The 72,089-nt window shown below is 42.3% G+C and overlaps 1 protein-coding gene across 2 annotated transcripts; it reads left to right on the forward strand.

Annotated features, from left to right (window-relative positions):
- Positions 1-4,511: 4,511 nt before the first annotated feature.
- Positions 4,512-33,350, forward strand: LOC147886605 (Cysteine proteinases superfamily protein). 2 transcript variants are annotated; one of them, XM_087395459.1, is made up of 11 exons: positions 4,512-4,972; positions 5,331-5,756; positions 5,847-6,205; positions 7,610-7,683; positions 7,907-7,961; positions 8,071-8,145; positions 15,626-15,699; positions 27,376-27,424; positions 27,563-27,647; positions 32,518-32,574; positions 32,808-33,350. In XM_087395459.1, the coding sequence occupies exons 3-11, from the start codon at positions 5,993-5,995 to the stop codon at positions 32,855-32,857; spliced, it is 732 nt and encodes a 243-aa protein (XP_087251585.1). In that variant the 5' UTR covers positions 4,512-4,972; positions 5,331-5,756; positions 5,847-5,992; the 3' UTR covers positions 32,858-33,350. The 2 variants fall into 2 exon arrangements, with proteins under 2 accessions (XP_087251585.1, XP_087251586.1); XM_087395460.1 differs by having other exon boundaries at positions 32,811-33,350.
- Positions 33,351-72,089: the final 38,739 nt, after the last annotated feature.

The following is a 72,089-nucleotide window of genomic DNA, read 5'->3' on the forward strand; positions in this document are numbered from 1 at the left end:
GACCAAGAGTATGGCATAGACTATGAGGAGACCTTTGTGCCAATTGCAAAGATAACCACAGTCAGGATAGCCATAGCTATTTCTGCTCGCTTTGATTGCCCATCCACTAGATGGTATTGACATATATCATGTATGATGTATATGAGCGGTTATAGTATGAGATGATGTGGTATGTGTGAGATATGTACGGTGAGTAGATCATGATATACTCCCACTGCATGTCGTTAGAGGAAAATAGAGACAATGGTTGATTGATAATTCTACTCTACCCATTGCGTATACTCTCTTCTCTCCTCTCTTCTCACATTGTGGTATCAGTGCATGTGTAGCTCATTCTTTTGAGATTTTAAGGAAGGACCAATGAGGCTAGCTTGCCAGCACAAGAAAATTTGAATGGTTAATCCAAAGGAAGGCACAAGCAGCAGCTTGGAGTGAGTCTTATTCCGGTCCAATCACCAACAAAGTAGGACTTGAGTTGAATCTCGACCTGAGATCTGAAGCAAAGTTGTGGAGAACATTGAGTACTACATTTTTTGCTTTTACATCATTGTAATCCGAGGTCTTTGTGAAAATTTATAGCTCCTATAAAAAAGTGACAAAATTTGTTCATGCGCACCGATTTCTATGCTACAATTATCAGTTGCTATTGTACTACTTCATCTATTGTGAGAGCATCTTCTACTCTTGTAAAAGAGATCATTGGCTGTTGTGTCCCATTTTCAAGGATGATAGAAGACTGTTGTTGTCCATATCAAGGGAGATAGAGACTTATTGGGAAGAACATTGCTTCCCACCCACTCAAGACAAAAATGAGAGGAGGAAAAAGATTGGGTTTTCCCATTGAAGCATAAATAGAAGGTTGTTACTACTACCATTGGAGACCAAAACATTTCTTGAGAGCACACAGGGAAGATTTTCAAGAAGATGGAAATGTAGCCATATCTACACGTAGACTGGCTAAAGCTTATTAGAATTATGCTATGCCTTCAACTTAGGAAAAGAGAGCTATTGTTGTCCCTCTTCAAGACAAAATATGGTGATTATATTGGTGTGTTGTTCCTATTGCACTTCAAGGTAGAGATGTTTAGAAGGGAGGAGGTTGCTGCTCATCATTTACAAGGGAGAAAGTGTTACTAGTGCTAAAAAAGGTTGTTGCTCTTGATTTATGCTCAAGTCTACTACTGTCTCTAAGAAGAGTCACATATAAGTTTCTTGAAGAGCATATGTCAAGAGTCTGGTTTAAGGAGGAGTGTGCATACCCACATCCATTTCAGCTAGGTTACACAGTCATCACACTCTCTTATTTTTCTATTTGCTTCAAAATTGGCATAGCTCCTATGGTTAGCATGGTTGGAGGTTTTGCCCTGGGTGAGGACTTGCACGTACAAATAGGAAAAATAGTGAGGATAACACCTCTTGCAAAAACTATGGGTTCTCTCTTTGGATCCCTTACACAATCGTCTCTTTTCAACTCTTTTGCTTCATTTTCAATTGATATCCTTTCTGACTCTCCAATGCTTCCCTTGCATCCCTAACCACCTTTGTACCTTTCTTTCACCTTGAATTTCTTGTTGCACCCCACCTAATCCTATAAAAGCTTCAACCCCTAAGACCTTTATGTATTAAAAAGTATCTTGTTTGTTAAAGGTTCTAGATCATTTATTAGAGCAAGCAACATTTTCCATGTCTTTCACATGATGACATGGATGCTCACTCAACTGGATGACAAAGTTTAAATTAACTATTTGGTACAAGAAATTTTGAGGTTTTGATAGCTCTAAATAAAATCAAAAGCATATTTTTAATCCAAGAATCCTATTTTGGCATCTGACTTGATTCAACCTTACATGTTGTCTAGTATGGTTTTTTTTTTAAAATATTCATTTTGAAGATGTCTTATGCTAGCTTGCATTTGATTGGCAACATTTGTACTTGTTGTATAAGATTCATGCTCACTTTGAATTCTCTAAATTATGTGCATGGGAATACACATGATCTTGCTACACAATACTATTCTTGTGAGCCTAATGCACGAACTGAGCTACATGATCTTGAGGATCGAAGACCCATTATGTACCCATAAGATCTTAAAATATAGTAGCTACAAGAAAGGAAGGTGCAATTTTATAAGAAAAGATCCTACACTTACTTCTCTCATTTGATAACCTTTACACTCACCAATAGGTTTAATGAATAATGGGCTACATGATCTTGAGGATCGAAGACCCATTATGTACCCATAAGATCTTAAAATATAGTAGCTACAAGAAAGGAAGGTGCAATTTTATAAGAAAAGATGCTACACTTACTTCTCTCATTTGATAACCTTTACACTCACCAATAGGTTTAATGAATAATGGGCATACGAAGCCTTGTAGCTAGACTCGATGGACACATAGGACAACAACATGCTATGAGGTGGACCTATGTAGGCACTTATCCCTTGCTCTCTTAAATTCATTTCTCTTTGTCTAAATTTAATTTTCCATAATATAAGATGTCCTTTCAAACTATCCTTTCCATCCAGGTAGGACAAGAAGGTCACTAACCTCGCGTCTCCTTTTCATATATATTCTTCTTGATTTTTATATACAATCTTTATAAATGGATTTCTCAGGATAAGAAGGTCACTAACCTCGCGTCTCCTTTTCATATATATTCTTCTTGATTTTTATATACAATCTTTATAAATGGATTTCTCTCTCGCACATGGCCCTAGTGAAACATACCCAACAACAATAGAACCCTTCTCCTTTATCTTTCTTTTCCTCTTCCACTAACAATTGGATTTTCACAATAGTGATCAAAAGATAGAGCATTTCTATCTTTTGATCACGTGTCCATTAGTGCTAATGGATGAGGGGATCCCATTGAGTTAACCTCCCCTAAAGAGGGTTATTCAACCCTTTGGCATTGTGTTTATACGTGGCATTCACAAGTGCAAACTTGACATTTAAGTAGATTCACCATATAGAAGCAAAGAAAAAGCATTTCAAATTATCAGTACAACCTCATGCCATGGATGCTACAAATCACACGTGTGATGTATAATGGTTTTGTTCCCTCTCTAAGTACATAATTTGGAGAAGTAGCCTTACCTTGATGATTCAGCATGCATCGATGTATGAGCTTCCTCGCCTTTATTGGTTTCGACATAAGCATCAATGTATTATCTCCCTATCCTACTCCGTATCGCTCCCCTATGTTAAACCTCCTAGTTTGGTCGTTTATTGTATTACTTTTATAAGCTCGTCAGTGGCAGTCACGCATGGCTTTTTGGGTAGCAACTTGAATCAATCTTCATCAAAACTTGGGATGTCCAGCTTTGCAAAATAGTATTTTTTTGAGAGGCATGTAAGCTTCCCATTTTCACGTCTTTATGAGATTTGAAAGGTTCACCCCACCTTTTTGGCAATTACAAATGAAGCAAAAAAGTTATTTATGATAGCGGGGTCAAATACACCATAGTTAAGAGATAAAATTGGAAGAATGTTTTACAGTTGCTTAGTAAACCATGAAAGATCAAAATTCCAGGTGAGAGCGAAAAGGATAGAATTGGCCATGTTGTGGTTAAAAGGATTTAGAGCTACTCTATGCAGCAAGGAGCGGCCATGCCAAAGGTGCATATGTAGTAGCATGGGCAATTATCGTAGAACTATAACACATGGCAAGTAGTACTAGTTTCGAGGAAATGAAATGTGTGTGTGATAAGACGCCACCCCCATACCCTGATGCACCCTCTCAAGTGTAGGGTGCTGTTAGATGGATGGAAGGTTTTGGTTTGCGTCCTCGTACCCCGCCCACCAAAAGTGCTCACATCGAGTTGGAATGAGTTGGCCACACCCCCCCATGCCACCCCTAGTCGATTATGTGGAGGAGATGAGTGGCCTTGATAGCAAAGAGCCATGTGCCAATTGAGGTGACCGCGCCAAGGAATATAGGAGGTCTGGGGATTACTTGCGAGCACCCCCCCAGACCATGTTTGTTGTAGGTAAGAATTGGGGACGCATGGTCTGGCCTCTAAGAGCGCCTCCCTGCACTAGCTTGTGGTGCCCCACTAGCAAGCAATTGGAGAGGCCCCATGGAGGGTGAGGGTTGGCTCAGTTGGGCTCCGTGGCAGTCAGATGCCAGCCCAGAGTCTATGAAATACGGGACTGTTAGAAGGAGAGATCTTACGCAGAAGCTTGTTGCATTGGTGAAGGGGGTGAGCAGGTTGCGAGTTCAGGTTGGGAGACCTGAGATGAGGCGAGAAATTGTGTAGAGCAGGCGCACACGCGGGGTTTGAGAGGAAGGTGTTGGACAGAGGAGTCCTCTCTCTCGAGCTCCACCAATGAGCAACCATCTCGAGGTGCTCTAAGGAGCCTTGCATTGGGGTAGATACCAAGATTTATTAATCCAGCTTAGCGCCAACTAATGACGTACTTAGGTTAACTCGAAGTTTACGCTGACACACAAATTCCACCAAATTCATAGTTCATGCTCATCGATTGCTCAGATTGTGAAGAGGATCATCGATCATTGCTCAGATTGCTAGCAGAATGCATCAAGATTGGCCAACAATTTCGCGACGTTGTCCAAGCTTTGAGCTCAGATGATCATCGATTGCTCAGATTGCTACACGAATCGACGTTGTGTCCGCTTTGATTTGTAGCTCCGCCAAACGATTTTGTCCTGTTTTGGTGCTGCATCGTCGTCGATATTGCTCCGGTGACGATTGAATTGTTGCGGCCGTGGCTCTGGAGTCTGTTTGATGCTAAAAAGGTTGCTTCAGCGCTGTTGCAGCTTGCTTTAACGCTGTCCTGGCAAGGCATTGATGGCAGGGAGCAGGACAGAGCGTGGAGTAGCAGCAGGCATGGAGATGATGAATCATTTGGATTTTTCAGTGATTGATGATGAAGCGTCGCAAATTGCAATTCGCAATAAGATTGCAGAAATCCGTTTGCAGGGATGAGGCCAAACGAGTTGGTTGAAGGTAAGTAGAGTCTTTAATCCGAAGGAAAGTTTCCGGCATCCTCCGTTTGTCGGACTGAATCGAATGGAAGATCGCTCTGCCAAATTACTGTTTGCGAAAGCGTCCGATCTCTGCGCGAATTCGTTTAGAATCCTAGATTGAAGCGGATTTCGGATTCAATCCGTTCTAAAAATGCCTACAATCGATGATCATTGTTCAACGATCATCGATGGTAGGCATTCAAAGCGGATTTCGGAGTAGATTTCGCAGTTTACAGCGGTAAAGATGAACGGCATTGATAGATTGCCCCTTGGAATCTGGCGTCGATTCCTCGACGACATCGTCGGAGAAGCTTCTGACGATTGCTACTCGTTTGCAGGGTTGCTCCTCCCGACTCAATCCCGTAGTTCGTCGGTGGCGTACGCTCACGAGGACCCGGCCCTCTTTTCCTTCCTTTAACGCGTCGTCCGCCTTCTACGGACCTTTCCTCTCTTCCCTCCCTTGGTCGTTTCCGTTAATTTATCACAAAGCTCGCTCGCTTCTGTTCCCGGCCATTTATCCCTTCAACCAGCCTCCCAATCGCTGCCTGCCTGCCATCTATTCTTGCATTTGCTTCAAATCGCTGCGCTAAACGTGTCGGAGCGCTATCATCCTGTCGAAGCTCTCCATCTCTCGCAATCTAAGCTTGTAGAATTTTCCTCTCTAAACCTGTACATATACCCCTTGACTCCGTGGAGGGCTTCATGCTATGCTTTCTCTCGCAATCCAAATGAAACAGCTTTTCGTATCTAGAGAGTTCTAGCCTGTACGTTACTTCACCGACGAATGTCCGATTGTTTCGCCCTTTCTCTCATGTTGTCATTTAGAAGCCTCCTAATTTTGAGAGCTGGTGCAGGCATTGGCGATTTTTGCACGCTTGAACGAGGCGTCGACCAGATTTAGAAAGTTTCTCTGGAAGGGCAGGACAATAGTCTCTTGGTCAGATAGCCGTCGCCACCAAGTTATTGGGCGTCCCATCGGATCTGGAAGTTTATTATTGTGATGGGGCATCAGGGAGATTGGCCACACTCGGGGGCCAGTTCCAGCGTGCGAGAAAATGGGGGGAACTTCACAGATTGGGCAAACTCAAGCTCAAGTGCAAGTGCCCGGGAACATACAGGGGACGATCAAATGATAGCACAAGTGCTGTCGGAGGAACTGTCTGGCGGGGATGCTGGAGTTGGCAAGCGATTGGCTCACTTAAGCTCAATCCCGGTTAGTAAGTTTCAGTGATTTCTGTTTTTGCCTGCTTTGATTGTTTTCAAACATCGATGCTACTTTCCAAATGTTGACGATGGGTGGAGTTTGTTTTGAGCACGCCGTATGCCTTTATTTTAGAATAACATTACTGGAAAGTGGAACATCAGATATGTATGGCTTTAGAAAGATAATGTGAAAATATAGCAAAGACAGGTGGGTATATAATCGAAACTCCAAAACGTTAATGATCGCAAACTTTTTTGTTTGGAGATTGTTAATTCCTCAACTTCTGATTATACTTTTATCGGATCAAAGAATGTGTTCATCTAGATCAACGAGAGGCTCATGAAAACCATGTAAGCCCCTGACAGTATGGTTTAGTGTTTGTAAGGTGTCCCTGATGGCATTGAGCGTCGTGGAGTAGTTTTTAAATAAAAACATTTCTCCTCTGTGCTAGGCAGAGCATGCTATCTGCCTTGTGCTTAAAACCGTCATGGTAGCAGGCAATAAACGGAATAGGCATATTGAATTGTGCGCCTATGTGCGTATAGAATGATGAAAGAGATGCATATTTTACTGCGCAACCATGGGTTCACAGAACAATCCACAAAATATGAAGGTCAGTACAGCAAAACTGCGTAAACAAAGGGCCCTGATCACGTCAGTGTCACCTCTGAGACGTGAGTACCTGTGCGCATGTGTCTGCATGAGTGCTGTGTCCACTGTTGCACTGTTGGCCAGTAACAGCATTGAAATGGATGCCATAGGGACTAGCCTTTGCTGTACATGATGCCTGTTGGCAGAGATTAGTGGGAATTATGGTGGAGGTCATGACCAAAAAAAAAAGCACTCGGAAAAAGGTAAGGTGAACAGGGGTGAAAGAGAGAGAAAGTGTACAGTAGGGACTGGGGAAAGCAGGGTCAGCCCAGAATGATCTATGCAACAAAAAGAATGGTCTCATATTAAAGATTACAAGTTGCAGCTCTGCCGATTTTCATGAAGGCGGTACTTCTGTTGTGCCCCATAGAGTCCTTATATTTCCTAGTAAACTCCAAATACACTACTCACTCAGCAACACAATTAAGAGATCATACTATTTAAAGTGAGATGTCTGTAACAAGTGAGATGTCTGTAATCCGGTATATTCCAAATATACTACTCACTCAGCAACACAATTAAGAGATCATACTATTTAAAGTGAGATGTCTATAATAATCAAACCAAGGGCAGTGAAGAATTATCCCCTTTCTCAAAGCTTCAAATACACTACTGATTTACTTCCCCTGTATCGCACTACAGTGTGGTAGGGTTTATTTTCCGTTCGGTTTGATTGTAGGGAAGCAAAAATTATACATTCTTGTATGTTTAGCTGGTTACCTAAGAGTTGCTATTTTAAGACTCATGTTTCTACCTTTGCAGCATGTTCCTCGTATAAACCGATCTATACCAACGTTCAGTGATGCGAATTTCGATCATCAACGACTCTTGGAAAGGTAGTAATTAAAGTGCTGTTAATTACGGACATCTTTGGTCCATGTTTTTTCCTAACCTTTCAAAATCTTGTGTAAAACAGCAGGCAATTTCTATTAAACGCAAATACAAGTTCCTTTGGAAAGGATGCAAGCATCTCTCTTCTTGGAAATGTAGGTGAAGAAGTAGCATCATTTTGTCGATGACTTGTATATGGTTAACGGTGAGCTTTATTCTTGAACCCAGATTACGTGAATATGGATTGACAGAACGAAAGATGACAGGAGATGGAAATTGCCAGGTGAAGTTAAACAGTTAGAATGTTGAAAAGTTTCATAAAAAGGGGTGATTGCTCTTATCCTATATTTTCTTTCGATAATTCTAAACTACTTTATATCTATGTCTATCAGTTTCGAGCCATTTCAGACCAACTTTTTCGGACTCCCGAAAAGCATAAGTCTATCCGAAAGGAGGTGGTTCATCAGGTAAGTTTCAAACGATTTGCTTTTTCCTAATCAACACATGATGCGTTTTCTCAAAACGATTTACCATTCAGGGCAAAATTATTTTGTAAAGGTGAAATAGTCAGGTGTACCAGATTAACACCATATCTAGTGTATAAATAGTCATAGAGTCACTCAATTATCAATTCCTGGCATAGGTATTAGAATATTCTCTATTGTACTTCTAAGCAATCAGTTACAACTTCTATGATCAGTTAAAATTTCTTTGATCTAGGTTGTGATGTACACTTACCTCTTATTAAATTGCAGCAAATTCAGGAAGAAATTAAGTCAACAACATACTCTTGTTGCCCTTCACCTCCAGAGTGCCAACAGAAACTCAGTGCGAAGACTTTGTATAAATGGATGCTCAAGTATGTGTGGGTGTGTGAATTTGTATGTGTGAGAGCATATTTTTAACTATGGTCTACACCCACTGTTGGGCGCTGATGACGTCAGTGGGGATGTCATAGTAGCTAGTCCCTGCTATGCGTGATGGAGTTTATGGTTTTCAACCTTATGAGTGATTATCATGGGATTGAAACTGCACTATGTGTGTTTTTAGAGGATGATTTTGGGAATGTTCCTTGATTCATCTAGGTATATACTCTTGTTGATGCTAATACAAAAAACGTATTTGATGTAGAAAAAGGGGTAGGGGACAGATTGGAGAAAGGGGGATTGAGGAGAGGAACGGAGAGAAGGAAGGAGAAGGGTAGGAGAGAGAGAGAGAGAGAGAGAGAGTTGGCTGCAAGTAGGAGGAAGGAGGAGGGAGCGTAGATAGATTAGATGTCACATCAAAAGTGAGTACAATGGGAGTGAGGTGAGCTTATAGTCCCTTCACTACTTAGACCTAACCCACAATAACTTCGGCTAGTTTTGGCGTTCATTACAAACCATTTCCATTGCAAGTGGTGGCTGGAAACAAGGCTCCTTGCTGCTGCAAAAAGGTCATGCATGCCACTTGGCTCAAATGGAAAAGTAAGATAGTTCTTGTTCCCATAAGCTGTAGCGCCACCGGGGTCATGTAAGCGTTGATCCCACCTAGCATGCTCATCACGAAGAAGCTCCAAAATCACATAGAGATTGGCTGTCTTATTTTGCGGACCTTTCTGTGCCTTGCTGTCATTTTTCCCCACGTCTGCTGATGCATTCATTGTTTTTCCGTATTCCTTGCCAGGCAGCATTGATGAGCTGTTGTTGCATTGCATTTTTATTTGTGCTCGCCTGCCCAAATGCCAAGAACTGAAAAGCATTCTCAGTATGCTGCTGTAATTAGGCTCCAACAGCTCCAGAAGCATCTTTGCTTTCTCAATATTTGTTGGGAGCACAATGGCTGTACAGTGAATGCTAAGAACTGAAAATCATCTTCATGATGGATGCTATTATCACGCCCAAAACAGTTCTAGTAGTTCTCGTGTTTCCTCAAGAGTCCAGGGATTTTGAGTCCTCACATCTAAGGCCTTCAGCAGTGAGTTTGACTGCTGTAATTTCGTTCTATTGAGGTCTTTGAAAGCTTCCCTTGCATAGTGCTTCCATGATGAAGTAGTCGTCTTTAACCAGATGTGGGCATGACGTAGGCCAGCATAAGGAGTCTTGCCCTCATTATCCAATGGATATAGTCTGATATGGTCAGGTTCGAGAGACTTCCTCTCGATCTTGAGGTATTCGAGTACGTGCGTTGTGTGTGGGGTCATGATCACATTTTCAATTACACTTGATCCCTGAGGGGTTTCGCATGTGTATCCCTCAATATTGAGTGCCATTACGAATTTGCAATCCAAATCACCCGCACAATGCGAGGTGCCTCCTTATTTGGTTGATTTCCTTGGCATCTCTTGACGTTCTCTTCCAGTCCTTTTGTTCTTCATTATCCTCTTCTACACCTTGCATTGAGCCCGTTCTCGCATTAAAGTCTCTTGCCAAGATAATTGCATCCTCTTTAGAATACCTGGCTATGTCCTCCCCAAATGCATAAAAGGCAAACCTCCACCCAAGATTTCTCCAACTCTTACACACACTCAACTCAGATAGATGATCACAGATGCAACAAACACTCTCTCAGAAATAAATATGGACGGAGAGAGAAAGAGAGTATATTCATCCACCAGATGGTGGGCAAAAAAATAGCTCCAAGGGAGCAGTACAAAACACAGCAAAGTGCTGGAGAATATTGATGGACTCTCTCTCTCACCAACTGCTCCAGATCTGAGTGCTGAACACAGCCTTGGAGAGGGGCTTTCAGTCTTGCACTGGATGCTGGAATGAATGGAGGAGTAGGCCTTTTATAGGCACTGCCCAGGCCCCTTGAGTTGACCGACCAGCAGGGTTGGTACCCTGTCTGGTGGCCGACCACATGGGCCCTAGAAAACCGGGTGGCCCTGGTTGGGCCGACTTGGCTAGCCACAGGCCCTTATTTAAGGGCGCCCTGGGCGGCCAGTCAATGCTGCTCCTGGTGTCTCTGTGTGAGGCCTAGAGCCCCTTTATTCCTGCTGTTGCAGACTGCAACCAGCCCGTGTGCTGGTTGCCTATGATGCCGGCCTGAGTCTCTTTCTCTCCCCAGCCCTCCTACCTCTCAGTGCCCCTTGTCCCCTCAAATCAGGGGCTCACAGGTGGGCACAGTGAGTTTCTAACACCCCCCCTCAATGTCACAATTGTGGGCCAATCCCCATTCGTTTGATGAGGTGCTCCATCTGTTCTTGAGGAAGTGCCTTCATGAAGAGGTCGGACAAGTTGTCGGCGGTCGGGCAGTACATAAGCTCGATCATGTCGTCGATGATGAGCTCTCGAGCAAAGTGGTAATGAACTTCGATGTGCTTGGTCCGTGCATGGTACATTGGATTCTTGGAAATGGCTATGCAACTCTGATTGTCGCACATTAGCACTGTTGCGTCCTCCTGACACACGTCCATGTCCTCCAGAATCCACCTCAACCAGAGTGTCTCACAAGCTGCTGTACATGCGGCTCTGTACTCTGCCTCTGTAGATGAAAGGGCCATTGTGGGTTGCTTCTTACTCAGCCAAGAGATGGCACCAGATACAAGTAAAAAACAATACCCAGTTGTAGAACCCGCCTAGTTCGATGCCTTTGGTATAGGTGATCCCGTAGGTGCAAGTACCCTTTAGATACCTCAACACCCGTAAACCTGCATCCCAATGACTCTTCTTGGGAGAAGCAGAGAACTGACATAATAGCCCAACTGCATAACGAATATCAGGTTGAGTCTTGGTAAGGTAAAGCAAACTTCCTACCAATCGTCGGTACAAAGGAGTATCGACCGGCTGAGATGTGTCGTGAACACTTAGCTTGAGCCCGACCTCCATGGGAGTTACTGCTGTCCTGCAATCCTCCGTCTGAAATCTCTTCAGAAGTTCTCTGCAATATTTCTCGTGTGAAATGAAGATCCTGCTATCTTTGGCCTGCTTTACTTCTATCCCAAGGAAGTAGTGTAATAACCCAAGGTCAGTCATCTCAAACTCAGACATGAGTAGCTCCTTGACCTGAGAAATCTTCTTGACATGGTCACTTGTCAAGATAAGATCATCAACATAGAGGATGAGTACCAATCGCAACCCCTTCTCAATGAACAAGCAGAGGTTTGCCTCAGAAGGGCTCCGACTTAGCCCTATCTTCTGAAATAATACATCAATCCTTTGGTACCAAGCTCTGGGGGCCTGTTTCAGCCCGTATAGCGCCTTCTTCAACTTGCAGACCTTTAATGGGGACCCTGGATCTTGAAAGCCTGGTGGCTGCTCTACGTATGCCTCCTCCTCCAGGGTTCCATTAAGGAATGCGGACTTCACGTCCATTTGAAAAATAGGCCACTGGAATTGGGCAGCAAGGGCAATCACTGTCGGGATAGTAACCATGCGAGCTGTGGGAGCAAAAGTTTCATCAAAATCCATGCCTTCAGTTTGAGCAAAACCTTTGACCACTAACCTTGCTTTATACTTATCCAAGCTTCCGTCTGATTTGTATTTAAGTTTATATACCCACTTAGTGCCGATGACTTTCTGTCGCGGTGGCCTGGCCACTAAGTCCCAGGTATTGTTCTTCAAGATAGCATCCATCTCTGCTTGCATGGCAGCCTGCCATTCTGGATGGTCCTTGGCCTCCTCAAAGGTCCTTGGCTCTTCAAGCTGAGCTACTAATGCAAAATTCACGGATGGGGTCTTCTGAAGACGTTGGGACCATCGCAATCCGGAACTACTACTCTCAGGTATTTCGGTGACTCGAGAGTCTTCCAATGTCCGTAGGTACCATTGGGGCAACCTCTTCTGCTTCTCAGTGGGAGGAGGAACTGGAACTGCTTCTGGAACATGTTGCTCTTCCTCAGTATCTTGTACATCAGCTTCCGATTTCGCCACCTCTTGGATGGTGGGTTCGGGGGTTGAATAATCTCCTCCTCCTCAATCTGAGGCTCCTCCTGGGGTTCAGGTTCCTTTTCCTCGAAGACAACATCCCGACTGATAAGGATGTGCTTCTTTACTGGGTCGAAGAGTCGATAGACCTTGGATTCTTTGCTATACCCAACAAAGATACATTTTCTGCTTCGGGAATCAAGCTTGGTCCTGTCTTCCTTGTGCACATGCACCCATGCGTTAGAACCAAAAATGCGAAGATGAGTGATAGATGGCTTCTTACCATAAAATGTCTCATATGGAGTCTTGTCCTTGACGGCCTTCGTTTTGGTCCTGTTGAGAATGTGTACAGCTGTATTGATAGCTTCACTCCAATAGGCTTTAGAAAGGTTCCCACCTCGGAGCATAGCAAGCCCTGTATCCGTGGTGGTTCTATGCTTCCTCTCGGCTACCCCGTTTTGCTGAGAAGTATGTGCTGTGGTGAGTTGTCGCTTGATCCCATGCTTGCGACAAAATGTGTTGAACTTATTTGAGGTGAATTCTCCCCCCCTGTCTGTACGGAACGTCTTGACATCCTCACCTGTCTCCTTTTCAACTCTGGCCTTCCAGTCCTTGAACTTCTCAAAAGCCTGTGACTTTTTGGCCAAGCAATACACCCAGGTCATTCTACTGAAATCATCCACAAAGAGAAGTGAGTACCCGGATCCTGCCCACGATGCTGTAGACATTGGGCCACAAATGTCGGCATGAACCAACTCAAGAGGTTTGCTAGCCCGAAACGAGGCCTCTTGTGGGAACTTGTCCCTGTGCTGCTTGCCTTCTAGACAAGCCCTACAGACACCATCCTTGCCTGTAATTGGTGGAAGTCCATCCACCATCTTCGACTTTGACATTTCAGCCAAGTTTCCATAGCTGACGTGACCGAAGCGCTCATGCCAAAGTTTGGACTTTCCGTTGTCTTCATGAACCAACATTGCACTAAGGCGGTACAGTCCGTTCTCTTCAACTCCGTGAGCCACCATCTGTCCATTTGCTTTGGATGTCATGGTGACCTTGCCATCTTGAAAGAGAACTGCCATGTTGTTTTTGTCCATCTGACTTACAGACAGTAAGTTCTTGCAAAGGTTGGGTACATAAAGTACTGCAGAGATATCCTTCTCCTCACCGGCGGTTGTAATGAAAGGAATGCTACCGATGTGTGTCACAGGACACGTCCGGCTATCCCCGACAGAAACTTTGGAATCCGGGTGTGTACTTTCCATGGTTTTGGACCAAGTCTTTCTGTTAGACATGTGCTTTGAAGCACCGCTGTCAACATATCAACCCTCTTTTCCTTCATTGACTGCATACACTGAACAATGTTCACTGATTAAAAACAACTGTCCAGTCGTCACATTGGCAGAATCATTCTTAGGCTCTTCTTTGTTCCTGGCTTCTCTCTTCCGCTTCTGATCCGCCTTCATCTTTCGGCATTCTTTGGCGGAGTGGCCAAGCTTTTCACAGTAATAACACTTCATTTTCTTCTTTCGGTCAGCGTCCTTTGACTTCTTAAACTCCTTTGGCTTGCCTTTTCCAGGCTTGTCTTTGGCCACTAATGCCTTCTCGTCGGTTTGCGTAAAGAGTTTCTCTTGAGCCTCCTTCTGTAGCAGGAGTGGGCCAAGCTCCTCAAAGGTGATTGGCTTAGTCCGTTGACCCGCAGTGACCGTAGTCACAAAACTTTTGAAACTCCATGGCAACTTGTGGAGTGTGAACAATGCCAATTGACTCGAGTCCACCTTCTGACCAACCGTTGCGAGCTGGTCCCGCACGACTTTCACCTTTGTCAGATGGTCATGCACACTATCACCCGTGCTGAACACAGCCTTGGAGAGGGGCTTTCAGTCTTGCACTGGATGCTGGAATGAATGGAGGAGTAGGCCTTTTATAGGCACTGTCCAGGCCCCTTGAGTTGACCGACCAGTAGGGTCGGTACCCTGTCTGGTGGCCGACCACATGGGCCCTAGAAAACCAACCAGGGTTGGCCCTGGTTGGGCCGACTTGGCCAGCCACAGGCCCTTATTTAAGGGTGCCCTGGGCGGCCAGTCAATGCTGCTCCTGGTGTCTCTGTGTGAGGCCTAGAGCCCCTTTATTCCTGCTGTTGCAGACTGCAACCAGCCCATGTGCTGGTTGCCTATGATGCCGGCCTGATCTCTCTCTCCCCAGCCCTCCTACCTCTCACTGCCCCTTGTCCCCTCAAATCGGGGGCTCACAGGTGGGCACAGTGAGTTTCTAACACAATCATACTTCCATACTCGTATGACGTATGCTTATGGTAACGTTTGGAAAAAATAAAAGAACAAACTTGATGAGGGGCTTGTTCTCAATACCAACAGAGCGAGGTTTGAGATGATAAAACACAAAATGAGACAAGACACCTGTGGTCTATATGCCTTAGTATACAAGCTTATCAATGGAGGTGCCTAGGGTCCAATCGAGTTGGATGATGAGCAAGCTGAACGAGAAGTTGTAGTACATACCATACCCAATTAGGGAAGGACTCGAGCCTAAGGTATGTGGACCCTACAGGACAAATCTAAACTCTTTTGAGATATCGTAACTCACAGCTTACAACTTGCTGCCTAAGTGATCGTTGGTACATATGATACATTATACATGTGGACACTGTGGTTATTTTGTTATATTTAATCAAATCTTATATAATTGCACAATTTGAATTTTCCACTTAATGTCAAGAGTTGCTAGGCAGCCAATAAGCATCGCTTTCGTAAATAGGACTGTATATGACAATCTCATCACGTTTTGAGCTGTTACCATTTCTTTCTTCGTTTTTAAGTGATCATGGGTCGCTCTTTGATCATGCTATGAATTTGAGACCCTTGCTTGACATATCAACTAATCAATAGGATTGTATTCCTCTTTCAGCATATTTGGATAATTCCATTGGTATCATAATTGGGGTGAACGCTGTTGTGTGCTCACTTTCAATTTTGCATGTCAAGTTGGCTAGTATTAAGTTGGGCTCTAACTTCCAAGGTATTCTTTGAAGGGGATTGAGATTTTGACGAACTAAGGATGGCTTTTTTTGGGGGGGGGGGCACAGTTAAAGGCATCAAAGGACTTATATGAAGGATATGTGCCCATGAAATATGGTGACTACATAAAGAAAATGGGGAGGTATGATCAGTCATATTTTCCAGATACTCTAATCATCAGAAACAAATTTGCCATCACCAGATGCTTGTGTGAATTTTATTATATATTTGTTACCGTTGAAATACCAATACTTGATGTCATATGCAACTTTGTTGATATATTTCCAGCACGAATCTGTTACTGGACTTAAGTGGATGGTACCTTTAAATAATGTATATGAATTTGAAGTTATTATGTGTGCATACGGGCTCTGTGTGTGTGTGTGTGAGAGAGAGAGAGAGAGAGAGAGAGAGAGAGAGAGAGATTAACGTCTGCGGGAGGCCTCGCGGGCCTAGGGGACAAAGTGCATAAAAAAGTAGACTCATACAAGCCACAGTGGGCTGACAGTCCTCTTTATGCTGTCTGAGGGATCAAGTCCATTGGCCAGTTGAGAATGGATAGTTGAGTCTCGACGGACAGTGGCTCTGGCAAGGGTTGGTGATGCTGAGAGATAAAACTCCTGTGCGGCCACCTCGTAGTAGTTCACTGTCAAACAAGTGCCACTGTCACCCCAATTGGCTGCCTCCCCAAGTTAGTGACATAGAAGGAAGATCTCCAAGCCTCATGTGTGGGTCAATGCATTGGTGGGTCTTTCATGTCACCCTCTTGCCATATCATTTCCCTGCAGACTGCTGGTCTGTGCCACGTAATTGGAGAAAGTCCATAATCACCCTTTGGCTGGACTCTGACTGATCTCGTCTCTATATCCTGGGCAGCCAGTCTATGGCCTCGGATCTCATTGTACACTTGACTCTGAAAGCAACATGCTCCTCCGACTCAACGTCGTGCATGTCGCTCTATTAATGTTCGGACCAATAAATAGCTTGTACATCAAACCCAAAATGGGAGTGCACGGAGCATTTCCACCATTATTTTAAAGCATAAGTATTTTTTAAAGCTAGCATAATGTGGCTTTCATTACTTGATAGTTTAAGAGTGAGAGTAAAGACTTAGATTTGAATTCGCTAATAATTCTTTCCCTTATCTATAAACAGCTCATTTAGCCTCTTTGTTGGCTTCCTATACTTTGGTTAGTTATATGGCTCTTTGTTAGAATCTTTATCTTTGCTTTCCTGTTTCTACAAGTGATTTTTGCGTGCAACCCCTTTTGATAGATTGCACATGTTATCAGACTCCCTTTCAACATTGGTATTTTCTCTTTGATACTGTTAAAATTGTCTTCTGTATAACCAGCTTCATTGTACCATCCATCTGACAGCCCCAATACGCAAGGTCTTTTACCCTTATTGTCCACATTTATTCTTTCATTGACTACATGTGCCTTTGTAACATGTCTACTATCAACCGTTGTCTCCCTAGAGTCTTGTCTGTGGGGTGCAGTTGTGGGTGTCATGATGTAGCTTGTTACCGTGATGAGAGCTCGCTGGGCCTATGTCCGATTCCCTACTGACATGGTATCTGGGTAAGCCTCTCCCTGGGCTGTGTGTGTGTCTATTTAGACTATGAGAAACTTCCGTTGGAAGGTTTGGCTAAGTTGCTTGGTGAGGGCCATTAAGTCTCATTCCCGTTCCAAAGCAACTGATAAAGCACTGATCATCCCGCAGACTCTGTACTCATATTTGGGAGGAGGGGAGGGGCATATGGTCTTCAAGAACGATTCTTTCTTCCTTGTATCCTCTGTGAGGTTTTCATTACTGAAGATGGATGTTTCAAAATTTTCCTTTTCATCAAGGCATTGTGTCTTGCTTTTGCATTCTTAAACTTATTGTTCAATGGATTCTCCCGTGAGTCACCTATTCCCACCCTTAGACGGGCTCAACCTCCTCATGCATGTACTACTTGGCGATGTCTAATGGGCTGGTTATACCCTCCATGCATCTGCTGACACGTCCATACAATGTCTAGCATGTGCCATTCCTTCTGTTTATTTGCTTCCAATTGTCTTAATTGAGAGTTGTGTTTGCAACTGTAATGCACGTGCCCACACACACATGAACGTATGTATGTATGTATGTATGTATGCATTGGGCTGGTTATACCCTCCACGCATCTGACACGTCCATACAATTTCTAGCATGTGCCATTCCTTTTGTTTATACCCTCCGGATGACTTATTGCGGACATTACCTGACACGCATTACAGATTCATGCCGGATCCATACTGGATCTATGAATCTATTTTATTGCTAGATTCCAAAAAATCAAAAAACATGCTTTTCTCTCCTTCCTCATAAAAGAAAATTAGTAGGTCTGCCCCGACCTATATAACACCCATACATAGTTAGGAGGCGAAAACTGAGCCAAGATCACAAATTGACTCCTCAATGTCCAATTGGTCATGAGACTCACTCTTTGTCTGTTTCAGACATAAGTATCCTTGTTCACACGGTCGAATCTCAAGCTTTTCTTTGTATCTTCAAGATACAAGAAGGTAGATTCTCAACCATGTCAACGATGAATGTGAGTCCAAGTCAGGCATATCTATGCAATCATATTAATCCGTAGAATCCATAAAAGGTAACCAGTTACTCTTTCATCCAATGCCTTAGTATATGAATCTCTTGATTTAGTTGAGACTAGAGGGACTTATCACTCTAGAGTTACAACTTATTCGAGTTATTCACCATGGTGAGTTATACAATGTTTTCAGCTGGTTTGTTTCCCCACAGTAGATAGATTGAGCAAGGTAATCCAACCCATATCGAAGAGGGTAATCTCTACTTTTACACAAACCATCTGAAGACTTTGTTCTACTATCGACCCAAGGAACTGTTAGAATTATAGATATAATTCAGCAGTGACCAATGTAATTTAATAAGCTGGTTAGGGGCACTTTTCCCTCTTTAAGAGGTTTTTCCCCCTAACCGCAGTTAGTCCACTAACTATGGTTAGTGACTACTAAGGTTTTGTCACTAAGACAAAACCTTATCTCACTCCTTCAGTTGTATCACTCTCGCACTCATCTATTTGCAACTAAGCTTTCAGCTCTCTCTCTCTCCCGTTTCTTGCTCTCACTGTTGCTCTCTCACTTTCTCACATTTGGTATCAGAGCGGGTTCTTCCTGCTCTTGCTCCTGCTGCACATTCGCCTCCAGCTCCAACCCAACAGCTCCCTGCTCCAATCGTTTGTCATCCGTACAATATGTACGGACTGATTCCGTACAGTCCAGAATATTACATGCGTTGCCATTCGTCGACGTACAGCCTGTAGCCGTATAGCTCCGTACTAGTGCTCCATACGTACCTTTGCTGTACCAGATCTGCTCGTCGCCCGTACCAGCGCTCCGTACGTACCTTCGACCGTACAGATCTGCTCGACCTCCACCATCTGCAGATCCGTACTGCGCCGTACTGTTTCATCACCTGCAGATCCGTACGTCCGTAGTGTAGATCTGCCATACACTTGTGTACACCCGTACTATGTTGTACATGCTCGTCTGTACATCCGTACCTGCAAGTTCCGTACTGCACACCTGCATCAGCCGTCGTACTGCATTCCGTACAATTGTACTGCAGGTGTACGGATTTTGTACAGGGTTTATTGTGCAAGTTCCTTCATCTACCGGTGATTTTTGGTAGGCATTCTTGCAGTTCTTCTGCAACATTTGCAGATCTAGTGGTATTTGTGCAGACATTTGCAGTCATTTGGGTATTTTCGGGTTCGTAGTTGCTTGTGAAGCAGACATTGCTGGTAGATTCAGAGGTTTAGCCCAAAATTTTGGGGCTTTCGGCTGAAATTGCAAAATTTGGGGCTTTCTGTGCTCTTGCCCCTTTCTGGTTGCGATTTCAAGCTCGAAATTTGGGGCTTTCAGTTTTGTAGTACAATTTCTTGCAGAAATTTGGGGATTTTGTGATTACACTGTAATTTCGCAGTGAAATTTGGGGCTTTTGTAGACAGAGCGCAATTTTTGTTGGGAGAGCAATTTTTGAGATTTCAGTTCACACTGCCTTTCTGTAAGTGTTTTGCAGCACTTTTGGCAGATTTTGGGAGAGTTTTGATGCTTTGACAGATTTCTGACAGAGAAATTGCAGAAATCTGAGTTGCATTTTCAGCCAGTGCTTGGCTGTGTTTTTTGGGAGTTGTGCATTTCATTCCCAGCAAGGGAATTCAGTTTTGTATTTGCTGTAATCTCTTTCTCAGACATGGCCCAGCAAAATCAGAATGATTTCTAGTTCGGTGGTCTTTCACAGGAAGACAAGTTGGATGGTACCAACTACTCCCTCTGGAGTTTTATGGTACACAATATTCTGATTTCTCGTAATTTGTGGGATTATGTGAATGGGGATGAGATCCGACCAGCAGGTATGGCACCTAATACCCCTCCCCAGCAAGGAAGAGGAAGAGGTCGTGCACAGGGTGCAGCTGCAGGACAAGTTGTTGGTGCAGCTATAGCCACTAATCCAGAGCAGAAGAGATGGGATTCACGTGATGCCTTAGCTTTGTTGTGTATTTCTCTTTTAGTAAAAAGATTTATCATTTCGCATATCCGGTTGTGTAAGACCTCGAAGGCAGCGTGGGATATCTTAGAAAGCATGTATGCAGCCCGGAATGATCTTTCTTGAAAAGAGAGTTAAGTAATACACATATGGAAGAGGGTGACTCCATGTCAGTCCACCTCCATGGAAGAACTGCATTCTTGCAGTTCTTCTGCAACATTTGCAGATCTGGTGGTATTTGTGCAGACATTTGCAGTCTTTTGCAGTCCTTTGGGTATTTTCGGGTTCGTAGTTGCTTGTGAAGCAGACATTGCAGGCAGATTCAGAGGTTTAGCCAAAATTTTGGGGCTTTCTGCTGAAATTGCAAAATTTGGGGCTTTCTGTGCTTTTGCTTCTTTCTAGTTGCGATTTCAAGCTCGAAATTTGGGGCTTTCAGTTTTGTAGTACAATTTCTTGCAGAAATTTGGGGATTTTGTGATTACACTGTAATTTCGCAGTGAAATTTGGGGCTTTTGTAGACAGAGCGCAATTTTTGTTGGGAGAGCAATTTTTGAGATTTCAGTTCACACTGCCTTTCTGTAAGTGTTTTGCAGCACTTTTGGCAGATTTTGGGAGAGTTTTGATGCTTTGACAGATTTCTGACAGAGAAATTGTAGAAATCTGAGTTGCATTTTCAGCCAGTGCTTGGCTGTGTTTTTTGGGAGTTGTGCATTTCATTCCCAGCAAGGGAATTCAGTTTTGTATTTGCTGTAATCTCTTTCTCAGACATGGCCTAGCAAAATCAGAATGATTTCTACTTCGGTGGTCTTTCATAGGAAGACAAGTTGGATGGTACCAACTACTCCCTCTGGAGTTTTATGGTACGCAATATTCTGATTTCTCGTAATTTGTGGGATTATGTGAATGGGGATGAGATCCGACCAGCAGGTATGGCACCTAATACCCCTCCCCAGCAAGGAGGAGGAAGAGGTCGTGCACAGGGTGCAGCTGCAGGACAAGTTGTTGGTGCAGCTATAGCCACTACTCCAGAGGAGAAGAGATGGGATTCACGTGATGCCTTAGCTTTGTTGTGTATTTCTCTTTTAGTAAAAAGATTTATCATTCCGCATATCCGGTCGTGTAAGGCCTCAAAGGCAGCGTGGGATATCTTAGAAAGCATGTATGCAGCCCGGAATGATCTTTCTTGAAAAGAGAGTTAAGTAATACACATATGGAAGAGGGTGACTCCATGTCAGTCCATCTCACAAAGCTACAGGATCTCAGAGAGCAATTATTGAACATTGATGAGATTATTCCCGATTCAGAGATGATTACCACCACTCTGAATTCTCTTCCTGAGACTTATCTCAGCTTTCATACCTCGCTGAACTTATCATTGAGGGGGGGTGCAAATCCTCTCACTTTTCATGAGTTGATAGGACTTGTGCTTCAGGAAGAGCAGACGAGGAAAAACTTGGCTTCACGTGCAGGTGAACAAGCTATGCTCTCAAAGTTCAAGTCAAAAGGAAAGGGACAGGCAAAGACATCAGTAAATCAGCCTTCCAGTGGGTCAGGACAGCCTTCACAAAAGGCTAAGAATGATGCAAGTAAGCCCAAGAAGAAGGGTTTTTGTCATTACTGCAAAAAGCCAGGTCATCACATTGCAGAATGCAGGAAAAGGCTTGCAAAAGAGAAGAAAAACAGCTCTGGTATGGCTGTTTCAGATTCAGCTCCTCATGCATCTGACAGTGGGGATGCTGCAGCCAACTTTGTTGGACAGGATTATGCCTTTTTATCTTGCATTTCAGATTCTAGGCTTGCTGCTCTAGATGCTCGGGATAGTACAACCACTTGTAATGATGATACATATGCCTTTTTGACTTGCAGTTATGATCCTTCCACGGATGCATCAGCTTTCAGTGTCAATGAAACAGTGAATACTTGGTATTTTGACAGCGGTGCCTCCAAGCATATCACTTCTAGGAAGTGTCTCTTCACTTCCTTGCATCCACCTCCCGTTGGTAAGAAAGTCACTTGTGCCAACCTCGTCATATTCAGTACGTGGTACAGGAGAAGTTGAGCTTACCGCCATTGATGGCTCAGTTTTCAGACTTTCAGATGTCTTGTATGTGCTTGGTATCACCAAGAATCTCCTTTCAGTGTCCACTCTTAACAGGGCTGGATTTCAGGTCATCTTTGAGGATGACAAATGTGCTGTCTGAGACAGAGAAAATGATTATGCCTTGAGATTGTCTGGTACTCTGCTGCGTGGGCTTTTTCAGCTTGATCTTTTTGAGAAAAGAGCAGCCCATGCTCTTGCAGTTTCTACTCCTACTGCTGCCATGCAGAATGCAGAGTTATGGCATGCCAGATATGGCCACATGTGTTACAACAGCTTGATGACACTTCAGAAGCACTCTATGGTTGATGCATTGCCACCTCTTGAGATACCTCCTCCACATGCCTGTGAAGGGTGCATTTTAGGCAAGATGCATAGATTCCCCTTCAAAAAGGATGGTTCAGTTAAAGCTCTCCGAAAATTACAGCTTATACACAGTGATGTCTGTGGTCCCATGAGGACTCCATCATTGGGTGGTCATCTCTACTTTGTTACTTTTATTGATGATTACTCCAATTTCACTTGGGTCTTTGGGCTGAAGCACAAATCAGTAGTGTTCATGGTGTTTAAACACTTTTCAGCCATGGTTGAAAATGAATCTGGACTCAAGATACAGACATTGCGCACAGATAGAGGTGGGGAATACTTGTCTGCAGATTTTGATGCTTTTCTGAAAGGCAAAGGTATTGTGCATCAGCTCACAGTGAGGCTGACCCCTCAGCAAAATGGCAAAGCTGAGAGGAAAAATAGAACTCTTATGGAGATGGACAGATGTATGCTGAAAAGCAAACACATGCCTCACAAATTCTGGCTTGAAGGTCTAATGTGTGCCAACTACATCTTAAATCGGTCTCCCACTAAGGCTTTGAAAAAAAAAACTCCCTATGAAGTCTGGAATGGGAGAAAGCCTTCAGTGGATCATTTCCGTGTCTTTGGATGCCTTGCATATGCTCATGTGCCAGTTGAATTTCGGCATAAGTTGTCAGATAAGGCAATTTAGTGCATATTTGTTGGGTACAGTGCAGAACGCAAGGGGTACCGTCTCTTCAATCTTGCTACACGCAAGATCATTGTCAGTAGAGATGTCATATTTGCAAAAAATTCAGCTCACACTCAGGCTGAATTTTTTATGCCTTCTTCTTCAGAGGATACTTTTGAGGGGTTACTACCCATTGCCTTGGGTTCCCTTGCTGATATTTTTGATGCAAATCAGAATTTATAGCCACCTCTCGATGCTCCAGTTCAGCCACAGGATGTCTTGCCACCTCCACAGGCAGTGGAACAGGTGGTTCAGCAAGAAATTGCAGACATACATGCAGCAAAAACAGTCCCAAATTGGCTGTTACAGACTCTCAGGGAGAGTAAGATTGATGCTCCATTACTTGGCAGGACTCGCAGTGCAGTAAGGCACATGGAAGGTGCTAATTCAGTGGAATCATCATATGCAGGTACTCTTCTCGATGAGGAGGAGCCTGCAACATTCGAAGAAGCAAAGGACAATGTGCATTGGATGAATGCCATGCACGATGAATTGCAGTCCATTCAGAAAAATCAGACTTGGGATGTCATAGACTTGCCACCAGGTAAACATGCCATTGGTACATGATGGGTTTTCAAGGTGAAACAGAAGCCAGATGGCTCCATTGACAGATACAAGACAAGGCTGGTTGCCAAAGGCTATGCTCAGAAAAAGGGCATAGATTATGAGGAGACTTTTGCTCCTATATCCCGGATGACCACCATTCGATCTGTTATTGCAATGGCTGCACATTTTGAGTGGAATGTTCATTAGTTGGACATTAAAACAGCTTTCCTGAATGGAGACTTGTTGGAAGAGGTTTATTTCAAACAACCTCCAGAAATTTCAGAAAATGCACTTCAGGTATGCAAACTAAATAAAGATTTGTATGGGCTGAAACAGGCCCCTCGTGCATGGTATGCCAAGATTCATGCCTTTTTGACCAGCAAGGGGCTGCACAATAGTCCTACTGAGAGCACCCTCTACATCAAGAAGGATGGGGGCGAAATTTTAGTCATCATTCTTTATGTCGATGACTTACTGCTCACAGGGTCCAATGAAGATAATATTGCAGATTTCAAAGCTGATTTGCAGACCAACTTTGACATGTCAGATTTGGGGCTGCTTCACTTTTATTTGGGGATCCAGTTCTCTCAAGAGAGAGGTGGCACTGTTATGTCTCAGTCCAAGTATGTGCAGAAACTCTTGGATAGATTTAACATGCATGATTGTAAGCCCATAGCCACTCCCATGGAGCCGGGGCTGAAACTCACAATGCATGATGCAGGAGAATCAGTTGATGCCACATTTTACAGTCAGGGTGTTGGATGCCTCATTTATCTCTGCAACACTAGACCTGATATTCAGTTTGCAGTATCTTAGGTGAGCAGGTATATGCACAGCCCAAAAACTATGCATTGGCAGGCAGTTAAGCGCATCTTCCGTTATTTGCAGGGCACGAAGTCTTTTGGCTTGTTATTTTCCAGGGGGGTGACTTGCAGATGCATGCCTACAGTGATTCAGATTGGGCTGGTGATTATGACACTAGGCAGTCCACTAGTGGCAATTGTTTCTTTTTGGGTAAAGCTTGCATTTCCTGGCTGAGCAAGAAACAATCTACAGTGGCTACCTCATCATGTGAAGCTGAGTACAGAGCAGCTTTCACAGCAATAGTTGAATGTGTCTGGCTGCGTCGTCTATTTGCTGATCTTCAGTTGTCATTGGAGGGTCCTTCTCCAATTCTCACTGATAGTCAGAGTGCCCTTGCAGTGGCAAAGAATCCAGTGTTTCATGTTCGCACGAAGCACATTGAGGTTCACTATCACTACGTCAGAGAGAAGTTGCATGCAGGAGAGATCAGTATGATCTTTGTGTCCACACATGACAATGTTGCAGATATTTTCACCAAAGCACTTCCATGTGAAAAGTTTGAGGCATTTCGCAGTGCCCTGAACTTATATCCGTTTGGTGATGAATCATCCTTGTATATGACATTGGCACTGCAGGGGGGTGTTAGAATTATAGATATAATTCAGCAGTGACCAATGTAATTTAATAAGCTAGACCTTATCTCACTCCTTCAGTTGTATCACTCTCACACTCATCTATTTGCAACTAAGCTTTCAGCTCTCTCTCTCTCCCGTTTCTTACTCTCACTGTTGCTCTCTCACTTTCTCACAGGAACAACAATGAATGAGCAACCCCTTGATAATATTTGAAACATGCCTTTCTTGTAAATAGAGTTTCATTAAAGGAGATTTAATTTACAAGGAGGCAACATGTTTTATATCACACTGATTTTCTAGATTTAAGCATTGTGTACCATTAGCACAAGCTCTTAGACATTATGCAATTCCAAAAAGATTTCATGATTAAAGTAATCTCGTGCACAAGTACAAGTGTATAAATTCCTTTTTCACCCATACAAAAAAAAGGTGATAGGCTCATAATAGGCTCAACAAATTTCCCATTCATGGGTTTAGGATTTGAGTCCATATTAATATTATTATCGCACCCATCTCTAGATTGGGTGGACGACCCTTCTGAGTTTGAATCATTCAAAGGATTCTCATTTGTTTAACCCATCCTCACCTTTTAACCAACCATTGCCAATTGTTGGTTCTGAATGAGTCATCATGAGCCAAGGAGGCTTTTAGCTCTTCTTGAAGACAATAAATCTCATTCAGAACTACATGAGGAGCTCGATGCTTCTTTTCATCCTTGATCTCGATTAGATAGTTGTATGAGCTTCCATCATGGCTGAGTGTGCACAAAGTGCACTTTACTGGTTAAAAGACTACTTGAGAAATGAACTGTGATAGCACCATGCTGCACCATGTGAGAAGAGCTATTGGATGGCAAGGAAAGAGATGCCTAGATATGGGTGACATAGGGCAGGCAAATATGTGACTGCATGCCGAGTGGGTGGTAAATTAGGGCCCAAGATGAGCCTGTGGCAGAGTGAGGTGCTGTTCAAGGCTTATGGAGGTTGTTGCAAACATGTTGAGTATGACCAAAATTGCAGCAAGAATGGCAATGAAGAGTTTGAGCGGCCTCCAATCCTAGACATGGACGAGTCTAGGCGTTTGTGTGTGGAAAAGTAAACTAACTTTAACACATGCATGCAAAAGAAAAGTTAGCTTTTTTTGCAGAAGTTAGCTTTCCTTTGCCTTCATGAGAAAGGTAAGAACTATGATTTTCACAAAGGCAGTAGTTTTGATGTCAAAGCTGCAAACTTTACACAAAAGTTGGCAGGCCCTTTACGTTTTCATGCACTGGCTTGCATGCTAGCCACAAGCTTTGTCATACACACACTTGTATGCACTCACATGCAGTTCCACAATCACGCATGCAATACTTAGGCAATGGTATACATGTGAATGCACTATTGCCAATGCATGTACGCACGAGTACAGTAGCACAGTCATGCATTAAAATAAAGCAGACTGATCTGCATCATGGCTTTCCGCAAAACTCCACTACTCATCTTTCTGGAAAGACTCCAGTCTAGTGCATGCACATGACGCCCAGGTTAGGCTTGCCGCCTGAGGATTATTGCTGCATGAGATTTGTCATCAAGCCACGCTTGTACTTTGGAAATGGGCAAAATCTGCCCACATCTACCAGCTATTTATGCCAACCTTATCGCTCTAAAAGCTCCACGATGATTGGCATGAAACTTCTGTCTCCACAGCTTGCTATATGCATCACCAATTTTATCACCAAAAAGCTCCATGATGAGTTTAAGCATGAAATCACTGTCTCGACAGCTTGCTAAGCCTAAATTGAGTCTCTGATCTTGCTCATACGCCCTTTCATTCTGGGCCTCACTCATCTAACCAGACTTTGAGATGCCAAGTAGTTCTATGTTGCAGGTTGAATTCGCTTGCAAACAAAATCCTGTTGCTTGTTTCATTTTTGGGCTACATGTATATGGGAAATATTTTCTTTGTCTGCACTAATTTAGTTAAGAACAGGAATATTTTATAGATAGTGCATTATGGAAGGATTCGGGTTGGTTTGAAATCCATTATACTAATTTCACTTATATTATGCAAACTTGTAAGTGTATTTGGAGCATTTGATGAAATGCATTATAAACTCTCTGCTTACATGTTGATAAATGTCTTTTGGTTTTTGCCTAGGGCGGGGGAATGGGGTGATCATGTGACTTTGCAGGCTGCGGCTGATCATGTGAGTGAACTCATTTTCTTCTTGCAGCAGAAAGTTGTTACAGCTCGTGGCTTTGTCTTTTTTAAGATATTCTTATTTGGAAATTCTTTACGAAGGCGCTAGGTATTGATGTTTGCATTTTGTGTTGGTAATCTACAGTTCGGGATGAAAATATGGCTTGTTACTTCTTTCAAAGATACATGCTTCATAGAGATCACACCAAATGTTCCAAAGAAAAAGGATGGTAAATCACAGCTTTTATAAAGTCATTTGAGTTATTGAATTATCTGGGATAATGGAAATTTGCATCTAATTGTCATCCTTTTAGAACAAAGATTTAGGAATTAATAAATCGGAGCAAGCTAAGAGATCATATTTGACCTTAAGTTGAAGAATCATAGCAAGATTTTCTCTTGTGCTTTTAGCTTTGTTTTATGTCCCTTTAATCGCCCTCGTTCCCTTAGTCTCTCTTTTCTGCCCCCACTATGCTTGCTCGTTTAAAATTTTATATTTTTTTAACTTTATTTTGAACTAAATTGATGTTGATATTTGTTTTTATTTTGTTATTTGCTCTCTCTCTCTCTCTCTCTCTCTCTCTCTCTCTCTTTCTCTCTCTCCTGCTTGTTTAAAACTTCATATTTTTTAAACTTTATTTTGAACTATATTGATGTTGATATTTGTTTTTATTTTGTTATTTGATCTCTCTCCCCCCCCCCCCCCCCTTCCCCCCGCCCCCTTTTCGTTCATTTCCAAAAATCCTGTAGTTGTAAGATTGAACATGTTAAACATTTTATGTATATATGTATGTATGTATATGTGTATATCTGTGTGTTTGTGTTTGTTTGTTTTTTTACATGCGTGTATGTGTGTGTGGGTGTGGGTGTGGGTGTGTGTGTCTGTGTGTTACATATATAGAGTTAAAAGATCCCAAAATTGTTTTCTAGTTACTTTCTTGCCACTTTTTTTCAGGGAGGGTGCTTGATAATTGGTGAGAGTTCCATGCCATTTTTTCGTTGCACTTATAAAATCCAGTAATTTACACCAATAAATAGCCACGGTTTGTTAGATCACAAGATAAGGTTTGTTTTGATGCCAATTTTGTGAGACAACGTGGAGTGCATATAATTTTCGAAAAGATTTCATAGAGATTGAGAATACATGCAAGTGGAGACTTGGTCTTTTTTACAGCTCTATACTGTTATTTTCAAGTAAATATAGATTGTGTATGCTGCAAAGTAATTTTACAAAGAGTGAGACCGTTTGCGCTAGCATAGTTGCAAATAGCCTGCTTTCTTGGTTTGCGAAAGGTTGGCAAGCATGTGCAATAATCCAATTTTTAATGGCCTGTTTGCTTGTTGAATGATGCCTTGTAGGGGCTGAGCCAACACAGAGCCGGTGAAGGTGGTGGGGAAAGAATAAGAGCGTGCTCTAGAGTGGGATCGGAGTGATGAATGTATTCCAAAATGATGAAGTTTAGTGAACTTAAAAGGGGTATTTGTGTATGCATTATCCCTCATTCCAACAAATGTAACATAGCAATTTTATGATCCCTATTCACATGGATTTTACTAATCCACACCTCTGAACTAGTTGAGTCTAGCTATCTCAGCTTCCTTATCAGATAAGTATCCTTGTCCAAGAGAAGTTTTTACTTGAAATTGCAAGTGATGGCTTGTATACCTATTCTTCCCTTTGAAGATGATGAAATCCAGTTTCATGTTGTAGTAAACTTTGCCATTTGATGGAGTATTCATTATGGGTTAATCCGACAAATGGAAACCAAGATGAAGGCCGAACTGAAGCACACACTAAATACGCGAAATCTTGGCTCTTAAGGGTAATTGGACAAGAATCTGAGATTTTCATCTGAGAGACCTTTGAGGAGGCTAGAAGGCGAAATAGAGCTCTTTTCCTCAAGATAACTCGGGCTAGGCACAACCAGGGATTTCATGTATGAGAAATCCGAGGTGCTAAAAAATCAGTCCAAGGTGGATGGAGACTTGATGAACTATGGAGTTAGTTCACTGAATTAACCTTCAGGTAATTTTGGGTTAGGATTAATTAAATCTAATAAAGAGTGGTAGATAGACCTTAGGTCCTAGGTTAGGTCATCTGTGATGTTGTTTCATGGACATGGGTGAGGGCTTTAAGGGGCCACATGATGTGGCAAGCCCATGGATGAAGGGGATGATTGCCACACAGCATCATTTCATTGATCTCTCTCTTGTGGCCTTCCCATGTGTCACACAGACATTCAGTTACCATCTCACTCAATCTAGGGCTGCTAATCAGATGTAAGAATTGTATCTAGTGCATGTGTTTGATGCATTCTGATTGGGCACACGTGTCTCTGCCACATAGGATGGGGCTGAAGCCCTAGCTTCTGTGAGGGAGCTTCTCAGGAATCTTCTCTCCTGACCTCCTCAGTTAGGGTTTGGTATATGTGAGGTTGATGCTGTGTTTCCAGTTGTACGCTTTCATTCTAGCTAAGATTGGCATTTCAGTTTGCAGCAATTCCAAAGTGTGTGTGTGCATCTATTCCTACCTGTGCAACTGTGGAGGGCACGGCAGTTTAGCAGGCCTCCCTTTTCTGTTTTCCTTTATGGTATCAGAGCCAGGTTTGGGTGACCCATGAATGCCCCAAGCGGGCAGTCTTCTTCCAGGAAGGCACACAGATGCTGAGCTGAGCCCTCGAGGCTCCTCTGTAAGCCTCAGCAAGAGAGAGGAGAGCCGCTGCTAGAGAGAAGAGAATAAATTTTTGAGCCATAACTCAGATCTGAAGGTATTATAGAGGAAGAAGGGTGACCCTTATCTCCTTCGGTGAACAAGAAGAAGGAAGAAGACCTACATCAGCCCGTAAGTCTTGCAAAGAAAAAAACCTAAAGCTGCTGCAAGCCTTGATGCAGATTTGCAGCAGGAGGCAGAGGCATCACCATCTGCCATTGACGGAATTTCCTGCAAGAAAAGTCACAGCAAAACAGTGAACAAAGAAAATTTCTCAGGCGTTGGTGCAAGGCAGCAACGGATCATAGGCGACGATGGGAGGATGTTCTGAAGTCCTGAAGTGCAGTCCCAAAATAAGTATTCTGGGCAACTTTTAAAGCGGGGACTTATATGGCATTGACGTATAGATCAAAGATTCAAGCCAGCAGGGAAGTGCATCAGCAAAGCAGAAGCTGAACAGAAGAACCTGCAAGAAGATACGTTTATGTTAGCTTTAGAGACATAGATTTTGGGTCTAGAAACACCTGTGCAGATCACAGAAGCAAAGCAGAAGACCTGCATCGACAAAACTGAGGGAAAAAACAGCTATAGCTGCAAGAAAATCAGAGAAACAAGGGATGGAAATATTTCCATCAAATCCTGTTTTTTTAGTCGACGAAACTTGATGGAAATCTGTTGCAGGCGTGTTATGTCTTTTTTTAAAACAGGTTTCACATCTGAGGTCACCATAAAAGTTAGTGACGGTATGCCATTTATTTGTAGTGGCTATAAGACCATACAATCCTTGTCTACGAGTGTGCTGGACAGGGTTTTGTGACTGTATTTAAGGTGTGAAAAGAAAGGCTAACTCTCTCATACTTGATACATTGTAAGCTGATTGGAATGAATCTCAGCCTGCACGGTGAGAGTGGGTGTTTTGTCTTGAAGGCATCCCAATGTGGCCTCTATGGGTGTGTTCCATATGCAGGCATTTAAATTGGATCAGCGTAAGCATCCTCCATTCCAGCATTATCGTCAGTGCAATCAAGCCTCTGGAGTGAGATCACTTCTGCCCTCTTGGGTTGTCCTCTAACACAGGTAGCTGCAAATATAAGCCCCAACCTAGAAACGCAGTAAAAGTATTCTGGTTTATGTTAGAATCAAGTGCACGTGAATGGAGATGCCCTCAACCTACATGCAGTGTGTGTCTGCAGTACAGCTGCATAGCACTGCCATGGAGCAATGTACCGATGCATGGAAACACATGTATGTGTGGACAATAACATCTTTGCACCATGGTGATGTGTACTCAAGCTGTGTGCAAGTCTTTCTATTTACTCCAAGATGTGTGTGCAGCTGCCTTAAACTGTCCACTGATAGCCTGGGTTGCATGGAGGTCATTGACTCGTGGAGTCGTGTGCAAACTTTTTGGGCTGTGTGCTAAATTCATACAGCACCATGCAGTTGGGTGGAAATGTATGCAGTGCAGGCATTAACATAGATGCACTTTAGTTTACATGCACTTGAGCTGTCGCAGGTCCTTTGATATCCCCAAGCCATGTGTGAAGCTGCCTCAAACTGCCCACTAATAACCTTTTTGAATCCTTAAAAGCTCCTGGCTTGGTCAATATACTTCCAACCTAGTGGAAATGTGGCTGAAGTCTGTTTCTGCTACATCACCTGTCACATGTCCTGACCTGTGAAGGGCAAATTGATTAAGTCTGCATGATTGCACCATTCAGTGTTTTCTAGCAACTATATTGTAAAATAAGGTATTGAACCACCCTCTTAATGAAAACAATTTCCAAACTGCATTTTTATCTATTTCTCAGAACTGTGGACTTTTCAAAACAGGCTTTTTATGAACAGATTTAACTAGATTGTATTTTAAAATTTTTATTAAGCTAAAAAGTTGATGTATCAGTGGGTAATCAAAGCATGGCCTATTATAGAGAGATTGAGAAATCTCCCTAAATTTGGATCAATGGCATTGCATGGCAATCAAATTTCTGGAGCTTTTGCTTTCACAAGGCACAGGTCGTTGTAATGCTTCAAATCTAGGGGTATCATTAATTTGTGCTGGTGGACCTAAGGAAATGTTTGCACTGCTTAAAATTTTCAGATAATACTAGACATGTCAATAGTGCAATATTCAATGTAACTCTTTATCAAGTAACAACTTAATTGTGTGACTCCTTTGTCATGGTTGCACTTTTGTCTCAATAAATGAAAATTTATGTCTGTTCCACAATCTGAACTCAAAATTTTGAGTAGAGGCCAAATCATCTGTAATAGAAAATTGTATTCGGTGTTTTGCCTTGTCGATATATTTTTATGCAGATTTTAGTCAGGACTAAAAAATTTTACGAGCTCCTTTTTGATAGGTGATGTATTGGAATGGGTTGTTACAGATATATTTATGAGCTTTTGGTCAGAGGTTCACTACAACTCCCTCTATCCAGCTGCAGGTAGGGCCTTGAATTCTTTTATGGAAGCTTTCGGGTATTTTGAATGTAGGGTCATATAGAACGAAGATCTAAATCCTGCAGATGTGCTTCGTTAGTATATATCTCTGCTAGCTTTTCACAATTCCTCTGGAGACCAAAGATTCTCTTCTATAGTATGAATTGATTTGGAGGAAGCTACCTTCCCTTGAAGGATTCTGCGGAGAATGCTTAATAATTGCTCATGACTTGTTCAGCAGAGACTCCAGGTTATTCAAAGCCAAAGAAAAAACACTGGCTGTTTTAAGGAACTTTCTTGGATTGACATGTACGTGGTAATACCAATCAGGGTGTAAAGTACATGGAATGATCAGGCGCTGATTCAAACTTGGGGCAACATCCCATGAAGTTTTGATGACTGGGAAACTTCACTGGTGGAAAGAAAGGTCTGTCTGTGTATGGTGAGTGATTTTGTGATGGTTGTCATGAACTCATCGTGGCAGGAAGGTCCTCCATGGATATGAAGCACGATAAGGAAATGATTAGTGGAGATCTTTTTTGTACTTCCACGTCATTCAAATCCCCGGATTCTACTTCATTCATGTTGTATGATTTTTATTGTATAATTTAGTTTTGGGATCTATTCTTCATCCAACTGTCGTTACTTTTTTTGGAGGATGGGTATGGATATGAATGGGGCTTGTATATATTCAGGGTTAAAATTCTGAAACCCAAACCGTCATGAGTTTTTTGGATCCATTCCTGCAGAAATTGAAAGACTACTCGATGTTTTTGTAACTGAACAACTCTTGCATTTTATTACTGTCCATCTTTCTGGGTTGAGTCAAAGGCAATCCATACTTTGTAATTACTTTACCACTCTAGTTTTAATACGTGTATGTACATCGTACATAGGCATATGTAACTACCCCTTTAGTGCTAGCCTTCGTCATGGCTGAGTCTGCCCTCCACCTCCGGAGTGCCAACAAAAACTCAGTAAAGAAGACTTTGTATAAATGGATGCTCTAGTAGTATGTGTGGGGGTGTGGATTTGTATGTGTGAGAGCATATGTTTATACTATGGTCTACACCCACTGTTGGGCGTTGATGATGTCGGTGGGGATGTCATAGTAGCTAGTCCCTGCTATGCGTGATGGAGTTTATGGTTTTCAACCTTTTGAGTGACTCATGAGATTGAAACTGCACTAATAAAGTTCGACAAAACATGTTTTTTTATATAAGAACACTTTTATTAATTTTTTATGTGAAATAGGTGCTGTACTCATAGTTCCACATTCAAATACTACAAATTTCATATAGAATTCATAGAAAGTTCAATTCATTATAAATGGAAAACATCTACATAGAAAATTGAAACATAATATTTACATTGTAAACATTTGCTAGCACTTGATGTATGGGCCACACACAAATGACAATAAATTTGGAACTAAAAAATATTACAAATGCTCAGTTATGCTAGCATCCTAAGAAAAGTATGTATATACCTCTTATTTATTCGGAAGTTTGTAAAATCACATGCATATTTGTGATGAATTTCAGTTTTAATAGCCAATCCATGTAGAAAATTGGAGAGTGTACCACTTGGCACCTAGGAGTGCATCGGGTATGGGGGGCCCCATGCCTCACCTCCTAGCCATGCAAAGCCCCTCATACTCCCCAAAAGATCTCGGGAGGGATGGGAGAATGGTCCAATATATATCCAAGGCCCCCAAATTGTATCCAATGCTTATGGGATTAGTCCCCTTTTCTCAATACACCTATCAAACGCGCGCAGGCTCCCTCACACAACCAAGCTCCACATGCTTTGAAATGAGGGGTGCAGGCCACCACCTCCGACAGTAAAGGAGTGGTTCTTTAACATCTGGTATATTTGTTGTGTTTCTTGGTGTTGAGCAATTAAACTCCTTAGTCCTAAGATTTGTTTACCTGACTTGAGTTTTCAATTAATTAAAATAATCAATAAGAGTATTTTCTTAAGTGATTTGTCTAAGATTTAACTTTGGAATTGGTTTATCTTGATTTAACTTTGGAATTGGTTTATCCTATGCCTTTTAAATTTGACAAAATGTCAACATTAAAGCATAAAAGTTTTTTCTTAAGTGATTTGTTGAAGAATTTAAATATGGAATTTGATTATTGTATTTTTAAATATTTGACACATTGTCCTCAAGAAAAAATGTACAGGTGCTTCCATTGATGAGGGATTGTTTGAGAGGACTACTAAATGATGAAAAGTTGTGAGCAGATTGGGGGTCGGGGGGGGGGGACGAGTAAGACGTCTTATTTTACAAACATTCGATTACCAACCATGACATATTGCTATGAGTGGGCAACGTGCTAAAAAAGGCTCTTCTACTCCAAAGTAGTTTAGTGGTTGGCATCCCAATTAAGTTCAAGCTAGCTCAAAGATAGTAACCTACCAAGACCAAGGAGCCAAAGTGTACCTTTTATTACGAACATCCATCCTCTTTGAATGCCCCCATTAGAATACTTTTTAATTGTAGCCTACTTAACACTCCCATGCATTAGGGAAGAATTGGGGTCTCCAAAGGTCCCCCAAAAAGTGTTTCCTAATCTCAAGGGATTAGTGAGGGATTTGAGGTGTACCAATGGGAGTGCTCCATTTTGTGGGGCAATTCCATGTTGAGGTGGAGGGTGGGAAGACTTGCAAGCATCCCCTATTGGCTACTCCTCTTACACTAGGGACCAATCAAACCACATTGCAATGCAATCCAGATGTTATTTTTAGCTTCTTGAAGACGTTTATAGAAGATCCCCAAGGTAGAAAGATTGTAGTAGGGGTGATTGTTAAGAACGTTTAGTTATTTTGCTTTCTTTGCATTGCCCTACATCCCACTCCTTAAGCCTCGAGGATTTTTGGAGTGGTTACGAAGACAATTTCATCTTATTAGGGACATGGTTGAGACAAAAAATATAGGTGGATTGAGGAAGCGGCAATGATAAGAGGATATGAACTCCAAAAGTGGGAAGAAGACAAGGAGAATATGCAACTATTAGACCTTGTTGTTGGCTCTGATTTCACCTAGTCTAATAGACCGATTAGAGATAGAAAGATCAAAGGCCTCATGCAACTTGGCCTTTAATGCATCTAGCTCATAAGTATTCTTGCTAGCCAATAGCATATCATCCACATATAGTGCCAAGATTATCAGGCTATTATCCTTAGCCCTTTTAGTGTAGAGGCAGTGATCAATTTCACTCCTTCTAAAACCCTGGGACCGAATGAAAGCATCAAACTTCTGATACCATTCTCTAGGGAGACTCTTCTTTAGCTTGCAAACTAAATGCTCTTTGCCCTTTTCTTCAAAGCCTTCCGGCTGCACCATGTAAATTTCCTCATGCAAATCCCCATGCAAGAAAGCTGTCTTGACATCCATCTGCATAAGCTCCATATCCTCTACTGCCACTAGTCCAAGCATGCATCTAAGTGTGGTCATCTTCACAACTGGAGAGAATATCTCATCAAAGTCCACATCCTTCTCTTGCTTGAACCCTTTAGCAACCAAACGGGCCTTGTACCTAGGCACATCATCACCTGTGACCTTCATTTTGTAGACCCATTTACATGGCAATGCTTTCTTTCCATGTGGCAAAGAAACCAAGTCCCAAGTCTTATTCTTCATAAGTGAACTCATCTCTGATTGCATAGCATACTCCCACTTGCGTTGATCCTTGTGCATCATAGCCTCTTTGTAGCAAGAAGGCTCCCTGCAATCAGTAAGCATCACATAGTCTACCCTTCAACCCATGATTGATCCTCCTCCCATATGCACCTCCCAAAAAAATTCCCCAAATGCATTCAAGAGGATGTGGCCCTTTTAGGCGAATTCCCCCCCCCCTCTTAGCTAGTTGCAGGACTACGCCTTGGTCCAACTCCATTCTCCCTCCAATTTTCAAATGTGGAAACTCATTTGGCAGCTGCTTTGCCTACTCTTACTCTGGTCCACTGTCTTTCTCCCTCTCCAACACCTCCTACAGCAGTTGCTAATCCCCCTCTGCTCTAGTCCAACTCTCTCTCTCTCTCTCTCTCTCTCTCTCTCTCTCTCCATTCCTAGCTACAGCAACTCCTGCAATAGTTGCTCATCCCCCTTTGCCCTTTCTCCCTTCATTCCTAGCTACAGCACGTCCTGTAGCAGCTTCTCATCCTCCTCTGCTCTTTCTCCCCCCATTACTAGCTACAACACCTCCTAGAGCTGCTCTCCACCTTTAGTTGTACCCTCTATAACCACTCTCCTTTATCCCACTTTTTGTCCCTCTATTGAAGCTACTCTCTCCCTCCAACCTGCACTTTCAGGTCCACTCTTGCCGTTGTAACCTCTCTACAAGCATGGTGAGGAGACCATACACATCCTCTATGTACCACAGGAGCAAAAATGCATTGGGTGAATGGGTGCCTTGCACCTATAGCTTGAATGATTGGATAGTCATGAGAGGATATACCAAGGGTCCACATAAGCTTCCCAAGAGCAAGAGAGGTGATTTTTTGCATGAGTGGACGGCCACATCATGAAGTTCAAGTTGTGTAAGTTTCGTCTAATGAGTTAGTTTGAAATTATAATTTGAAATAGCACTTGTGCATAGCAGATGTATTTCCTTCAGACTTTGAGGAGTGGGAACCAATCGAGTGCTTCTTAGGTAAGTTTTGATGTCATTCATGAGGATTTAGAAAGGCAAATGCATGCTGAAGAGAAGTCCTCTGCTTTCAAACAGATAAATATCTATTGGTATAATGCCAAGTAAGTGCCATTCATGAGGATTTAGGAAGGCAAATGCATGCTGAAGAGAAGTCCTCTGCTTTGAAACAGATAAATATCTATTGGTATAATGCCAAGTAAATTACTCCAAGGAGGGCATCAAGCTAGGCCATCTTCAATGCATTGCACCACCACAACTTGAAGACATGGATTGATCAGTGCAATCATACAAGGATACCATTGCAAAGGATGTGGGCATGGCCATGAAGCCTACATTTGGCTCTAAGTGGGAAAGGTTGTCTTGGTTTATGCCTCTGCACATTTTTGCTTCTTGTTTTCAGAATATTCAGATGCACAGAACTGTGGTCATGCAAGCGCCTGCATGAGAATGCCCTTGAGGAATTTCTTAGGGTGAATTGGAAAAGCAGTTCAGGTGATCAAGTGGGCAATCTGTTTCAATGCCATGCATGTAAGGACAATGTGGTTGTCAAGTACCACATCTCCCGTCGAATGTTATATTTATCTTTCCAATATAGGGCCTAGATAAAGACAAAGCCAGAGTCAAATTCGGATATGATAGATATGGCTACCTATTGTAGGAATTTAATCTACTATAGGACCACTATTCCTAGAGGTTGGAGATTCACCATGCATGCCTTAGTCTCAAGAGACTCACATTTCAATATCATCACAGGGTTCTCATCTCAGTCTTTGCAGCATATTGCCTTAGTCTCAAAAAGCCCACACTTCAATATCAGGGGAAGAAAGCATTGTTTCCATTAAGACTCATTGTACACTACTTTAGGAATTTCATGGAGGATGTGATGGGAACAATGGAAATGGATAATATTGACCCTTCATATGTTCTGAGAAGTTTAAAAATCCAAGTGATGTCATTGCAGTGTTGAAGGACCCTAGACAAAAATGGCTACATTAACAAGTTGCTAGAGAGGTGATGGGCTTTAAGGGCCTTGTGCAAGCGAAGGAGGTGCTTGGAGGTTGTGATGCTGTTGGTGTAAGTTGTGAAGCTTACAACTCTGTTTTTAAAATTTTCAAGTCTACTAAGGAGGAAAAGTACAAGATATCTACAATGCCATTGCTAACACCCTGGTCTGTAAGACTTGCACATCAAGAAATAAAAACCAATGTGCTAGAGAAAAACTTAGAGGATACCATTGTGTAAGTGGCACAATGACTTGGAAGAGTAAAAAGTAATTTGGCATCCAAATGTTCAAGATAAATACTTTCAATAATGTCTTTGTGGATGTACCAAATTTACAGAGAGCCATGGTCAAATTCTATAGGATGAGAGAAGAATGTGAGAGAATTCCCTCTTTGCATTCAACTTTACTTCCTCTCATTCCTATATCCTTGCTGTATGTCTCTTTCATTGTACAAATGGCGAGCTAGTATTTGTTATAAAAATGGATGAAGCTCAATTGATGAAAGAGCACAAGCTAGAGAGGGTAAGCATTTGTCTTATGAACAACGCCTTGCCTTTTGCTCAAGGGGATAAGGAAGTTAAGCAGGGTTTCTCACTCCAATCTTAGAAGGACATATGGTGGCTTGCAGCATTTGACACCCCAAAGGAGTGCCATGAGACATTGAAGTGGGTTTTGGAGAGAACTGGCATCCCCTTGATTATTCAAAGACAAAAATGACATCCTGACCATCACAAAAAGGATCCTAAGTTGGACCCCATTTTATTTGAGGTCACAGGCAAAGTCTTTGCACAATGCATTGCAAAAACTAAAGAACTACTTTCATTGATGGGCCTTCACAAAGGCAATGTGAAGCTGAAGCAGGACAAGTAACAGTCAGAAAATACACAAAATCTTCCTGCTAAAGTGTCCATGGATGGAGGAAAGGTAAGGAGGTTCTTATCCAACCATAATGCGATAAAGAAAAACATACATTGGCTCAAAGCACCCTAGGTTGGGAGTACTTGAAAGCTTTGTGCGAGTGGACTACAAATCAATTTTCACATCCACAAATTGCTACTTTGAGAGCAAAACTGTGGACAATGCTTGACGCATTTATAAAGTTGCTTGGATAGGGTCAAATGGATGAGCTTTATTATGAGAGATTCAGGACATCATTGGGAGAATTCATATCATTGACGGTAGAAGCATGGGGGGAGTGACATATTACACATTACATGGTAATCCTCCTTAGGTTGAAATGTTGTGCATTAACCTTGAGTTTGTTTATGTTTCTAATACGATGTTTTTCTTTACAGCATATTCTTTATGCACATGCACCATGGTTTATGGAGCAATGGAGGCCTCTGTCTATTTGGAATACTCAAGGCATGGAGAAATCACACTACAGAGAAAAGGCAACATACTTCAAGAATGCAAGGCATGGGGGTGGTATCGCATGAGACAATGCACTACACGAAATGTTCTAATAGTTTAATAGACGTTTAGAGGTCGGGATTGAGGTCTCAAGTCTCGCAAAAGCAGTTCAACATGTCAAGAAGACAAGGAGATGTGTTGCTTGGAAGTCCTCCATAGGGAGTCAAGGGGTTGCACTTTAGTTGCAATGTAGAGCTAGACAAGGGAGGTGCTCGTGGGTCCTAAGAGAACACCCAAACGTAAAATGTTTGATGAATAAAGTTAACACTATTTTGAGTCAATCGATTTAGACAAGGACAAAGAAGACCCTAAGACGTGAGAGGCCACCTCCACAAACGCACCAGACACAAGAAGAAAAGTCTGAAGAGGAGGTTGCAAGGAGAGGCGGAAGAAGTTCAAAGTGGCCATGGAGCCATGTCCAGAGGCTAGTGCAGGGTCCCCCAAAGATTAAGAGGCACAATAAGTCAAGAGTGAAGGCACTTCAAGATATTCTCAAGCTCCAAACCACTGTGGACAATCTCATTTCCTGTGCGCCCCTCCAACATGTTGTATGTGAAATAGCACAACAATACAAGGATGATGTGTATTTCACTTCAAGCACTATGGGAGCAGCGCAGGAGGCAACGAATCAGATGGCAATAGGTCTTTTAGAAGATGCAAAATTATGTGAGATCCACACCAAAAGAGTAACATAGGACCTTCCACTCACCAAGTGCATCCACTCCGATCCCTCCCTTAGGCCATAGATGGTTTTGCTTATGTTCACTTGATGTAATCGCAATCATTTTGTAAATCTCTACCCTTTGAGGCCAATTAATGAAAGATATTTTTATTTTCTATTACTTTTTCCATGTTATGAGATGCTTTCCATCACTTTATGCAAGTTTAGTGTGAATTGAGTGGTCAAATGAAGTTTTTTCAATGTGGCATAAAAGGCAAAAGTGCTCAGCATTGCACGGGAAGCCCAAAAATAAAAAACTCAGCACGACGTGTTTGACTTGGCTCCATACGCACCGTGGTGGGTTTTTGCATTTTGGAGCTTCCCGCCGTGATGCTGAGCACTTTTGCCTTTTGCACCAAGTTGAGATTCTTGCTGGATTGCTAAAAAATGACCATTATAGTGCAAAAAGTTATATGACAACATGCTTTTGAAGAGAATAATGAATGAAAATATTAATTCCAACAACAATTAAAGTTACATAATACAATGACAACATAAAAGAAATTTTGTAAAAGAACGCAAAATGGGACACTGTATAAAAAGTGTATCTGTATAAAAAGAATAGGATAGGAACCTATTTCGTGTGTTTTCAATGACTCCACATGCTAGGGCTCAAAAACAATCTAAATGCTTCACAAACCTAGGTTCTTGATTGAACAAGTACTTCAAGTAATCAATTGGGACCCATATTTTTGTAGGCTCATCAAGTTAATATGCGATGTGGTCTTACATATACTTGATGAGGTCTTCAAATTTATCTCGGGATCCCAAGTAGGTGCCTAGGATATCTATGCTCTTATCAAAGACTAAAAATAACTCCTCCTCCCTATCAACTAACGGAGTACGAGAGATGTAATCGTGAAAGGTAGACCTAGTAGAATCCATGGTAGTTTGGTAGCTAGGAGAACTATGGCTATGATAGTGAAACTTTGAAGCTAAATTAACTTTATAACCTATATATACCCACATGTTCTAAATATAAATAATAAAATAAATTCTAACTTTTTGGGAAAAGTTTGACATGAAACCAAACCATTTAAAACATCAAAATAAATTGCACCACTACAAATTGGAAAATGTCCAAATCCATAATTGCTGCACCCCATACTATTTAATATCTTCAATATTGCAGAAGGAATAAAAGTGGCACTATGCATGTGCTCTCTGCATGCTTGCCTACCTTTCACCATTTAAGGTAAAATGAAAGGACCCAGACATGCCATCCTCCATGACCAATAGGCATTCCCGCACATTCCTGAGAGTCCATTATATGTGACGGTCACATTCTTTACATCTCCTAAATGAGAATCAATACATAAACTTACCCCTATATTATCATCATAGTTAAAGTCAAGAGGGAACCAATTGCCACCTATTTTCTTCCTGCTGATATGTGTCTCTATCTCCGTCTTTGTCTACCCTTACTTTTGGCATGGTGTTCACCCTAGAGAGCACTAACCTATGGAGGATCGGAAGGAATTGGAGGCTTGAGAGTGGTTGGAAGATCAGGTCGAGGATCATGAGGAGAGGGAGATTGAGTAGCAGCAGAAGGCACACATGTGCCAAGTCTAGATGGAGGGTGTCTCCTTAAGAAATTTTTGATAAAATGTCCCCTTTTATAATACAAGAGACACTAAGTCGGAAGGCCCTCATATGTGACCATTTGTAGACCCTAGATTTCATCACTTGTGGAGTAAGAGCTCATAATGGGTAGAGTCTATGGCAATAGTACAATTAAGTAATCCTAACCCTGGTGGCACCTATACCTGACTAGGAAATGTCACATTTGCTAAGCAATGAATGTGCCGGCCATGTTGGCCATATGCTCCACTGTCATGGCATGCACGATCACATCTGGTTCTAGTAGTCCAAGGAAGAGTATCCAAAAAAGTAATATGCCCCCATCTCTCATGCTCTAATAGCATTCTTCACCACTGGGGTTCCCTATTTTCATTATTTGAGTAAGGTATTTGATATATGTAGATAAGTTGGTATTTCTCTTTCCCTAGCCAAAAGTGTTTTCTTTGTTTGAGTTGGTGTACTGCTTGGCCATGTCATATCTAAATATTAAATAAGAACTAAACCTGGTAAGATCAAGGCCATTGAGTCTAGGGCTTGAACCATAAATTTTGACTCAACCATCATGTTTTGTTGGCTTCATCAGTTTTTATAGGTGTTTTATTCAAGATTTTGCTAAAATAGCTACTCCATTATATGAGTTCACTAAGAAAGACCTCAAGTTCCAATGGACTCCCAAGTTGTCCAAAATTTTCCATGAATAGAAGCAAAAAGGCTTTTGAAACACCAATTCTTAGGCAACCAAGATGGGATATCATATTCCATGTGCATTGGATGCTTCTAGATATGCTATTGGGATCATTTTAGCTTAGTTGGATGGTAAGTTGGCCTAGACTATTTACTAAGCCAGTAGACTGATGAACGAGACCGAGAGCAATTATAGCACCACTAAAAGAGAAGATTTGGGAATGGTCTACAATGTTCAAAAATTTCATCATTATTTGTTGGGCAATCAGTTCATTTACTATGTGGATCATCAGGCTTTGTTATATCTTATCAATAAAACTATTCGAGGCAAATTGGTGAGATAGATGCTTTTGTTGTAGGAGTTTGATTTCAAAATTATACACAAGCTTGGTAAATCACATGCAAGAGTAGATTTTTATTTTTATTTCAAAGAAAGGAAACTTCTATTAATGCTTGAAAGATTTCATACAAGATAGCAGCCCCGAAGGTGTTATGGAAAAAACCGAAAAAGGTTGAAAGAAAGAAGCCAACCTATTCTAGAGAAACCTAGCTCACTGCATAGGAGATATTTGGAATTAGGTCTAACATCCAAGTGGGGGGACTATACAGCTAGCGAATCCCTCGTGGAGTGAAGATGTAGAAAACACTTGCAGGCCAAGCCTTGCAAAAACGAGCATGCCTCTCGATAGCCGCCCTAGAGCTTAGAGTCCCATGCTCCTAGGTGGACCATAGAGTGTAAATGATATCATTCCAGATGGCAACTAGGGTAGCCGAGTGTGAAACCGGGTGCTCACCCATCACAAGACTACAGCGAGCCACCCAAATGTTCCAAGCCGTGATGCTGGCCACCACCTCCCAAACACTATCCTCCCTAGGAGAAGGAGGAGCTAGGTTGTTAGGGGGGATTGCCTCGTGGAGAGCAATCTTCTGGATGCTCTGACCCTGTATCTTGTAGGCTGGGGAGATCTCATCAACTTGACACACATGTCCTCCTTGTGTCAACCAAGCCACCATCCCCCAGGTGTAGTCTCTATGAAGACTCTGCATACGTGTCATGATCCTAAGGGCTCCCATCCAGATCCTCCCTATGCTATGACATCTCCACAAGCAATGCGGGATAGCCTCGAGGACACCATCGGAGCAACAATGGGACTGCCCTTCCACTCGCATCTGCTCTAACCATTGGCCGATGTGCAAGCCTCAGTGGGTGGCCAGCCAGAAGAAGTATGAGATCTTCCTCGGCTGTAAGCTGGACCACAACCGCACTTAAAGGACAATGTGCCTTTAAGGGAGAACAATCAGTGAGCATACTATCCTATGCCCATCAATACATGACAATACTCAAATCGCTGACTAGGTAGACTCTTCGTCAGCATATCTGTAGGCTTATCATCTGTATGAACCTTGACAAGCTCTATGCGCTTGTCCTCAAGTACCTCCTTGATGAAATGGTACTTGACCTCAATGTGTTTGGTCTTTGCATGAAAGACCAGATTCCATGCTAGCTGAATAGCACTCATGGAATCACTATGCAATGTCGGTACACCTGTATGAATCCCCAAATCTCCCAATAGCTGATCAAGCCATATAGCCTCCTTGCAACCCTCTGTGGCTGCAACATACTCAGCCTCTGTGGTAGACAAAGCAAGACACTTCTGTGCATGAGACATCCATGACACTGCACCACCTGCAAAGGTGAACACATAACTAGAAGTGGATCTCCTACTATCCACATGCCCTGCATAGTCTAAATCTGTGTACCTAAGTACACGCATGTCTCCTCTACCAAAGCAGATGCACATCTCCTTGGCACCCTTCATGTACCTCATGATGCACTTAACTGCCTCCCAATGCCTCTTTCATGGATTATCCATATACCGGCTAACAACTCCCACTGCAAATGCAATGTCTAGTCTAGTAGCTATCATAGCATACATAAGACTCCCAACTGCTGATGCATAAGGAACCTTGGCCATCATGGCCCTTTCCTCATCTGATTTGGGACTATCTGTATGACTCAGTTTCACATATGGAGGCAATGGAGTACTCACTGCCTTCCCCCCCCCCCCATATTGAAATGCTTCAATACTTTTGTAACATACTCTTTTTGTGAAAGCCAAAGGAGTTTCCTACTCCGATCACGTGTGATGCGCATACCAAGAATATGACCTGCAAGTCCCAAATCCTTCATATCAAAGGCCTCATGCAACTTGACCTTAAATGCATCTAGCTCATAAGTATACTTGCTAGCCAATAGCATATCATCCACATATAGTATTAAGATTATCAGGCTATTATCCTTAGCCCTTTTAGTGTAGAGGCAGTGATCAATTTTACTCCTTCTAAAACCCTGGGACCGAATAAAAGCATTAAACGTCTGATACCATTCTCTAGGAACTTGCTTAAGACCATAGAGACTCTTCTTCAGCTTGCAAACTAAATGCTCTTTGCCCTTTTCTTCAAAGCCTTCTGGCTGCACCATGTAAATTTCCTCATGCAAATCCCCATGCAAGAAAGCTATCTTGACATCCATCTGCATAAGCTCCATATCCTCTGATGCCACTAGTCCAAGCATGCATCTAAGTGTGGTCATCTTCACAACTGGAGAGAATATCTCATCAAAGTCTACACCCTTCTCTTGCTTAAACCCTTTAGTGACCAAATGGGCCTTGTACCTAGGCACATCATCACCCGTGACCTTCATTTTGTAGACCCATTTACATGACAATGCTTTCTTTCCATGTGGCAAAGAAACCAAGTCCCAAGTCTTATTCTTCATAAGTAAACTCATCTCTGATTGCATAGCATACTCCCACTTGCATTGATCCTCGCGCATCATAGCCTCTCTGTAGCAAGAAGGCTCCCCGCAATCAGTAAGCATCACATAGTCTACCCCTGGAACAAACCTATCAGGCGGTCTAGACACTCTAGATGATCTTCTCAAGGGCATTTCAGCTTGTTGTCCCACTTGCATATCAGCCACATTTGGCTCATCATTTTTACCAATAGATGATCCATCATCTACCCTTGATTGTATACCTGTGGGAGTACTTGGTGGTACCATTTCTTGCACATTTGGTGCATGGACAGCTTGCTGTCTATCAACATATGCAGGTGGATTTACATCCTGGAAAGTGATTCTCCTCATTTCCAAATCCCTCATGTGTGCCTTATGCATATTCTTCTCATTGAAGACTACATCATGGCTGCGTATGATCTTCTTTGCTTCTGGATCCCAGAGACAATAGCCCATCTCTCCACTTTCAGCATAACCTAGAAAGATGCATTTCCTAGACTTAGGATCTAGCTTCTTTCGAAGCTCTTTTGGCACATGTGCATATGCCTCACACCCAAATATATGCAAATGAGAGTAAGAGGGCTTCTTGCCACTCCATGCCTCTTCAGGAATACCATGATCCAAACTCTTACTAGGTGATCTATCGATCACATGCATTGTAGTCTTCATTGCCTCAGCCCAAAAACCACCAGAAAGACTTGCATTGGAAAGCATGCATTGCAACCTTTCTTGAATGGTACGGTTCATCTTTTTTGCAACTAGATTTTGCTCTGGAGTACAAGGGGATGTGAGCTTCCTCTTAATCCCACGTGTATCACAGAAATGCTGAAAGTCATGAGAGAGATACTCTCCACCATTGTCAGTCCGTAGGCATTTAAGTGTTCTACCTGACTGATTCTCAACCAAGGCCAGCCAGTTCTGAAATACTTGGAACACATCACTCTTCCGAGCTATAGCATAAGCCCACACTTTCCTATTGCATCATCAATGAATGTCACATAGTATTCAGCCCCGCCTAATGGCCGTGTAGGCATGGGACCACATATGTCTGAATGCACCAAATCAAGCTTTTCAAACTCTTTCTTTCCCCTTCTTTTATGGGCTGATTTAGTCTGCTTCCCATAGAGACAGTGCTCACAAAATTCAAAATCAAAGAAACTCAAATGCGATACATAACCCAAACGGCATAAGAGTTTCATTCCATTCTGGCTCATGTGCCCCAACCTGTAATGCCACAAAGAAGTGCTTGGCTGCTCGGTTATTGCAACAACATGATCAAATACCCCTGATACATGTAAGGGATACAAAGTCCCACACTTGGCACCCCTGGCCAAAAGCATAGAGCCCTTCTGAATTTTCCAACTCTGAAACCCAAAAGTGGTGTGAAAACCAGCATCATCTAGCTGACCCACTGAAATAAGACTCTTGGTCAACTTAGGCACATGTCTCACATGTTTCAAAATAAATGCAGACCCATTTGCAAAAGAAAACTTTATGTCACCTACTCCCACTATGTCACATGCATAGTCATTCATTTCCAAGATGCACACAACCTGTCTTTCCACTATCATAACTGGAGAACCATTCCCTATGGGGAGTAACATGGAATGAAGCACTAGAATCCAAAATCCAATCCTGGGAATATGCATCATTCGAAGTGGTAAGCAACTTTGCAGATAAACTAGACATGAAGAGAACATTTGTCACTATCATGTGTGACTGGATTGATCTCCTCGATCTTCACTTTTCCTTTGTCCTCCCTTGGACTCTCTTTCTTTTGATTTGTACCCCAATTCGCATTCTTTCTCTTATCCTCTTGCTCTCTTTTCAGCTTGTAGCAATGTTCATATGGCCCTTCTTGCCACAGTGGTAACACTCAATGTTCCGTGCCCTGGATTTGCTACGAGACTTCCCTCTTCCTTGGGACTTCCCCTTGAATTGTGATCTGCCCCTTTGCACATTTAAGGCTGCATCCTGCTTGTTGCCATCCATAGACTTCCGTCTAATCTCCTCGGCCAACAAGCTACCCACAACATCATCAAATTTCAGTACTCCACCAGGTGTAGAGTTACTGACAACTGTACGGAAGGTATCCCATGAGGATGGCAATGAACATAAGAGAAATATTGCCTTAGTCTCCGCATCAAAATTCATCTTTTGAGCCTGAAGCTGGCTGAAAATAATATTGAATTCATTCAAGTGAGAAGAAATGGAGACCCCTTCCTTCATCTGCAGCTCAAACCTCTTCATGAGGTAAACTTTATTAGAGGCAGTTTCCTTTTCATAAGTGGCACACAGTTTCTTCCACAAATCTTCCATAGTCTGCTCATTTACTATTGTGAAATAAACTGACTCTGCAAGATGAAGTCTAATAGTAGATTTTGCTAATGCATCCAACTCATTCCAATCATCCTTAGACATATTTGCAGGCTTAGCTTCAATCCCTGCCAAGGGTTTAATCTGCTTCTTTTGAATAAGCACATCCCTTATTTGTTCTTTCCATAAAGAAAAGTTTGTCCCATTAAACTTTTTAATGCTAAAAAACTCCTTTTCAAACATGGAAGAGGATGCCATGATGCAAATGAAGCAAAAATCCCAAATGCTAGTGCCTATAAGAGAGAATCACACCAAATACCAGGTGCACCCAAATGTGTATGCCACAATAGAGTGAAATATCACCAAAACTCATGTCTCAAAGCATCTGACTCATGTGCATATACTATGCATCCATATGAGCAAATCTGGCCCAAAAGAAAATGCCAACTGCAATGGCAATCCAAAATGCCAATAAGTGCTAAATGACTCAAGCATAAACACCGTCCACTGGCATATGCATTAATAATATCTCATCCAAGAGAGCATAGCACTATCAGTGCATCACTTGCAATGTGTCAAAGCTGTCCCTTAGCATAAAATAGCATCCATGTGCAAAGCGTCCATAAAAATAGCATCCCACAAGGCAATTTGGGCCTATCAGCGCATCCAATAAGGACTGCAATGCATCCAAATGGCCTATAAATCATCCACTGCAACCCAATGCATAGCACGAATGAGCGCACACTGCTCAAACTGCAACTAGAGTGATCTGCATAAGGTATGCTCAAGAACTCATAGTCCCACGGTAATGACTGCTATTGAAAATAGAACCTGAGATGCCTCAAAACATGGGTGCCATTGCATAATCGGAGTCAGCAAGAAAATTTGAAAATATCTCTCTTTTGCCGGAACTCCAAAATCCCAACCGATGAGTGAGAAATGGGAGTCAACACTTATCCACTGCCATGTGGCATAAATCTAAGGTTTCAAAACCTTAGAATGAAAAATGCATAATAGAGAGACGAAATCGAATACACAAAGATCTATAACTCTGAAAATCCTCCACCAAATCGTGCAAGAACTGACAAGTAGGGGTTTTTGGGCATCCGGAACGCAATGTTTTGGAAACCGTGGTCTCAATCACTGGGTCCAATACACAGACTGAAAAACGTTTTTGGAAATAGAGCTGTTTGTAAACTCCACCGGAGTGCAAATGATGAGAAACATAGAAGTTTTAGGACCTCCTGAGTCCACCGGAACTGACAGATCTACAAATGGTTACTCCAAACTTGAGTTTCAACACCCGGGCAGAAAAACGCAGAAACTGACACAGTGAGTCAGAAATCCAATGAAATGATCCCGGATTCAAGAATGAAGGTGTTTCCAAGCTCTTGAAGTGAAGTGGATACCAAAAGCAAGCAATAGTTGCCTCTACAAGTCAATACGGAGTCTCTGTCATCAAATGGAACAGGGAAAAGCTAAAAAAACGACTTTGTCTTTGAAAACACTTAAGAGGCTCTCAAAACCACTTCGCAAAACCAAAGTGACTTTTCCAAAGGTTGTTCCAAGGTCTTTACACACTCGGATGCAAGTAAAGTCACCCACAAAGCTTCTCCTTCCTCCCACAGAGCTGCTGAGCTTCAAGCATTCACGCACGCTCAACTAGATCACCTGGGCTCTGATACCAGTTGAGAGTGCTCTCAACGAAAGTAAGAATAGAAGAGGGAGAGAGAGAAATAGAGAGCCACACAAGTTTTGGTGGGTGCAAAACCACCCTAATCTTCTTTTTCATTCATTTATATATGTGTTTGAGTATTGTACATAACCAGGGTGAAGGCACAGTGACCTTTAACCCCCACATTTGATTTTGAATATCAAGATCCAGATAATCCAATTTGCACTCCCATGCCAAATTCCAATGATGGGTATGATTTTGATGTGATACCACTTCCTAGTAACCCCATCAAAGATTTATGGAGAAAATATCATGATATGAAAACTCGAGGTGGGTGGCAGCTTCCCTACCAACCTTCATCGTCAGCATCAAGTTAGTGAAGCTTGGGTCAGCAAATTGGATCCCCAACCTGATTAGCGCTGCCCCAAACTCTTTGATGTAATCTTCTTGAAAGAGTATCTACATGCACCTCCATGTCTCATAACCCATCCCAAGTTCTATGCAATTCCATGACATCATAGATGGGAGGCCAACATACACACTTTGGGTGAGGATCACACCATTAATTGGCTAATGATCAAGCCATACTCTGGTGTAGAATGGAAGATCCAAGGGACACTAATACAAGCACTTCAATAGCATGAGAAAATAATGCATGGCAACATTGATCGCATCCTTCGCCAAAGTGCTATCTTCTGAAAAAACATTGGAATACATTTTGGAGGTTCGCAGCCACATCAACTGTTAACATAATGGTTAACAATATGCCACCGCTAGTTAAGTGATGTGATTTGATGGGACAATGGCAAGTCTGTATAGCCAGGATTGTGTCTTGGAGCTAGATTGGGCCCAAGAGGATGGTAAAAAAATGAGAAGGGATAGTGGTATAAAGAGATTAGGGTTGGCCCTCCCTTCAAAAGGTGACTTGTATAACAGGACAAATGGTTGACTTTGGTCTTCATTGTTGTTTGCACAAGTTTGAATACAAGCTCCCTCTTCTCTTCGAAGAGAGTGTTTTGGGTGTTCTCTTGTTTCCCTTTTAGTGCCTTTGTGGTTGTCACTCTATCCCCCTTCACTCCCTTCTCCTTCTTCCCTCCCTCCTCCTTCCTTCTCCCTCTTCTCCCTCTACTCTCCCCTCTTTCCCTTCCCTCTTTCTTGCATGAAACCACATTGCAACAATTCGAAGGCCGCTTGAGTGACACTTGCACATGGCTCGTGCTATGCATTTGCTCCCATAAGGAGTAGCTGGGACTGGAAGCTCCGTCAGCATATCTTCAACTACCCCACAACACGTGAGTCACCGTTGAGACCACACTACATTTTTGGCACCGTTGCTGGGATATGAAGGTATGCTTTTGCATTTGCACTTGTTTTCCTTCGATATCTACCCATTGCACAAGTCTTCAAGCCTAACTTGGAGCTTGTTAGTGGAGTTGTAGGAGAATAGAGAGGGAGGAAGTGAGAGGTTTGGGCGAAAAAGTAGAAAAACTGATTCTTTTGGTTGGAAAATCCTTTTGGATCATTTGAAGCTTGTTTTGATGCTTTTTAGTGTTTTGAGTTGATAGGAACTTAGTGTGTGAGATTGCTAAGGAGTGTGTGAGGTCCAAACACCTCAAAAAACAACAAAAATAAGGATTTTGTTAAGTTTTGAAGTAGTTTTGTGTCTTAGAACTCCCCTTTTCTGAGTTTTTTGCATTTTGGCTTTCAAAAGTTGTTTTTCTTTCAAAATTTTTTCATTGACTAGGTAGATTAGGTAGTTTAGCATCCCCCCATCACAAAAAACATGAGCAGAAACTCCCAAATCTTCACAAATCATCAAAAACCAGTCGGCAAAACTATGTGTTCCTATCCCCACGGTCGGCGCGATAGTGCTATCCCATCGATCGGTGCCAAACCGTATCCCGTCGATCAAACTTGCATTGACCGGTGCCATAATCGTATCCCACCGGTCAAACTTGCATTGACCCGATGTCATACCGTTATCCCATCAACTTGTTATCCCATCAACCAGTGCCATAACCATATCCCTCTGACCTAACACATGTCAGCACACACCTAACCTATCGCCCGAATTAATTACTGTCAGTCAGCTATCCCACCGGTCAAACTTGTGTTGACTCGGTGCCATAAGGCTATCCCGCTGGTCATGCCCATAGTCCTACCCCGTCGACTTGATATCTCGCCGGTTGTGGCCATAACCCTATCCCGCCGATCGTGGCCATATCCCTACCCCACCGGTCATTGCCATAGCTCTATCCCTCTGATCGTCGCTTTAACTTTATCCCACCGACCTGCTATCCCGCCGGTCATTGCCATAGCTCTATCCCATGTCGAGGCAGACTCAACCTAAAATTGAGGCCTCAACTATGCCAATGAACACATGATCTTGAGATCAGGAATAGTCCTACAAGATCACCTTGAGCCATCAGATAGTGCCTCAAATACCATCTTGTTGACCTCCATACCTACCTTGGCATCCTCAGGGTCAGTAAGCTCAAAAGTTGGTTCTCACTCATTGCAAGAACCCATTAGGGGAGAATTGGGGTCTCAAAAGTGCCTCATAAGGAATGGCTTAAGAAATGGATTACCTCCTATAAATTCCAAAGGCGTATTGTTCTTTATGGAACATGCCGGCTATTATAGAAGATTTATCTTACGGTATGCCATGATATCCAAACCACTTTATAATTATTAGTGGAATTCTTATGGACAGAAGAGTGCAACCAAGCCTTTGAGCTTTAAAGTGGCACCTAATCACAACACCCATCCTTATATCTCCCAATTTGGATATTTATTTTAATGTTCATATTGACTTGCTCCAGGTATGCACTTGGGAGTGTGCTTTGCCAACCTGGTGAACATAAGAAAGACTAACCATTCTATTTTGCCAGTTGACAACTCAATGATGCGAAGACCAACTATACCACCACATAAAGAGAAGCCCTTGCAATGGTGTATAGTGTTAAGAAATTTCGACACTATCTATTGGCAAATGATTTTTTCTTCTACACTGACCATCAAGCATTGCTTTATCTTGTGAACCGACTATGTACAATAGGAAGAATAACCAGATGGCTCCTCTTGCTTCAAGAATTCAACTTCAAAATAGTGGTTTGCAAAGGTGCCCAACACTACATTGCCGATCACATGTCTCATGTCAAAGTCGAGAGAAGAAGCCACTGAAGTAGAAGATGAATTGCCAAATGCCACACTATTTCAGATAGATGCTATTCCAAATTGGTGTGAAGATCTCATTGAGTACTTAATGGCATGAAGACCACCCCTTGAAATGAAAGCAGTGGATGCCAGAAAACTAATTTTGAAAGCTGCCCCCTATCAACTCATTGCAGGACAACTATAAAAGATGGGCAAGGACTGATGAGATCATGCCAATCCTTAGTGAAGTCCATGAAGGCATTATAGGATGACACTTCCAAGGGGAAGAGATAGCAAGAAAAGTCCTCCTTGCAGGCTACTAGTGGCCGCAGGTGCCTGTGAATATGTTAAAAGCTGTGATGTATGCCAACAGACTACTAAACCACAACACAAGGACTTCAACCCCGTAACAACAGTCATTGCAATAAAACCATATGAAAAATGGGAGATTTATTATGTGGGACCCATCCATCCATCAGCAAAGGGCACATAGGCATGCTACATCATTGTGGCCATTGATTACTTTACCAAATGGGTTGAAGCTAAAGCAGTCAGAAAGGTAGATGCCAAAAGCATAGCAAGGTTCTTATACAAGAATGTGATCACCCGATTCGGATGCCCCATTGAAAATTGTGTCGAATAGAGGCATGCATTTTGTCAATGAGGTTATCCAAGCGCTCTTGTCTGGCTTTATGGTAATCCATAGAAAAGCACTCCCAAGGGGATGGACAGCCCGAATCCACTTACAAAATATCATGCATTATCCTCACCAAGGTAGTAGAACCACAGTGTTCTGATTGGGCAGAGAAACTAAATGCAGCCTTATGGGCATATAGAAACACACTCAAGGTCAGTATAGGGAATACACCTTTTCAATTGGTGTATGGCCTTGAAGCTGTGGTCCCACTCAAATTTTTAATACCAAGCCTATGCATAGTAGTACAGGAATGCATGGGAGATCATGCATCCCTGAAACAAAGACTCTATCAATTGGGAAAGAATACGGAGACTAGATTAGTCGCCTACCGTGCCATGACAATAGAAAAACATAGAAGAAAGGCATGGTTTGATGGAAATCTTAAAGCAAAGACATCAAGGAAGGTGACCTGGTCTTGTTATACGATGCCAAAGTACATAAGGGAAAACCCAAGTATCTAGGTCAAGGACCCTATCGAATAAGAAAAATGAATCCCATCGGAGCTGTGCTGCTAGAAACATTGGATGGAGTCCAATTCAACACAACCATAAACAAGACCCGATTGAAGCGCTACTACAACATGCAAGCCATCCTTGATAGAAATGAAGATTTGGGATCCCCAAGTCTTCCTTAGTTAGTATTGGATTGTATCATGAGCACTCACTTGCATATGTACATCTTCTCACATATAGGTAGCATCAACTGATTTCAACCTAGGGATCAGAAGTGATGCCTGAGTCCTAGCTGCCCTATGAAATCCCAGAAAAAAAAAAAATTTAGTCCCTACCTAGCTACTAGGTCACATGCACTCACACGCTTTCTCTTAGACACATAGTTGATTGCATGAATAATTGTGTTGCACACTTTCATTCCACACTCTCAAAGCATGTCACAATACACACACAAATGTCATACCTACATGCCAACTAATCTAATGATCAATGGTACATCATATGAACATGGATGTAGGTTTAGAAACAATGCCACCAATAAAGAGGATGCAAAGGAAGAGCCCACCGCCTTAGCCATGAGACCCCCTCCAGAGTTCGCAACAGCAGCCATCCACCTCCTCTCAACCAAGGTGACCAGAGGCATTTGTGGTTTAGAGAAATAGCTCTAAGGAGGATTATGTACATGACATGGAAACACAAGAAGAACAAATGCCACCCTAGTCACCACCAGCCTACACACCCATTGATGGGGTCGAGTCCTTGGAACTTGTGTGGCCAACTACATCAACTTATGCTCTTTCCAATGCAACAACATCTTTCTTAGAGCAAAGGGGCCTAGGCAGTTTGTATGAAAGCCTAAAATCCTTGGAGGACTACACTGACCACATACATCAGGGACTTTCTCTATTCTTACCACTCCAGTGATGCACAGGTTGGCAAGTACGGTAGCATTAGTGTACATTAGAGCCAACTCAACATTATCCTCGATAGTATAGTAATTCAAAGGGCCTTCTCACTCCCAACTCAAGGTGCAAAGTACCCTACAAGGCTTGTAGATGCTAAACTTATCGAAATACTGCCTCTCCTTGCCAAGGGAGCCAAGTTCCATAGGGACGGGATATTACTTCGCACCATCATTAACCCTCAACTCAAGGAAGCAACACAATTCCTATCCACAATCCTCGGGGTTAAGTGTGGCAATAATTAATCCCTCCCACTCCACACATTTGTTTTGCTAAGTAAGAAGCTAAAGCAAGAGTGTGGATCTAGCACTTAGTCATCTTCTTCACAAAAAAACTCGATGGTTCATCAGGCCAAAAAAGTAAAAGTCCACACTTATTGGCTGTAATCATCAATAAAGAGCTACAAGAACAAGAAAGGACTCTACCCCAGTCACCAAAGCTTATTTAGGAGTTGGAAATTCCCTTCTCAATAGCATGGGAGCCATCACAACCTTCTCCTACTATTACATTGGCAAATGTGGATACCTAAGAAGAAATGCCTATTCTGGAGGTAGGAATTGAGGAATTGCCCCACAAGATGCTACAGCTCGATGCACAATTACAACCAATATATTTCCAACAACAATAACAGCCAGAGCCTGAGGCTACAACATTGGCACTAGCACTACCCATCAACACCATGCCAGTCAATGAGCCACAAGGAGAGCTAGTGCTAGCAGCAGTAGATCAGCAATACGACTACTGTACTCAAGTGATTGACTTACCATTGGATCAAACCCCAATAAGTACTATAGAATCATTAAGATGGATACATGGGCACCGATTGTATCAGCAGTATCGCCAATCCTCATCACCGTCTGTCATTCTCCATCATCAAGCTAGACAAATGCTTCAAATTGTGGGGGTTAAAGGTCACTGTACCTTAACCCCGGTTATGTACAATACTCAAACACATATATAAATGAATGAAAAAGAAGATTAGGGTGGTTCTGCACCCACCAAAACTTGTGTGGCTCTCTGTCTCTCTCTCTCTCCTTCTTCCATTCTTACTTCCGTTGAGAGCACTCTCAACTGGTATCAGAGCCCGGGTGATCTAGCTGAGCATGCGTGAATGCTTGAAGCTCAGCAGCTCTGTGAGAGAAAGGAGAAGCTCTGTGAGAAGCTTTGTGGGCGACTTTACTTGCATTCGAGTGTGCAGAGACTTGGAGGAACCTTTGGAAAAGTCACTTTGGCTTTGCGAAGTGGTTTTGAGAGCCTGTTAAGTGTTTTCAAAGAAAAAGTCGTTTTTTGAGCTTTTCCCTGTTCCGTTCAATGACAGAGACTCCATATTGACTTGTAGAGGCAACTATTGCTTGCTTTTGGTGTCCACATTACTTCAGGAGCCTGGAAACACCTTCATTCCTGAATCTGGGATCATTTCATTGGATTTCTGACTCACTGTGTCAGTTCCTGCGTTTTTTGCCTGGGTGTTGAAACTCAAGTTTGGAGCAACCATTTGCAGATCTGTCAGTTCCGGTGGACTCAGGAGGTCCTAAAACTTCTATGTTGCTCATCATTCGCACTCCGGTGGAGTTTATAGATAGCTCTGTTTCCAAAAACGTTTTTCAGTCCGTGTGTTGGACCCAGTGATTGAGACCACGGTTTCCAAAACCGTCTATCCCATTGCGTTCCGGACGCCCAAAAACCCCTACCTATCAGTTCCTGCGTGATTCGATGGAGGATTTTCAGAGTTATAAATCTCTGTGTATTCGATTTCGTCTCTCTGTTATGCATTTTTCATTCTAAGGTTTTGAAACCTTAGATTTATGCCACATGGCAGTGGATAAGTGTTGACTCCCATTTCTCATTCATCGGTTGGGATTTTGGAGTTCTGGCAGAAGAGAGATATTTGCAGATTTTCTTGCTGAGTCCGATTATGCAATGGCGCCCATGTTTTGAAGCATCTCAGGTTCTATTTTCAGTAGCGCTCATTACCGTGGGACTATGATTTCTTGAGCATACCTTATGCAGATCACTCTGGTTGCAGTTTGAGCAGTGTGCGCTCATTCGTGGTATGCATTGGGTTGCAATGGACGATTTATAGGCCATTTGGATGCATTGCGGTCCTTGTTGGATGCACTGATAGGCCCAAATTGCCTTGTGGGATGCTATTTTTTTTTATGGACGCTTTGCATATGGATGCTATTTTATGCTGAGGGACAGCTTTGACACATTGCAAGTGATGCACTGATAGTGCTATGCTCTCTTGGATGAGATATTATTGATGCATATGCCAGTGGACGGTGTTTATGCTTGAGTCATTTGGCACTTATTGGCATTTCCTTTTGGGCCAGATTTGCTCATATGGATGCATAGTATATGCACATGAGTCAGATGCATCTTTTGATGCTTTGAGCTTTGAGTTTTGGTGATATTTCACTCTATTGTGGCATACACATTTGGGTGCACTTGGTATTTGGTGTGATTCTCTCTTGCAGGCACTAGCATTTGGGATTTTGCTTTATTTGCATCATGGCATCCTCTTCCATGTCTGAAAAGGAGTTTTTCAGCATTAAAAAGTTTGATGGGACAAACTTTTCTTTGTGGAAAGAACAAATAAGGGATGTGCTTATTCAAAAGAAGGAGATTAAACCCTTGGCAGGTATTGAAGCTAAGCCTGCGGATATGTCTGAGGATGATTGGAATGAGTTGGATGCATTAGCAAAGTCTACTATTAGACTTCATCTTGTAGAGTCAGTTTATTTCACAGTAGTAAATGAGCAGACTACGGAAGATTTGTGGAAGAAACTGTGTGCCACTTATGAGAAGGAAACTGCCTCTAATAAAGTTTACCTCATGAAGAGGTTGTTTGAGCTGCAGATGAAGGAAGGGGTCTCCATTGCTTCTCACTTGAATGAATTCAATATTATTTTCAGCCAGCTTCAGGCTCAGAAAATGAATTTTGATGCGGAGACTAAGGCAATATTTCTCTTATGTTCATTTCCATCCTCATGGGATACCTTCCGTACAGCTGTCAGTAACTCTACACCTGGTGGAGTACTGAAATTTGATGATGTTGTGGGTAGCTTGTTGGCCGAGGAGATTAGACGGAAGTCTATGGATGGCAACAAGCAGGATGCAGCCTTAAATGTGCAAAGGGGCAGATCACAGTTCAGGGGGCAGTCCCAAGAAAGAGGGAAGTCTCGTAGCAAATCTAGGGCACAGAACATTGAGTGTTATCATTGTGGCAAGAAGGGCCATATGAAAAAGGATTGCTACAAGCTGAAAAGAAAGCAAAAGGATAAGAAAAAGAATGCAAATTGGGGTGCAAATCAAAAGGAAGAGAGTCCAAGGGAGGACAAAGGAAAAGTGAAGATCGAGGAGATCAATGCAGTCACACATGATAGTGACAATGATGTTCTCTTCATGTCTAGTTTATCTACAGAGTTGCTTACCACTTCAGATGATGCATATTCCCAGGATTGGATTTTGGATTCTGGTGCTTCATTCCATGTTACTCCCCATAGGGAATGGTTCTCCACTTATGATAATGGAAAGACAGGTTGTGTGCATCTTGGAAATGACTATGCATGTGACATAGTGGGAGCAGGTGACATAAAGTTTTCTTTTGCAAATGGGTCTGCATTTGTTTTGAAACATGTGAGACATGTGCCTAAGCTGACCAAGAGTCTTATTTCAGTGGGTCAGCTAGATGATGCTGGTCTTCACACCACTTTTGGCTTTCAAAGTTGGAAAATTCAAAAGGGCTCTATGCTTTTGGCTAGGGGTGCCAAGTGTGGGACTTTGCATCCCTTACATGTATCAAGGGTATTTGATCATGTTGTTGCAATAACCGAGCAGCCAAGCACTTCTTTGTGGCATTGTAGGTTGGGGCACATGAGCCAGAATGGAATGAAACTCTTATGCCGTTTGGGTTATGTACCGCATTTGAGTTTCTCTGATTTTGAATTTTGTGAGCACTGTCTCTATGGGAAGCAGACTAAATCAGCCCATAAAAGAAGGGGAAAGAAAGAGTTTGAAAAGCTTGATTTGGTGCATTCAGATGTATGCGGTCCCATGCCTACACGGTCATTAGGTGGGGCTGATTACTATGTGACATTCATTGATGACGCAACTAGGAAAGTGTGGGCTTATGCTATAGCTCGAAAGAGTGATGTGTTCCAAGTATTTCAGAAATGGCTGGCCTTGGTTGAGAATCAGTCAGGTAGAACGCTTAAATGCCTACGGACTGACAATGGTGGAGAGTATCTCTCTGATGACTTTCAGCATTTGTGTGATACACGTGGGATTAAGAGGGAGCTCACATCCCCTCATACTCCAGAGCAAAATCCAGTTGCAGAAAAGATGAACCGTACCATTCAAGAAAGGTTGCAATGCATGCTTTCCAATGCAAGTCTTTCTGGTGGTTTTTGTGCTAAGGCAATGAAGACTGTAGTGCATGTGATCAATAGATCACCTAGTAAGAGTTTGGATGGTGGTATTCCTGAAGAGACATGGAGTGGCAAGAAGCCCTCTTACTCTCATTTGCGTATATTTGGGTGTGAGGCATATGCACATGTGCCAAAAGAGCTTCGAAAGAAGCTAGATCCTAAGTCTAGGAAATGCATCTTTCTAGGTTATGGTGAAAGTGGAGAGATGGGCTATCGTCTCTGGGATCCAGAAGCAAAGAAGATCATACGTAGCCATGATGTGGTCTTCAATGAGAAGAAGATGCATAAGGCACCCATGAGGGATGTGGAAATGAGGAAAATCACTTTCCAGGATGTGAATCCACCTGTCTATGTTGATAGACAGCAAGCTGTCCATGCACCAAATGTGCAAGAAATGGTGCCACCAAGTACTCCCACAGGTATACAATCAAGGGTAGATGATGGATCATCTATTGGTGGAAATGATGAGCCAAATGTGGCTGATATGCAAATGGGACAGCAAGCTGAAATGCCCTTGAGAAGATCATCTAGAGTGTCTAGACCGCCTGATAGGTTTGTTCCAGGGGTAGACTGTGTGATGCTTACTGATTGCGGGGAGCCTTCTTGCTACAAAGAGGCTATGATGCGTGAGGATCAACACAAGTGGGAGTATGCTATGCAATCAGAGATGAGTTCACTTATGAAGAATAAGACTTGGGACTTGGTTTCTTTGCCACATGGAAAGAAAGCATTGCCATGTAAATGGGTCTACAAAATGAAGGTCACAGGTGATGATGTGCCTAGGTACAAGGCCCGTTTGGTTGCTAAAGGGTTCAAGCAAGAGAAGGGTGTGGACTTTGATGAGATATTCTCTCCAGTTGTGAAGATGACCACACTTAGATGCATGCTTGGACTAGTGGCAGCGGAGGATATGGAGCTTATGCAGATGGATGTCAAGACAGCTTTCTTGCATGGGGATTTGCATGAGGAAATTTACAAGGTGTAGCCGGAAGGCTTTGAAGAAAAGGGCAAAGAGCATTTAGTTTGCAAGCTGAAGAAGAGTCTCTATGGTCTTAAGCAAGCACCTAGAGAATGGTATCAAAAGTTTGATGCTTTCATTCGGTCCCAGGGTTTTAGAAGGAGTGAAATTGATCATTGCCGCTACACTAAAAGGGCTAAGGATAATAGCCTGATAATCTTGGCACTATATGTGGATGATATGCTATTGGCTAGCAAGAATACTTATGAGCTAGATGCATTAAAGGCCAAGTTGCATGAGGCCTTTGATATGAAGGATTTGGGACTTGCAGGTCATATTCTTGGTATGCGCATCACGCGTGATCGGAGTAGGAAACTCCTTTGGCTTTCACAAAAAGAGTATGTTACAAAAGTATTGCAATGTTTCAATATGGAGGGGGGGAAGGCAGTGAGTACTCCATTGCCTCCATATGTGAAACTGAGTCATACAGATAGTCCCAAATCAGATGAGGAAAGGGCCATGATGGCCAAGGTTCCTTATGCATCAGCAGTTGGGAGTCTTATGTATGCTATGATAGCTACTAGACCAGACATTGCATTTGCAGTGGGAGTTGTTAGCCGGTATATGGCTAATCCAGGAAAGAGGCATTGGGACGCAGTTAAGTGCATCATGAGGTACATGAAGGGTACCAAGGAGATGTGCATTTGCTTTGGTAAAGGAGACATGCGTGTACTTGGGTACACAGATTCAGACTATGCAGAGGCATGTGGATAGTAGGAGATCCACTTTTGGTTATGTGTTCACCTTTGCAGGTGGTGCAGTGTCGTGGATGTCTCGTGCACAGAAGTGCGTTGCTTTGTCTACCACAGAGGCTGAGTATGTTGCAGCCACAGAGGGTTGCAAGGAGGCTATATGGCTTGTTCGGCTAGTGGGAGATTTGGGGATTCATACAGGTGTACCGACATTGCATAGTGATTCCATGAGTGCTATTCAGCTAGCACGAAATCCGGTCTTTCATGCAAAGACCAAACACATTGAGGTCAGGTACCATTTCATCAGGGAGGTACTTGAGGACAAGCGCATAGAGCTTGTCAAGGTTCATACAGATGATAACCCTGTAGATATGCTGACGAAGAGTCTTCCTAGTGAGCGGTTTAAGTATTGTCGTGTATTGATGGGCATTGGATAGTATGCTCACTAGTTATTCTCCCTTAAAGGCACATTGTCCTTTAAGTGGGAGGTTGTGGGGGTTAAAGGTCACTGTGCCTTAACCCCGGTTATGTACAATACTCAAACACATATATAAATGAATGAAAAAGAAGATTAGGGTGGTTCTGCACCCACCAAAACTTGTCTAGCTCTCTGTCTCTCTCTCTCCTTCTTCCATTCTTACTTCCGTTGAGAGCACTCTCACAAATGTCAGAACTATTCACTAGCTTGGCCAAGGAGGGACATGCACGAGAATTGAAAGACAGACTGTAGTAGCCATTGAAGAACAATTCCATGGAATCGCCATAGAGGTCAGGGCACTTTCGGTGCAAATAGATGAGAAAGAGGTTGAAGAAGTGCACATGAACCAAGCTCAAGAGAAGGCAATGCAGGATGTGACATCCAACCTCCACTAGCCAACCTCCACTAGAGCCAAACACAGCTGACAATAGCAGCACCAATACAAGCTACAACAATCCTACAGACCTCCTATGACTACTTGACCTCAGCACATGCTCAGCAAATGCAAGAACTAGCACAATCTCTTGACTCACTCTAATCCAAAAAGAAGAAGAGCTCCAAGATTGCCAAGAAAAGCTTGAAGACATGCAATAGTCTTTGGCAACATGCACATTCATTTAATGTGCATAGTTTCCGAGCAAAAACCTATGAGCAGAAAAGTCCAAGCGATAATTTTTGACACCAACCATGGTTGTATATTTCTCAAAGGAATATACAATTCTTTCTTAATTTCTCATTTATGGAACCATATACTTACTTATTTTTCATTATAACCCTCATTTTAGAGAACATCATCTATATATGAACAAATAGTGAACACTTTAGAAACTCCTATACATACCTCCCTACCATACTCTCTTTTGAGGATTATGGTAATTCAATCAATTTAAAAGAGTTTCCCTAATCTTTAGCAATCCCATATTTGAAGTGAGAGTGCACTCAACGGGAGCAAGAACAGAAGAGGGAGAGAGAGAGACAGAGAGCCACACAAGTTTTGGTGGGTGCAGAACCACCCTAATCTTCTTTTTCATTCATTTATATATGTGTTTGAGTATTGTACATAACTGGGGTAAAGGCACAGTGACCTTTAACCCCCACAACCTCCCACTTAAAGGACAATGTGCCTTTAAGGGAGAACAATCAGTGGGCATACTATCCAATGCCCATCAATACACGACAATACTCAAACCGTTGACTAGGTAGACTCTTCATCAGCATATCTACAGGGTTATCATCTGTATGAACCTTGACAAGCTCTATGCGCTTATCCTCAAGTACCTCCCTGATGAAATGGTACCTGACCTCAATGTGTTTAGTCTTTGTATGAAAGACTGGATTTCGTGCTAGCTGAATAGCACTCATGGAATCACTATGCAATGTCGGTACACCTGTACGAATCCCCAGATCTCCCACTAGTCGATCAAGCCATATAGCCTCCTTGCAACCCTCTGTGGCTGCAACATACTCAGCCTCTGTGGTAGACAAAGCAACACACTTCTGTGCGCGAGACATCGACAACATTGCACCACCTGCAAAGGTGAACACATAACCAGAGGTGGATCTCCTACTATCCACATGCCCTGCATAGTCTGAATCTCTGTACCCAAGTACACACATGTCTCCTCTACCAAAGCAGATGCACATCTCCTTGGTACCCTTCATGTACCTCATGATGCACTTAACTGCCTCCCAATGCCTCTTTCCTGGATTAGCCATATACCGGCTAACAACTCCCACTGCAAATGCAATGTCTGGTCTAGTAGCTATCATAGCATACATAAGACTCCCAACCACTGATGCATAAGGAACCTTGGCCATCATGGCCCTCTCCTCTTCTGATTTGGGAATATCTGTATGACTCACTTTCACATATGGAGTCAATGGAGTACTCACTGCCTTCCCCCCCTCCATATTGAAACGCTGCAATACTTTTGTAACATACTCTTTTTGTGAAAGCCAAAGGAGTTTCCTACTCCGATCACGCGTGATGCGCATACCAAGAATATGACCTGCAAGTCCCAAATCCTTCATATCAAAGGCCTCATGCAACTTGGCCTTTAATGCATCTAGCTCATAAGTATTCTTGCTAGCCAATAGCATATCATCCACATATAGTGCCAGGATTATCAGGCTATTATCCTTAGCCCTTTTAGTGTAGAGGCAGTGATCAATTTCACTCCTTCTAAAACCCTGGGACCGAATGAAAGCATCAAACTTCTGATACCATTCTCTAGGTGCTTGCTTAAGACCATAGAGACTCTTCTTTAGCTTGCAAACTAAATGCTCTTTGCCCTTTTCTTCAAAGCCTTCCGGTTGCACCATGTAAATTTCCTCATGCAAATCCCCATGCAAGAAAGCTGTCTTGACATCCATTTGCATAAGCACCATATCCTCTTCTGCCACTAGTCCAAACATGCATTTAAGTGTGGTCATCTTCACAACTGGAGAGAATATCTCATTAAAGTCCACACCCTTTTCTTGCTTGAACCCTTTAGCAACCAAACGGGCCTTGTACCTAGGCACATCATCACCTGTGACCTTGATTTTGTAGACCCATTTACATGGCAATGCTTTCTTTCCATGTGGCAAAGAAACCAAGTCCCAAGTCTTATTCTTCATAAGTGAACTCATCTCTGATTGCATAGCATACTCCCACTTGCGTTGATCCTCACGCATCATAGCCTCTTTGTAGCAAGAAGGCTCCCCGCAATCAGTAAGCATCACATAGTCTACCCCTGGAACAAACCTATCAGGTGGTCTAGATACTCTAGATGATCTTCTCAAGGGCATTTCAGCTTGCTGTCCCACTTGCATATCAGCCACATTTGGCTCATCATTTCCACCAATAGATGATCCATCATCTACCCTTGATTGTATACCTGTGGGAGTACTTGGTGGCACCATTTCTTGCACATTTGGTGCATGGACAGCTTGCTGTCTATCAACATATGTAGGTGGATTCACATCCTGGAAAGTGATTCTCCTCATTTCCACATCCCTCATGGGTGCCTTATGCATCTTCTTCTCATTGAATACCACATCATGGCTGCGTATGATCTTCTTTGCTTCTGGATCCCAGAGACGATAGCCCATCTCTCCACTTTCACCATAACCCAGAAAGATGCATTTACACATCACTCTTCCGAGCTATAGCATAAGCCCACACTTTCCTAGTTGCATCATCAATGAATGTCACATAGTATTCAGCCCTGCCTAATGATTGTGTAGGCATGGGACCACATACATCTGAATGCACCAAATCAAGCTTTTCCAATCTTTTTTTGCCCTTCTGAGGATGATTGGAATGAGTTGGATGCATTAGCAAAGTCTACTATTAGACTTCATCTTGCAGAGTCAGTTTATTTCACAGTAGTAAATGAGCAGACTACGGAAGATTTGTGGAAGAAACTGCGTGCCACTTATGAGAAGGAAACTGCCTCTAATAATTTGCAGAAGATTTATTTCACAGTAGTAAATGAGCAGACTACGGAAGATTTGTGGAAGAAACTGCGTGCCACTTATGAGAAGGAAACTGCCTCTAATAAAGTTTACCTCATGAAGAGGTTGTTTGAGCTGCAGATGAAGGAAGGGGTCTCCATTGCTTCTCACTTGAATGAATTCAATATTATTTTCAGCCAGCTTCACGCTCAGAAGATGAATTTTGATGTGGAGACTAAGGCAATATTTCTCTTATGTTCATTGCCATCCTCATGGGATACCTTCCGTACAGCTGTCAGTATTTCTGCACCTGGTGGAGTACTGAAATTTGATGATGTTGTGGGTAGCTTCTTGGCCGAAGAGATTAGACAGAAGTCTATGGATGGCAATAAGCAGGATGCAGCCTTGAAGTCCCAAGAAAGAGGGAAGCCTCGTAGCAAATCCAGGGCACGGAACATTGAGTGTTACCATTGTGGCAAGAAGGGCCATATGAAAAAGGATTGCTACAAGCTGAAAAGAGAGCAAAAGGATAAGAAAAAGAATGAAAATTGGGGTGCAAATAAGAAGGAAGAGAGTCCAAGGGAGGACAAAGGAAAAGTGAAGATCGAGGAAATCAATGCAGTCACACATGATAGTGACAATGACGTTCTCTTCATGTCTAGTTTATCTACAGAGTTGCTTGCCACTTCAGATGATGCATATTCCCAGGATTGGATTTTGGATTCTGGTGCTTCATTCCATGTTACTCCCCATAGGGAATGGTTCTCCACTTATGACAATGGAAAGACAGGTTGTGTGCATCTTGGAAATGACTATGCATGTGACATAGTGGGAGCAGGTGACATAAAGTTTTCTTTTGCAAATGGGTCTGCATTTGTTTTGAAACATGTGAGACATGTGCCTAAGCTGACCAAGAGTCTTATTTCAGTGGGTCAGCTAGATGATGCTGGTTTTCACACCACTTTTGGCTTTCAAAGTTGGAAAATTCAGAAGGGCTCTATGCTTTTGGCCAGGGGTGCCAAGTGTGGGACTTTGTATCCCTTACATGTATCAGGGGTATTTGATCATGTTGTTGCAATAACCAAGCAGCCAAGCACTTCTTTGTGGCATTGCAGGTTGGGGCACATGAGCCAAAATGGAATGAAACTCTTATGCCATTTGGGTTATGTACCGCATTTGAGTTTCTCTGATTTTGAATTTTGTGAGCATTGTCTCTATGGGAAGCAGACTAAATCAGCCCAAATTCAGAAGGGCTCTATGCTTTTGGCCAGGGGTGCCAAGTGTGGGACTTTGTATCTCTTACATGTATCAGGGGTATTTGATCATGTTGTTGCAATAACCAAGCAGCCAAGCACTTCTTTGTGGCATTGCAAGTTGGGGCACATGAGCTAGAATGGAATGAAACTCTTATGCCGTTTGGGTTATGTACGGCATTTGAGTTTCTCTGATTTTGAATTTTATGAGCACTATCTCTATGGGAAGCAGACTAAATCAGCCCATAAAAGAAGGGGAAAGAAAGAGTTTGAAAAGCTCGATTTGGTGCATTCAGACGTATGTGGTCCCATGCCTTCGCTAGCAAGAATACTTATGAGCTAGATGCATTAAAGGCCAAGTTGCATGAGGCCTTTGATATGAAGGATTTGGGATTTGCTAGTCATATTCTTGGTATGTGCATCACACGTGATCGGAGTAGGAAACTCCTTTGGCTTTCACAAAAAGAGTATGTTACAAAAGTATTGCAACGTTTCAATAGGGAGGGGGGGAAGGCAGTGAGTACTCCATTGCCTCCATATGTGAAACTGAGTCACACAGATAGTCCCAAATCAGATGAGGAAAGGGCCATGATGGCCAAGGTTCCTTATGCATCAGCAGTTGGGAGTCTTATGTATGCTATGATAGCTACTAGACCAGACATTACATTTGCAGTGGGAGTTGTTAGCCGATATATGGCTAATCCAGGAAAGAGGCATTGGGAGGTAGTTAAGTGCATCATGAGGTACATGAAGGGTACCAAGGAGATGTGCATCTGCTTTGGTAGAGGAGACATGCGTGTACTTGGGTACACAGATTCAGACTATGCAGGGCATGTGGATAGTAGGAGATCCACTTCTGGTTATGTGTTCACCTTTGCAGGTGGTGCAGTGTCGTGGATGTCTCATGCACAGAAGTGCATTGCTTTGTCTACCACAGAGGCTGAGTATGTTGCAGCCATAGAGGGTTGCAAGGAGGCTATATGGCTTGATCGGCTAGTGGGAGATTTGGGGATTCATACAGATGTACCGACATTGCATAGTGATTCCATGAGTGCTATATTCAGCTAGCACAGAATCCGGTCTTTCGTGCAAAGACCAAACACATTGAGGTCAGGTACCATTTCATCAAGGAGGTACTTGAGGACAAGCGCATAGAGCTTGTCAAGGTTCATACAGATGATAACCCTGCAGATATGTTGACGAAGAGTCTACCTAGTCAGCGGTTTGAGTATTGTCATGTATTGATGGGCATTGGATAGTATGCTCACTGGCTGTTCTCCCTTAAAGGCACATTGTCCTTTAAGTGGGAGGTTGTGGGGGTTAAAAGTCATTGTGCCTTTACCTCGGTTATGTACAATACTCAAACACATATATAAATGAATGAAAAAGAAGATTAGGGTGGTTCTGCACCCACCAAACTTGTGTGGCTCTCTGTCTCTCTCTCTCCTTCTTTCGTTCTTATTTCCGTTGAGAGCACTCTCAGCAATCACACAACTCATAAGCTTCACAAGGCAACTCACAAAGATCACATTCATTCTTAGTGACTAAAAATCATATATTAGGAGCTTTAAGGATCTAATTTGAGAGATCTTTCACTACAAGGCACAGGCCCTTTTGCGACATAAATATCGACCTTTTTTACACTAAAAAGTTTTTTTTTAACAAGCCCAAAGGTCGGTATTTACGTTGCTATTAGCATCGAAAAAGAATGGTCGCTATATAAGCATCGCTATATAGTGACACTAATAAATGTCACTATATAGTGACAGTGGTAAATGTCACTATATAGCGACACTGTTAATCATCACTATATATCGACAATTAATAGAAGCCTAAAAAGAACATTAATGCCCTATTTTGCCCCACTAATGTTTTTTTTAGTAATTACAAAATAATGTTGTTTGTTACAAAATTTCCCTTGTGAAAAGGGTGATACAAAATCGCTCAAACAAGCTAAGCAACAAAAGCATATACATGTCGAAGATTTACAAGATTGTTTGTTATAAAATTACCCTTTCGAAAAGGGTGATACAAAATTGCTCAAACAAGCCGACATATAGAAGCATATACATGCAGAAGTATATACAAATTACTACTAATACTAATACTACTACTGCTACTACTCATCCGAATCATCATCCTCGTCCTCATCCTCATCGTGGTCGTGCTGGCCTGTTCCTTGGTCCTCATGAGCTACACCTGATCCCTGGCCCTCGTTGAAGCCGTGTAAGCCGAATCCCTCGTCCATCACCGCTCACCTCCACTGATGGGACATTCGAGCTTGCACTCTAAGACTGAAACCATATTAATTGGAAACTAAATTGGAACTTAAAGAATAAGACAATTTAAAAAGTGAGATTACAAGTAGGAGTAGACCACCTCAGCCTAATCGACCGTCGCTCCCATGGCCTCCATTTCAATAAACCACGGTTTTTTTCCTATGCGGAATGAGCATCTCGTCTCTTTGTCTCTAGGAATGTGACCCATCGTAGCTGAGCATAAGCACAAGCATATGAGCATAAGCATAGGCAAATGCGTACGCTTATGAAAGAGAGGAAATAAGAGAGGGGAAAAGTAAACAAGGAAGAGGAAGGAAGAGGGGAAAAGAGAAGGAAAAAAGAGAAGGAAAAAAGAGAGGGGAAAAGCATATGAGCATATGAGCATAGGCAAATGCATATGCTTATGAAAAGAAGAGAAAAGAGAACGAAAGAGAGGAAATAAGAGAGCCTAGGAAAAGAAGAGAAGGAAGAGAAAGGAAGAGGGGAAAAGAGAATGGAAAAAGAGAGGGGAAAAGAGCATAAGCATAAGAGAAGGAAAAAGAAGAGGGGAAAATAAGAAAAGAGAGGAGAAAAGAAGAAAAGAGGGGAAAAAAGAGAGAGAGAAAGCATATGCTTATGCTTATGCATATTCCTTTCTCTTCTTTCTCTTCTTTTTCCCTCTCTTATTTCCTCTCTTTCACCCTCTTTTCTCTTCTTTTCATAAGCATATGCATTTGCCTATGCTTATGAAAAGAAGAGAAAAGAGGGTGAAAGAGAGGAAATAAGAGAGGGAAAAAGAAGAGAAAGAAGGGAAAGGAAGAGGGGAAAAGCATATGAGCATATGAGCATATGCTCATGTATAAGCATAAGCATAGGCAAATGCATATGTTTACGAAAAAAAGAGAAAAAAGGATGAAAGAGAGGAAATAAGAGAGGGGAAAAGAAGAGAAGGAAGAGGAAGGAAGAGGGGAAAAAAGAATGAAAAAAGAGAGAGAAAAAGAGCATAAGCATGAGAGAAGGAAAAAGAAGAGGGGAAAATAAGAAAAGAGAGGAGAAAAGAAGAAAAGAGGGGGAAAAAGAGAAAAATAAAGAAAGCATATGCTTATGCTTATGCTTATTCATGAGTATATGAGCATATGCTCATGCATAAGCATAAGCTTATGAGAGAGATACATAGACAAATGAATATGCTTATGAAAAGAAGAGAAAAGAGGATGAAAGAGAGGAAATAAGAGAGGGGAAAAGAAGAGAAAGAAGAGAAAGAAAGAGGGGAAAAGAGAAGGAAAAAAAAGAGGGAAAAAGAAGAAAAGAGAGAAAAAAGGAGAAAAATAGAGAAAGCATATGCTTACGCTTATGCATGAGCATATGAGCATATGCTCATGCATAAGCATAAGCATATGAGCATAAGCATAGGCAAATGCATATGCTTATGAAAAGAGGAGAAAGAGAGGAAATAAGAGAGGGGAAAAGAAGTGAAGGAAGAGGAAGGAAGAGGGGAAAAGAGAAGGAAAAAAGAGGGGAAAAGCATATGAGCATATGAGCATATGCTCATGCACAAGCATAAGCATATGAGCATAAGCATAGGCAAATGCATTTGCTTATGAAAAAAAGAGAAAAGAGAATGAAAGAGAGGAAATAAGAGAGGGGAAAAGAAGAGAAGGAAGAGGAAGGAAGAGGGGAAAAGAGAATGAAAAAAGAGAGGGGAAAAGAAGAAAAGAGAGGAAGAAGAGGAAATAAGAGGGGGAGGGAAAGAGAAGGGAAAGAGGGAGGAAAAGAGGAAAAGAGGGGAAGAAGAGGGAATAAAAGAAGAGAGGGAAAGAAAGGGTTCCTACACCCATCACTGCAGCTAGCGCTTAAAGTGCTAGCTGCAGGCCAATGCAAATAACAAAAATAAAAAAAGGAAAAAGAGGAAGCACTTTCTTACCTGTAAAAGTCCCGCTTGGTGTTTCATGGATTGGCCCTACAAAAGAGAGGAAACATACCATTTTTTAGATAACTAGTTAGAGGAAGGAGGAGTTTGGAGAAGCAACTTTCCAAAGGGATTGGATTGAGGGACAAGCATAAGCCTACAAACAAGGAGAAAGCACGAAAGAAAGGAAAAGAGGAGGAAGAGAAATACCAAAAAGAGAAGACGTGAGTCTTCTTTCACCAAATCTCATTCTTTGTCCTTAATCTCTAAACATAAAGTATGAAAATTAGCACATAGGCTTAGCAATGCAAGGAGAAACATGCTTCAACACTCACAATACGAAATCTCACAAAAAATGAACCTACATTGCTTAAAGAGACACACCTTCTTGAAAAACTTCCTTTCACACAAGCAGAGAGGGAGAAGGGTGGAGAGGGAGCACAAGTGTTGGGAGAGGGGCTTGGTAGGGATGAGGAGTGTGGGGAATAGAGGAGGAAAGCGAGGTCACCGAATATAACATGGGAGGAGAGATTTTTGCTTTTTTCGCAATAGACTTGTGAAAGACAACGTCGCGTGGGGTTTCGAGTTTTAGTCCCCCAGCATCCCTATATAGCGACACTCGTCAGTTGCTATATAACGACCCTAAACCCTAAAAGTGTCACTATATAGCGATTGTTTAGGGTAGTTGATCTAAGAAGAGAGGGAAGGAGCTCATGGGTGGCTATTTTTTTGATCTTAATGGATTTCCTTGCATTTTGTGTTGTGATTTTGGAGCTATGCAGATGGAAGGGACAAGTGGAAGCTTGTCAGATGATGCGCCAATGCTTGGGAGTGTAGAGTGGCTTACAGAGAGGTTGTATTTTCATTGCACTCATTGCAAGCAAGAAGTATGACATCAATGCCGTATTGTCATGCGCCACTTGAGGATGTATGGGGAGGAGCCCAAACCAGTACCCACCGTTGGTGGTGCACATGGCGATGGATCATTGAAAAGTCAATGCTATTTGAGTTCGTGATTAATATTTCATGCATACATGACACGAAATCTTAAGACAAGATCTTATATTTACACGAAACCTTGAGATAAGATGAGAAGGGTGGCGAGGGTGTGTGTATACCTTCACACTTTGAGAAGGAGTATAGTCTCCTAGATGTGCCAGATGATGACGAGGGTATGGTGGACATGATGGATTCTATTTTTAGGGCCAATGCACATGTGATGTCCGAGTCTAAGGCCGTGTACATGGCACCTTTGATAGAGGAGTTACAGATCTTATGGACAGGAGTGCAAATCTTTGATATTTCTAGAGCTCCTAGACATACCAAATGACATTTTTGTGTGGATCAACACATCAATTGAAAGAGAGTCACGTATGATTGTGGAGTCATGGATAACTTCACACAATATAGCCGAGCAAGTGCTTCGGATACCAATCTTCTCTCCTCGCAGTTGGATTATTGTGGGACCATACATGAAATCTTTGAAATTGATTTCAAATGATTTAGTATTTTCATTCTTGATGTAAAATAGTTTAGAACTATTTACGACGATCTTTGTTCTTCCTGAGAGCATTGTGATGAGTAGGTGCATATACTAATGATTTAATTAATTGAATCTTTTATTTTTAAATATCAATTGGTACATGTACTTAAGCATAATTTCATATAATTGATGGCATTTGGCACCCATCTTCAATATAGGTGGTTTTTCATCCGAATCGTTTTGATCCAAGATGGTGGTACGTGATCCAAGTTGCACCATGAAGTAAGAAAATTTTTGAAGCTAGAGATGTGGATATGGAGATGCCACTACCAATGCCAGATCCAATTGATCCAGATGGATCTAGCGTGAAGAAGATGAAGATCACAATATGAGCCAAGAGGAATATGTGCATAATGACATCGTATAGGAAGAAGATGGAGATC

Source organism: Dipteris shenzhenensis, chromosome 24, assembly GCF_047967505.1.
Source record: "Dipteris shenzhenensis isolate YYH24624 ecotype China chromosome 24, Dip_SZ_1.0, whole genome shotgun sequence".
Classification (NCBI taxonomy): Eukaryota; Viridiplantae; Streptophyta; class Polypodiopsida; order Gleicheniales; family Dipteridaceae; genus Dipteris; species Dipteris shenzhenensis.

Excerpts from the sequence above, each read along its gene's own strand:
- LOC147886605 (XM_087395459.1), top strand. The coding sequence starts at position 5,993 with ATGGGGCATCAGGGAGATTGGCCACACTCGGGGGCCAGTTCCAGCGTG. Across the intron at positions 7,962-8,070 it reads CAGGAGATGGAAATTGCCAG|TTTCGAGCCATTTCAGACCA; the intron begins GTGAAGTTAAAC and ends TATGTCTATCAG. Across the intron at positions 8,146-15,625 it reads GAAAGGAGGTGGTTCATCAG|TTAAAGGCATCAAAGGACTT; the intron begins GTAAGTTTCAAA and ends GGGGGGGCACAG.